Source organism: Camellia sinensis, chromosome 5, assembly GCF_055761805.1.
Source record: "Camellia sinensis isolate YWXY chromosome 5, ASM5576180v1, whole genome shotgun sequence".
Lineage (NCBI taxonomy): Eukaryota > Viridiplantae > Streptophyta > Magnoliopsida > Ericales > Theaceae > Camellia > Camellia sinensis.
The window spans coordinates 125,522,046-125,594,134 of NC_138965.1; the positions used below are offsets into that span (position 1 = coordinate 125,522,046).

Below are 72,089 nucleotides of genomic sequence, written 5' to 3' on the forward strand. Positions count from 1 at the left end.
AGCCACCTCAATCAACCTAATGTTGGCTTTGCCGCAACTAGCGGCAAGTAGTAAGTGTGCAAGTAAGCATAAACAGAGGGCATGTTGCCAGTAACCTTGGCAAAGAAGGTTGCCTCTGTCTACGGTAGCGGAAAACCAACGAATCAAACCTGGGGTGTCCAACTCCCCATCATGAACCAAGGATCAAGCCTCATACAAAGTGAGCCCAAACATCCGTCCCAAAGCCTGGGCATGGCCAAAACGGGATTGAGGCATGATTTCTTCGTCATGCCGGGATTCCATCAACGCTTGAAGAATTTGAAGCGTCGGACATATTTCTTGTTATCCGAAGCGAAATACATGTGTGATCGGGTTCCAACATCGAACAGCGGCATGGAGGAACAGAAAATAAAGAGAAGTACGACTGAAAGGAAAGAGAATATTTAGGTTGAAACTGCGAAAGTTCACATTTTTCGAGCCGTCCAAAGTGGCTACCTAGTCTTGGAGTCTATTGTTGAGCAGCATCTCCATCTTGAGAGCAAAATACCAAAGACTTGCTATTCTGCCATATAGAGTTTGAGAAAAGGTAGTGCATGATAGCTGGATCCCACTGACCAACCTCCTTTTTAGGCCCGGTCGTGCCTATTTGGACCCGGCCAAGTCTAAATGTTGGCCCAGGCTAAGCAGCTTGTAGAAAGGTGGGTTCTGGCCTTGAAGTGTTGTGGCTGTGTTTTGAGTCTTGTTTTGTTTGTATCAAGTGTTTTCTAGTGTTTTCGAGTTGTTTTCATTATGCTTTTCTGCTATCAAGTTGTATTTTACATTTTATCTAATTGTAGGTTGTTATCCGATTCAAGAATGAATGCAAGAGCAAGAATTCATAGTTCTAAAGTCTTGTACAAAGTTACCATGCAAAGGTTGTGCCATTCATCACATATTATGCAAGAGGAAATCATCCGAAATATTCTTTTCATTAGTTGGCGGGTCCAACCCCAATCATTGTTTTACAAAGACCAAATACAAAAGAAAAGTCTTCAAAAACAAAATGCATAAGTCTATCTGAAGCTACAAAATACCTAACTACAAAGAAAAAAAAAAATCAACCTATTCTCACCCTCTTCCTCCTCAGCTGCGGAGGAGATGCGTCACTGTCATCACTAGGGCTGCTAGACTGGACATCGACCTCATCCCCCTCATCCTCAGGGGTCGTGTACTCATCAAAGGACTCCTTGGAGGGTGAGTGCTGTCTCACTCTGCCTCTCCCCCGATCAGCCCCTCCTCTGTCTCTTACTGGGCCCCATCTCCGTCTCCTAGGTGAAGGAGGTCCTGCAAGTGCACCTGGTGCCTACTCAAGATGAAAGAGTACAGATATTAGAATCAGATATCATAATAGACTAACATAATTGAAGGCAATGCAGTTACAGTAGGCTATGGACAAAGTGTACCTCAATCCCATGGATGGCTAGAGAAGTCTGCCTCCTTCGCACCATCAAAAGAGTCTGTCAACTATTCGAAAGAGGTCATCCACATACCCCGCAGGCACCTACAAAAGAGGAAAGATTTGAGAATATGAAACAACATGGTAAAGCACAGTAAACAAAGTAATAAAGCACAGTGGGCAGAAAGTGATCAAGTACAATGGGCAGAAATAAAGAGAAGTGTGTACCTACTCGACACTGGGAGCGATCACCAACCTGCGATCTCTCTCCTTAATGTGCTCAAGGGGGATTTGCTCGATCACCTCATCTGGTCGCATGTATACGACCTCTATCAGAATCACAAGATGCTCAGGAACGGGAGCTGCAACAGGAACCCCTCCAGCCGCAACAGCAATAGCAGTGGCAATAACCTCAAGAACGGCACGAACCACACCCTGGGTAAGGGGCAGCATCACCAGAGTCTGTAAGAAGGCAGTGAAGTCGCCAGGCTTATGGTATCAATCACCGTCCTCTCCCTGCATGAGGTGATCGATCTGGGGCCCATCGTGGAGATCATCAACTATCCTCATACTGAAAGGATGAGGAAATGGGACGTCAGGATCGGCCTAGCCCCATGTCTGATAAATGAACCTCTCTCCCAAGTAATATGCCCTGCTTAAAGGGCCCTCAAACAAAATCTGCATAGTGGAGGCCTCCTCCCATGCGGTAGTGTAAGTCACCCTCAACTCTGGACCTGCCCAAGGGTGCCAATCAACCTGTGAACAGAAAATGCAAGGCAAGAATCAGGTATCTGGGGTTAAACAACAATATGGAAACAACAGTATGGGAACAACGGTAAAAAATAGCAAAAGATCAAGGCCAGTGTCAAATTTTTGTTACCCTATCTGCGGTGATGGTGTCAAAGAAGCAGCGAAAGTAAGGGAAGTTTCGGTCTACGCAGCGACACCGCTCGAATCGGGAGTTATAGTACCGAGAGCGGGGTACTGACAACTCAATCGGTCTCACTAGGACCATATAGCTGCAAAAATAGAAAGATAAGTAAAGTAGATGAGCAGACATAAATAGAAAATGAAAAGAATGTATGAGTAGGAAATGCAAAGTTGAGCAGAATGCAAAACTAAACAGAAAAGTAAATGTCAGGTGTACCTCTCAAACCCTCCAGTAGCCGCCAAGTGAATCCACCTTGCGGCAGGATACAGAGCTTATATAGCAGTACAAGGTGGCCAGGCCGATACCACCCCAATCATATTGCCTTATCCGTGGTAGGTGCACGAGTATGCCCAGGAGGTATAGCCCTACAGTATTTTCCCTGTTTGCAAACAAGGTAGAACCGAGGAGATACACGAGAAATCTGCGAGCGTACCGAGCAACCTCCTCTAGGGTGACTGGCTAAAGGTCGGTGAAGTGATCCAAGAACTAGCTATATCGTACCATCCCGTGGCTGGTAGTGTCTGGGATCACCCCGAGAAGCAGACGCTATAGTGCTCTCCACTGTGTCATATCAAGATCAAATGGGATCAGGTCACCAATCCCTACCCGCAAGTTGGTGAGCATGGAGAAATCGCACGGGGTCAGAGTCAGCTCCCCGATCAATGAGAAGTGGAACAAGTCTGTGGTGTTCCACCATTTCTCCACCAGGGCTCCATAGAACAATAGCTCAGCCCTCATCTATATAAGCCCGAAACAGAAAGGCCCGAAGCCGGCAGTGTCGACCTATGTACGAATCTCCGTGGAAAGCCTCTCATACCAATGTCGGGGACCGGATATGGATCCATAGCCACCAATTCTCCTGGTTATCACCTGTAGGTTGGGAATGTTATCAGTATTTGCATGGCATTAAAGGGAAATTTGCTTAGGAGATTCAAAATATGTACAAAACAAAGGAAAGATTGCTTACTGTGGAGGCATCGGTGGACAAGTGCTCCGTGGGCTCTCGTAGTAGAATGTCCTCTTCGATCCCTGGGATAAGGCCCTCGAATCTCAAGACACTGCCAGAGGTCGAAACGTGTGTACGGGGTTGGTAGGTGGCCGCGTCAAAAGGCCTATCAGCAAATGGCGGCAATGCGGGCTCAAGAACGTCCTCGGCCTCTATATCCTCACCTAGGACAACACCAAATACCCACAACAAGGTCTGGGATAGGGATCTCGCCACTAGCTATAGAGGGGAAAATGAGAAAATGTGAAGAAAAGTGAGTGGGTGAGTGACAATGAGGAAACCCAAAACCTTAGGGAAGAGAAAATAAAGAGAGAGGAAAAAAACAAGAGAGTGTGTAAAACCCAAACAAATATGTGGGAAATCAACAAAAACAAAGAGAAAACCCAAAACTCCACCAAAACAAATTTTGATCGGTTCAAAATGAAGATGGGTGAAAGAGTTTCAAGGGAAAAATTCATAACGGTTGTTGGGTAACACAAGGGGAGGAAAATCTAGAGAGAGAGAAGCCCTAAAGAGAGAGGAGAAAGGGGTTTCGGATGTGGGTGTGTGCTGATTGAAGGGCCAAGAGTGTTTGAAACATTCATGGGTTACGGTTTTACTGTATTACCCCTGTGCTGCCATCGAGACTCGGTAGGTTCCATTGGGGCCCAACCGTGCTTCATTTGGGCCCGGTCGACCCCAAGTATAGTACCGTTTGTGTGTTTTGTTTATTCCAGTACAGGGTGGTCTTATTCCAACTGTGAGTGGTCCTCAATTCAAAACAACAGAAAAACAGAGAGTAGAAGACAGGGAAAAAAAAAGAAGAAGAAAAAGAAAATAGAAAAAAAAAAAAAAAGAGTGAAAAGAAAAAGAGAAAGAAAAGAAAAAAAATAGAGTGAAAAGAAGGAGAGAAACAAAAAAAAGATAGAAAAAAGGAAAAAAGAAAAGAACTAGGGGGAAGAAAAAAAAAAGAGAGAAGAATTTGTCCTTCTTTGCTGGTTTGTTTTGTGGCTCTATTTTATGATTTTGTTACATTATTTCATTAGGTTGTTTCGTTATTTCATAATTTGATTCAAATTCGTGAGTTGTTCTGTTAATGTATTTGATTTGTTAGCTTATATTTGTTTCAAGTTTATATTTATTTCAAATTTATATTTGTTCCGTTAATTCATCCCGTTATTACCGCGGAATCGTGGTCCAAATTGCATGCTTTTCTTTCAGGGATTAAGTATTAGGCTTGTGTTCAAAACTTGTTTTGAAAAAAATTGTTTCGATTGTTTTGAAGCTTAGCTCAGCTTGTTCGATTTCACATTCGAATCTTCGTCAAAATTCGTGTTTACGCGTTGTACTTTGATTTGAGTTATCTCTGTGGGCTATTCTCCATATCCGAGGCCTTCTAGGGATGAAATATTTTTGCCTTACCTCTTTCGTTAATCCAATTTTCTCCTGTCGCATGAGACGCGTTTGGACTTGTTCACTAATTCTTGTATAAGATGCGTCTGGATCTCAAGTCCACATTTCCTTCTCTCGCGTGAGACGCGTTAGAATTGTCAAGTTTCCTCGGTTAAAAACAACAGGTGTTCCTATTGTTCACACCATCTTTCCTGTTTTCGCGTGAGACGCGCTCAGAGTTGTTTCCTCGGTTAAAAACAACAGGTGTTCCTATTGTTCACACCATTTTTCCTCCTTTCGCGTGAGACGCGTTAGGTTGATTTCTTCGATTAAAAATATTAGGTGCACCTGGTGATCACACCATTTTTCCTCCTTTCGCGTGAGACGCGCTAGGAGTTATTTTTCTTTGGCTAAAAATATTAGGTGCGCCTGGTGTTCACACCATTTTTCCTCCTTTCATGTAAGACGCGCTCGGAGTTGTTTTTCTTCGGTTAAAAATATCATGTGCGCCTGGTGTTCACACCATCTTTCCTCTTTTTGCGTGAGACGCGCTCGGAGTTGTTTTCCTCTGTTAAAAACATCAGGTGCGCTTGGTGTTCATACCATCTTCCCTCCTTTTACGTGAGACGCATTTGGAGCTGTTTACTCGGTTAAAAACATTAGGTGCGCCTGTTGTTCACACCACCCCCCACCATCGCTGTGTGAGATACAGGTAGGAGCTTTTCTTTTCTTTACGTGAGACGTAGTTTGGCTTACATTATCTTACATCCTTTCTGCGTGTTACGTGGTTTCGTTTGTGTCTTTCTTCCTTCTCTCACGTGAGTCGTGTTTGGGATTGTTGTTTACGTTCTCCTTTTCGTGTGAGGCACAGTTTGTTTGGTCATTTGCGTGGCTATTCTGCTATTGCTTATTGCATTGTTTTGCATACGCGTGAGTTTTTTTAAAAGTAGTCGGCCCCGCGCAGCGTGTGAGTCTAACTTTCAAAGTGCATCGCGTTTTTTGTCATTGTGTATTATGCCCCTAAACTACGCCGATTTGATTCCTTACAAAGGGATATGTAGGCAACCCTCGGGTTCAAACAATTATATTTTGATTTATTTCCTTGCCCAAGTCTAACAGCCACGTCAAATAGGTTGTCTTTGGGCTTTAACATTCACTCACGTTATTTTATGACTTCGAGTTTTGCCAAAGAGGGGCAATTGTAGACACCCTATTTTTGACCACCCTAAAGACTTAGGCGCTTTGTCATGTGCACTTGATAATGAAAATTGCATTGTGTATGATTCAAATTCTCAGTGAAGGAATCCAAGGTCGAGCTCTGAAACAGCCCCAAAACTTTCATATTTTCCCAGTTCTTACCTCAGAGATCCCTTTTGTACATTGTGCTACCCTACATAGAGCCTGAAACAGAGGAACACGGGAACACATTAGGGCCCGGCCGGGCCTCATTGGGAGCCGGCCGTGGCCATTTGGGGCCGGTCGTGCCTTGTTGGCGATAAACATTGTTCTGGGCGGGAGCCCGCCAGTTGTTTATTTTTTAAGATATTTTCAACCTATTTTACTCAAATTCTATAAATACGAGGTCATATCTCTGTTTTGAGGGTTGACCGATTTCCAAATAGCCTATACATTCACTTAAGAGTTCTTTCTTCCTTGCTAAGCCATCTTTGAGCAAGCTTACCTCCTTAAGCTATATCTATACACCATATACACCCTCAAACCTTAACCTTGGAGTCTTGGTTGAGCCTTGAGAATCACAATTCAACCTTGAGAGTGTGCTAGGATCAAGTTTGATCAACAACCAAAGCTTTCTCTCTTCAAGAGGTATAAGCTTGTCACCTTTGATCTTACTTTCATTTCTATCTCTTTCTATCTATTTATTGTGTATTTGGGTTGTTTTGGATCTATTCCAAGTGTTGGAACTTAGGGTTGAATTGTGTGTGATTGTTTCCATATCAAGCATATTCCATGAAGCTAAGTGCTTAAGTGCTATACCTGTTTGAATGCCTGTGGATGGTGGCTAATTGCTTACGCTGGGATAATTTGATTAATGTACATATGAGATCACTTTTTTGAGCGGTACATATTGAAAACACCTTTCAAAACAAACACAAAATCAAAGCTTTCCAACTTTTTCAAATTAGTCTATACTTGTGTGCGTCACATAGTAAAAATAGCCTAAAAATTGGAACAAGAGCATATAATGTAAATTAGTCTATACTTGTGTGCGTCACATCATGATTAGTAGAGTCTGATCTTTGATCGGGTGAGTGGGGTGCTCAATTCCTGACCTTCCCCTCTCATACCTAAGTTCCGGAGTCGAGACACTTTGGTATGACAGATAAGTAGCCTTTGGCACGAGTCATGAGTTTCCTAAATTTCTTAAAAATATTTAGGTGGCGACTCTGTAATCTGGTAATCTGGCAAAGCAGTCCATTTTTTGCATTTTGATTCAAAATCGATTTTTCAAAAGAATTGCTAGATTTGGACTCATTTGTGTTTATCTATTTCATATTGCACTTGTGGAATCAAATTCAAAACCACGATAGTCCGAACTATAAGGCTAATCGTATCCAAAAAGAGCACGAAAAGCAAGCTACACAACCTCAATGTTGTCTGAATCGTTATCTTTATTCTGGCCGGCATTGATGCTCAGATCAACCCCCTCTTCATCACTATCTTGAAGCTGGTGGTCGAAAAAGATTTCGAATCTGCGGAAACACTTTTTTGTTGAGGAATCGACCCAAGGCTCAGGAAAGCTGCAAAAAGGAAAATCCTCTCCTTCTCTGACAAAGTGCACATTCAATGTTCCCCAGATTGGCCTGTGAACTAGTTCATAGTGTTCCAGACTCTCTTGGCCTTGACCCTTTCTCTCATCTCTTCTCCCTTCCTTCTCCAGTCTTCTTTGGTGGGCACATAGCCCAAGCCAAAGGCATGTGGATTGTGTAGCACCTCAGCTAGCACCGCAATACCTTTTCTCTCGCTTCTTCTGAGCCTCATCCTGGGAATATGCCGTCATTTGTTCATGAAGTAAATGGACTAAGCTCTGACGTACATGCCTTCATCCTCAGCTAAAATTGTCTATACCACCTGGGCTTCTATTAGAATGAATCCCGAAAGAAATACATCCTTATCACTGTGATTGATTTCCAGCAGAGGTGTAGTTACCTCTAGCAGTGGATAAATAAATGAATTCCCAGAAACCGTAGCTACTCCTCCCTTATGAGGGTATTTCAACATTTAGTACAGGGTAGAGGACACAGCCTTCATGTAATGTAACTAGCGCCTCCCTAGAAGTAAGTTGTAGGTAACCGACACATCGAGCACATGAAACTCAATCTCATGCTCGAAAGGGCCCACTTGGATCTGTACTTTCACTGTCCCCATGACTTTTCTGCTCATATTTTCGTATGCCCAGATCACTTGGGTTATGGGGACAAAGTCTGCCGACTTCAGGCCTATTGCATAGGCGGTGTGAGAAAGACAGACGTTGATAGTAGAGCCGGTGTCCACTAGAACCACTAGAACCCACTTTCCTCTGCGCTCAATAGATATGTACAGTGGTTTGTTGTGAGCTGATCTTTCTTGTGGCAGCTCTTTATCGAAGAAGGTAAGCATAGGCTTGGTACTTCCTAGGAAGATCAGGCTAACGAGTTGTTTTGGCGTAGTATCAATGGATAGCTTGGCCTTATCCATCGGCAACAATACTACCTGTCGGTGGACTCGCAAAGTCATAAGGAGGCCCCAAATGGAAATGTCAGCTTGGATCTTTTTGAGTTGTTTCAAGACCAGCTCCTCCTCCAACTTCTTCTCCTTTTCCTTTTCAACCACCCTGTGACGACCCCACCACGTATAATAATTAGCATTTAATTAATTAAGGAGATTTGAATTTTAATTGCTTATTATGCTGATTTAATTTGGGATTTATGAAAATTATAGAGACTGATTTGTATATGAATTTATTAAGGATTTAATTTGGAATTAGAAATTGAAAGCTTAAACGGTTCAAGAGAGTGTAATTGGTGAATTAAATTATTTTAATTTTGAGTATCGAATCATATGGGAGTTTAATTAAATATTCGATTCAATTTGGTAAGACTAAGATTTAATCAATTGGATCTGAATTGGAGTTAATTAAATTATGAGAATTGGGAATTACGATTATTATGAATTAAATTTAATTATGAGATGTTCAATTGAGTATGTAATTTATTAATGGAGATTTTGAGTTTGATCTGAAATTAAAAGCCTTGTTGATGTGAGAAATCAAAATTGATGATAAAAATAAGTTTAATTTGATATTTGGAGCTTTTTGGGAGTTTGATTAAAAATCTGATTCAGACTGATAGATCTTAATATAATTAATTGGGCTTTAGTGGAAGTCAAATAGGCTAATTAAATTATGTGGGATTTGAGATTACTTATGATTAATTTAATTATATATTGATGAAGATTTATTAAGACTAAGTGGTGCTTAATTAAATTAATCCTAAACATAAATTGAATTATGGAAGAATCTAGGATTGAAAGTGTATGTGGGTGTAGGTGTACTGAGCAATTCTGTGTAGGTCAAGAGATGAAGGTATGTATATATGTGTAATATTTTGAGAGATGGCCTCAACTTCTTTTCTGAAAGAAAAAAAATTAGAGGGGGAGAAAAAGAAAAGAAAACAAAAGAAAACAAAAGAAAACCGAGAGAGAGAGAGAGAGAGAGAGAGAGAGAGAGAGAGAGAACCCACTTCATCCTTGTTGCGGGAAAAAGAAGGAAATTTTAGCTCAAGAAGAAGAAAACTAAGGAAAGAAAAGCTAGAAAAGAAGAGAAATTGATAACTAAGGAAACAAAAGCTAGAAAATAAGAGAAATTGATAGGGAAGCTCAAGTTTTTGAGGAAGAACAAGAAGAATTAGAAAACTTAAGGTATGGAATTTATGTTTAATTTGTGTAGAATCTTTACATTACACTTGCAATTAAAGATGAAATTGGAATCAATATCATGTAATTGGAAGAAATTAAGAAGAAAATGAAGAAAAATGAGTTAGGTTAACTAATATGGAAATTGATCTCAAAATATCATCAAACTGAGTTTGATTTTGAACACTATGAAGTATTTAAGTTTTATATTTACATGCATCATGAATTTTGAAGGGATTTAGGTCAATCAATTTTATTCTATGAAAAAGAGAAAGAAAAAGTTGTGAAAACATTGAGTTCATAAAAAGGGTTTAATCCTAGAGTTAAATGAGGTTTAAATATTTGCTTTGGAACCTAAAAATTGGTTTGATTTAAATCCCTAATTCATGCATGTAATGTAATTTAAGAGTTTTATTTAATTTAAACAAATTTTGGAATATATTAAATTAGTTAGTTTTTTTTTTTTTTTTTTGAATTACATATATGCAACGTTTGCTAGGAAATTGACAAGAAAATGAAGAATTGGAGCTAAGATCAAGTTTTTGAAGTTAAATTAGAAATTAATTATTTTGGGTTTGGTTTTGAAAGTTATGATTAAATTAAGCTTCATAAATGACATGCAAATATTCTTTTAAGAGTTTTATAATTAATTTCATGTTTTGAGAATCAAGAGAAAAAGAATTTGAAATCTTTGCATGAATGAATAAATAATTCAGCTTTTGACAAAATTGTTGATTTTTGGGTAAATTGATTTCTAAAGGGTCATGTATTGGTATTTGCCAATGTATTTTCATGTTTTCAGGCAAGCCATGCATGACTCCAAGTCTTGGAACAAAATTTGGAAGCTCAACTTCAGTTTTGAAATCTAGAAAATTTACAGACCACTCGAGCGACCAATTGATGGCTCAAGCGAACCCACCTTTTGTTTGCTAGTCGCTCGAGCGACTAAATGTTGGCTCAAGCGTAGTTTTAACCCATCCAGTATTTTTGCAGACAATATAGTCCACTAGAGCGACAAAGTGGTGGCTCGAGCAGTCAGGCTATTTTCAGCATGTTTTGAAAAATCACACCTTGTTTATATTTTCATCTAATTTCGTCATAAAGCATTCTAGACATGATTTATGGCTCAATAAAGATTAATAAGCTACCAATAAACATAAATTAGTTAGTTAAAGAATGAATCATTGATTTAGCAGTAATTGTTTAAGAAGCCAAGTAAAAGATCGATCTATTTGGAAAATGACTTTGTAATGAAAGAATATGTAAAATGAGAACCCGATTCATTTGAATAAAAAAAAATAAGCATAGTAAAGTTTCAGATTACTTAGGCAGAAAATGACAAAAGAAGTCAAGCTTGATCAAGGATGTGATATTGTGTTTCAATGTGTATATGTTATGTGTTTGTGTAGGTCACGCTCTATCGTTTGTCTGATCTATCTGATTTGTCAATCTGTCTTATCTGCTTCTTGAGCTATTTATGAGTAATAACTCTGTAAAGTTATGTTTAACTTTAATTATTTTCTGATGATATGAAATGATCAGTTTTCTGAAATGCTATGTTTTGTATGAATGAATGACTGTCCAAGTTTTTGAAATGTACTCGTGGCATCTATAGAATCATGTGATATTTTGTGTCCCTTTATGGGTCATCGGAAACGTCTCTGTGTACATGAGTCATCGGAATGCCTTTATGGCCGTCCCAATTATGGGTCATCGAATTTGCTAGTGCTAATGGATGTACCACGTATGATTATTTGTGAACTTTGATTTCTAAATAAGAATATAGATATGAATTTATTTTTTATTTGAAATCTGAATATGCATAAGACTTTGTTTCTGATAAAAATTTGATTTCTGAATCTGTGATGGACATTATTCATTAAAACCCTTTACTTTGTTATTATTCATTGGGCTCCAACTCACTGTATTATTTGTATATCTAGGTGATCAGGCCCGTGACTAGGCTTAGAGCTTCTACCTGGAATCTGTCTTTGTCAACCAACCTATGTGCTTCTCGTGGAGGTTCCGAATATGTCAAGTGGTTATGGCTAGTTAAACAAGTTTTCGTTTGTTTTGTAAATAGGGCTAAGTCCTATTTTGTCTCATCTGTACATATATGATGACGTAGAAATGATGTGATGATATATGTATATAAAAAGTTCTAAAATTTTTTTGTCTCATATAAGTCTGCATAGCTCAATGGACATTGTATATTTGTTATTTGCTTCCGCTAGCCCCTAATAATTTGATTTTTGTTTAAGAGGCCTTCAGTAATCTGTGGATTACTGGCCAGTTACCATGCTAAACCTATAGGGGTGAATTTGGATCCTGACACTCGCGGTCATTTCCTGAGCGTTCAACCTAATCTAAATATGGAGGTTTGAAATACCGTCCACTCCTGGTGAGATGGTCTATTTCCTTCACATACCAAGTACTATCCAGGATATGATCTCCCTAGTCTTCATCTGTATGGGCAAGATGCAAGCTGCTATCTTCCCAACACTTACCTTCAGCCACCGACAAACAGTTGTTCGACTCAACTTGGATCACTCCCACTAGACAAGAATCCCTCTTAGGGCGACAACATGTTGTGGCCTTCCAGCTATCTTCGATCATCTCCAGTTCAAACTGTCCCAATACAGCTTCCCGTTCAGTGTCTGTAATTTCAACAACACCCAAATCTTAGGTTTGTTTTTCCGTACCATTGCTCTCTGACACTTTTCCTTTTTCTTTGGCTTCTCCAGCTACCACAGCTGCCACAACTTTTTTTCCTCTGGTTTTCTCTTCTTTGTTAGATTCATCACTCAACCATCCCTGATTATCAGCCGAAAGGCTCAGATCAAACCAATCGATCTGCACATTGCCCTGGTCTTGTTCTTCAAAGAATTGGAGGTTGTCCAAATCTTCCTCAAGATCAGCAAGATCATGCAGCCCTTGGCTTGAGTCATCTTCTCTGACCACATTAATGTCAACTAAGGTTGGCAGTACTACCTCAGGCTTGGTTTGAGTAACGAAAACAATGTAGTGGCTTGGGTCATAATTTCCCTCAGATGATTCCCCAAGAATTCCCTGTGATAGACTAGAGACTGGCACTTTCTTCTAAGGTCAAAACCTCCTCTTCTTCGAGTGTTGTCACCACCGATTTGTGAGGTTCGGGTTGTGGATTGGATGCGTCCATCATACACAAGTTTGTGCCTTTAAGAATGAACAACACCGGGTTTGGTGAGTGGGATGGAGTGATATAAATGCTGGGGTTAAAGGTGGGTGGTAGTGTATGGATGAGGTTGATATTTCTAGGTAGGGATACCTGGTTGTGAACATAAAGTGGGTTGGTTGTCACATTTGGCTTTTAGGGCGAAACTATAACTTTGTTGTGGATGAGATCTTGAATCTCATAACGTAAGAGGAAACACTGGTCTGTTTCGTGGCCATGCTGTTGATGGAAAGTACAGTATTTGGTGGGATCATGCTTGGGTAGAAGAGGGTCTGGAAGTGGTCGAGGTTCTAGGGGTTTCAAATGCCCCTTCTTGATTAACACCTGCATGGCTCGAGATAGAGTCATGTAGAGCTAGTTGAAAGTCCTACCTAAGATTAGAAGTTTGTGGGCTCATATTGGCAAAGGGGTCGGCAGTTTTGGCAGTAGTGACAACACTCACCTCTGAAGGCCTCACAACTGTGCTACCCCTGACAGCATTGGAACTGCAAATAAAAGGCCTCTTGGCTTGCCCATTGTCATCTATTATGATGCCCTATTTCATTGCGTCTTCAATCTGAACTCTTATTTCATAAAGTTCTTTGAATGTGAATAAAGGGAGAATGATCATCTTCTGCTGCAACTTGCCATGAAGATTCCAGACTACCATCCGAATTTGGTCTTTTTCTGAGGGTCTAGTGGTCATCATCGATGCCTTGGCCCTCTACCTAGTTACAAACTCGAGGAAGCCCTCATTCTGTTCCTGATACATCGCTTCAAGATCACGAGTTATGACCTTGATCTGCGTATTGTAGGAGTGTTGAGCAATGAAAGATTTGGTCAATTCCTCCCAGCTCTATTTCACAGAGTCCTCCAACTTAGCATACCAGATGATAGCAATACCTGACATGGTTCGGCAGAAGAGAGACAACTTCTAAAGCCTGGTCAATATACGGCATTTTAAACCGCTCCGGCAAAGTAACTGCAGATTCAGTATACTCATCCTCTATATCTGGAATAGAGTTAACCCCCTGTGCCTTCTTGAACAGTTTTTTCCAATATATTGACTTTAAGCTTGGTCAGGTCAACCTCGAATTCAAAAGACACCTTAGTCTGGTAAACTGGAGCTCTAAACGTCCGCACTAGAATTGGGTCTGCCTGGACGGGAAAAGTCGGAACACCCTCAGCTTGTAGATCTTGAGCTGCAGCAGCATTGGCAGTGGTGCCGAGTATAGAGATAGCCACGTTAGGTGTATGTGAAGCAAAAGGTACAGCTGGCTGTTGTTGTTGTTGTTGCAACCTATTCGTGTCATTTTGGAGTGAGTCGACTGACTACTGAAGAAGCATTAGTAAGTCCTTCAAACCTGATGATAGATATTGAGCCATTCTAGGAGTAGGTGACTGTGCTTGAGGTGTACAGAGTATAGGTGAGCTAAGGGGTGATTACTGAAATAACTGAACTGGTGAACTTTGTCTGACCTTTCTTCGCCTTGCAACTAATGATAGTGAGGCAAACACTAGCTGTCCTTGAACAAGATCTCTAACCCTACATAGTCTTTCAATACGAGTCCAGAGTACATTGGGATATCAAAACTTTCTGAAGCTATGGTTTTAGACTACCTAGCAAAAGAAATACAGAAAAAAAAAATCAGAAATCAGACAGCACTTCAGCCATAATTCTATTAAATCAAACGTGATCATAAGTGTAGGACTGTACTCCCTACTAAATTCTGCCCAACAAACTAACATCAATTGTACCACTTACATGAAGCATTCCTGTACAGTTTCACTGTAAAGCACATACTAGGTAAAAAGAGCCAAAACACCCCTATGAGGGGGTAGGGTTACCCTGTCCTAGTTTTTGGCATGATCTAGGGTTTCACTACTTCAAGCAAGTAGTTTCACAAAATCTTGCATACGGATGAGCATCCTGTCCTATGTTTGGAACAGTCACTATGACTTTTACTATATGCACTAGGTCGAATGGTCAAAAGGGTACCTCAACAAGATTACCTAATATACCTCTCACATCTAACACTGAAAAGTGAAAGGAGGATCAAACGGTACAGCGGTAATCCAGATCCAAGAGTTGTGTTTCCAACATGGTAAAGCCCATTACCGGCCAGCCTTTTGGCAAGCCTCTAACAAGTCGTCCAGGAATAGCATATAGGAAACACAGTGACTTAAGAGCACCAATGCAAATGCAATGCAATGAACATATATCTGTAAATAAAATGCCACATCATGAAGTTCAAGTCAAGTTCTCTAATTTCCCTAGTAGAGTTGCCAGAAACTGTAGCAGGTTTCTCATACTCCTGGGAGGGGTTTAGTCTCCTCAGATACGATAGCCCTACAGTTTGGACTCCCGTGATTCTGAATCTGGTTTCACAAGTGCAATGTGAAATAGAAAAACACAAATGAGAGTCAAAATTTGGAAAATCTTAGAAATCCATTTAATCATTAGAGATGCCAAAAATGGACTGCATTACCAGATTTTAGAGTCGCCACCTAAATATTTTTGAAAAATTTAGGAAACCCATGACTCGTACCAAAGGCCACTTATTCGTCATAACCAAAGTATCTTAGCTTGAGAACTTAGGTATGAGAAGGGAAGGTTATGAATTGAACACCCCACTCACCCGATCAAAGATCGGCCTCTACTAATCATGATGTGATTTTTTATGTACAGTATATGCTCATGTTCTGATTATTACTATGTGAGGCACACAAGGATAGACTACGTCACCTACTTTGGAATGCTTTGATTTTATGTTTGTTTAAAAAGAGTTTTGAATATGTGCTACTTGAAAAAGCAAGCTCATATGTACATTTATCAAAGTCATTCCAACTTAAGTGAAATAGCCTTCATCCACAGGTATTCAAATAATTTTTTTTGAATAAGCACGTAGCCTCAGGATAATATGCTTGATATGGTAACACAAACACTCATGCAACATGCTAAAGAAAAAAAAATGCTCACCTAGTACTCCGAGGCAAGCCAATAAGGAGAAAACAATTAGAAAAATGCATGCTCTAATATGCAAGTGACTAATGCAACACATACAAAATGCAACTACTAGGTTCGGTTTATTTGACATGTCATATGGATCAACTCAAAGCATACAGTAACGCACGTATTCAACTAAGTAAGAAAATGACAATGATATTAGAATGATGAACCGAACCCACTGCATACAAAAATGGATACAACGCATGGCAATGATATGAAATCAAAACATGATACTACCATGGTAAACATGTAAGTGAAAAAAAAAAAGAAATGGGGGTTGGAAGACATACAAATATTACAAGTTTACCTTCATACGATAGGGTCCAGATGAATGTTCTAATTAAGCTAATTATTACAAACCCCAAATGAATTAACTAAATCAACTAGCTATTACAAATTCGAATGAAGCCAACTAATTAATTACACATACTAATAGTAAAGTACTAATTTAATGGACTTAAACGGAAGAGAGGAGCCGTATTCGCACAACCGAGAACATCCTCTCGGAAAGCTCTCTGTTTGCTGCTAGAATCTACTCTGTTTGTAGTTAGCAAATTATTCTGTTTTAGCCTCAGATTCTGTTCTGTTCTACTATAAAAATTCCACTACCTGTATAAAATAGGTGGCCGACCGTTCGGCCTTGAAAAGTGGTCGGTTGTACAGAATGATGGTCGGTCGGCCACTGCTTTTGGAGGATACCTTGCTACCAGAGAGCTGAAACAGAGCAAAAACAGAGTGTTTTCAGAAGATGTTTAACCTCTCTGCCCTTTCCTATCACAAAGATGATCAAGGGAGGAGTAGATTCGATTCACAAATCATCAATTGTCGCAAATTTGTTGCGTGATGATCTTAGAACCGATAGGACAAAAGCTCAATAAATTAACCAAAAGATAGACAATACCTCCTCCCTATCATGGAGTTACCTCATGGGAAGGAGTAGCCTTGCCTCATGAATCACCAAACATCACTAAAATAGTATGCGATGATTCAAGACGCAATAGACTTTGTATAACGTCTACCGAACCTAACCAAATTTTATTGTCTTTTTTACCTCTTACCTCTTTTTACTCCAATTTTATTAGCCATTTTACATTACCTTTCCATTTCTTATCTTTTCTTCAATTTTGTCCAAAGGTGATGATTACGTCCACTAAATCCAAAGCAATAAAGAATAGCAAGCACGACTTAACCCGAGAAATGAGCTTTTCAAACCCTTTTCTATAGGAGAAATTACAAAGGAAGTATCAAACTCATTTACAAGTGATAATGAATTCGGAGTCAAACAGAAAATGAGCGATAATGGCTAATCAAACTCGAAAAGAGCAATAATGACTAGTCAAACCCAAAGTGAGCGATAATGACTCTAAATCCAAACTCGATAATAAGCTACAATGAACCTTTCCTTTGTGAATTCCAAGGGTCTAACTAAAAACTTAGTCCCTTAGAAGTAAATACACGGGCAATAAAGAAAGGTATCAAACAAGAGATTGTGCTTAACATAAGAGAGATGTAATGCCCTAGTAATGAACCTCCGAAGAGATTAAACCATTTAGCACGAGGGGTCTTTTTCTTATGCCTTGAGCAACAATCTTTTGTTTGATACAACTTTTTAATCAAAGAAACAAATAAATGAGAGAGATTGTAGAGTGCTATGGAAAAATGGGTGATTACAATGGTGTGAACATGTATGAAAGTTATAAAAAAGCAAGAAAAGACTATCAACTCAAATGGATTGAAGCCAAAGCCTATACACCAATCCATGAGGACTTACAACAACACATCTACAATATTCAAAGCATAATTAAACACACTAAAAAACTTTGAAACAACACAAAAACAATACTCAAAATCAGGTTTTTGAGGTGGAAAAAGTGAGCAAAATTGGGATAAAGCCAAAGGGTTTCAACCAACCAACAAGCCTAAGGAATGGTGGCTAACTCCTCCTCTTTTTTTGTGACTTAAAATCGCATATTTAGGCCTCAAAAGAACTCTGGAATTAGTATGAAAAAGCAAAGAAAAAAGAGAGAAAATATAGTACAAAAGCTCAAATTATACCTCTTAAAAGAGAGGATGCTCTTCCAGTTTACAAACCACAAATTGAACACTCTTAAGAGTTAAAATTATGTTCAAGAATCTCAGCAAAAGGGCCTCATGTTTTGGCTTAGGAGGTGTATGTATGGCGTATGTATATTGCAAGAGATGAGGGAAGAGTGTTTGACAAGTTATGGCTCTTGGCAAAATTTTCTAACCCCAAACCATGAGGAGAGGTCATGTATTTATAGAAAAACACATTCTCAAGTCGAAAATATCTATAATGAGACAGCTGATGCAAGACATGCACATGGAGATAGCTGGAAGCTATCAAAATATCTATTGCGTTAAACATGGCCAGCCAGCCATGAAGAGGGACGGTCAGCCAATCAAAAATGGTTTGCCGACCACTTGTTGGCCAGCTCTTCTCTGAGTGTTTAGGCTAGAAAAAATTAGGTTTTGGTCCAAAGAGGGTGCAAGGTTTAGGTTCTGAAACTCAAAATCGAAGCCTTTTGCTGAAGAAATTGAACGATTTGCACAACGTAACATTTCATCATCGAATGTTCAAAGTGAGGTGCCCAAATCTTAAGAGCGGTCAAAATAGGGTGTCTACAATTTGGAAAAGGTTTGAAGTGTTACGTTGCTGCGTTTAGAAAAAGTATACTAAGGAGTTTTTTAGTATATTATATTGGAGTGTTACGTTATTGTAGTGTTACGTTCTTATTCGTAATGTGAAATTTATTTCAGAAAGATGAAAAATCCAAAACTTCTATAGTGCAGATTGTCTAAATGTGTAGTTTCATATTTGGAAAAATTTACTTTTATTCCTCAAAAATTAAACCCAAACGTGTAAATAACTACCCCTTTTGTATAATTTTCACTTTAATGGGACCTTTAGATTTGTAAGAAAAAAAAAAATACTAAACAGTTCATAAGATCACATTTTGAGATTTATTGGTGCATTACCGAATTTTTATTGATCATTGAGAGTTGGTAAAATAAGAATATATATATTATTCAAAAATACAATTACAACTATGAGTATGTAGATTTGTTAAAATCCTAGTTATTATACAATTCTTGTTAAATTATTTGATGGAAGGAATTTTTTTTAAGTAAATATAAAATAAATATAGGCTACTTGAAATGATAGTATGTTGCACGGAAGTTGTGCAATAATATTTGCACCGTTTTTCTTTTCTTTTTCTTTTTTTTTTAAATAAAAAATAATAATAATAATAAAACCCTTTGTGTGAGATGAAAAGTGAAGTATGAGTATATAAGTACGTTAATAACCAATTAAGTGAGAAATAAGATTTTATTGAGTTCTGTAGGAGGAAACAAGATTAATGTCCAATTAATTATAAAAACAAACAATTAATACCCAATTAATTATAGAAGCAAACAATTAATACCACTCTCACAGCAACCTTTGTTAAAAATTAATAATTAGTGACGTTTTTCTGTAACAAATTTTTTAAATTGTTACTAAAAACTATTATCACGAGACTTATTAGATAATAAATTCACCTATCGGAACCCACACATCAATCCCCTTGAACTTAATTAGTTGTTAGAAATATTGTCCACTGTTGAAATATGTGTTGAGTATTGTGAACTTTGATAAGTATTCGTCATTGGGGGATATTTTAGCAATTTTTTTAATGTTTTTGTTGAAAATAAACTTGTGTTTTAATATTTCAAGAGTTTCTTACATTTAGTTATGCCAATTATGAAAGAATAGCTGTATGCATGTAATGGTACATAATGGTGGACAATAGTAGTATATTAATGTGTTGGTGCTTAGACCATTTTCAATGGTTTATCAAATTTATCATTAAATTTAAATTTGATGAAAAAAATTATTTCTTGCTCCTCTAACAGTTCATCAAATTTATTATCAAATTCAAAATTTCACTTTTCTTTCATCAAATTGAAGACCAATGTGCCCTTCATCAAGTCACTATTCATTGCCGTTGGATTAGACCAATGTGTCTTTCATCAAATCACTATTCATTGTCATTGGATTTTCACCACCAAGTGTCCCCCAAATGACCATCTCGGGGAAAAAATTTGTGAAAAAATTACACTAGCCGATCGACCGGCCAGTCGTCCGCTCGATCAATCGATGGTTTGATGAAGTTACAAAATCCTCCTTTAGAGCACTTGATATCAAAAGGAGCTTTTACTCAAATTTGGTAAAAAAAAAAAATTGATGCATCGTTAGAAATGCCCTTACAAAGATTAATAGGGGTAGTGGGTCTTAATGAATGTGAGTGAGTGAGTTACATGTTAGGATCTTATATAAGGCAATGTCATGTTACACACCCTCAAAATAACATTTTTGGATAATTCAATCTTATGAAAGTCATAACTAAAATATATATATATATATATATATAATCATATATCATATAAGGTATAACTAAAGAGCCCTTGTGTCATAACCAAAATAATATCATAAGTAATATCATAATAAGTCATAACTAATCTATATAATAAGATAGGAGGGTTTTTGAAAATGTATAAAATGTATCAGAGATACATTTAATTTCAAAGGCTCAAATCAACTCTAATAAACATCAATGGTTCAAATCAATAGATGATTCCCGCCCAAACAATTCCCTCCACCTTTCCACTTACCCACGTCTCCTCCCCACCTTCCCTCTTTATCTCTCTCTCCCTCTCTGTTCTTCTTCTAGATCAGTTGAAATTTGATCTAGGTTGAAGAAGAAAAAACAAGAGAGAACAATCGCAGGGGAGAGCAAGAGAGAGCGAAATCGCAGAGGAGATCAATCTCGGAGTTGGCTAGGGTTTCCGATTGAGCAAAAGAAAAGAAGCAGCTATCAAACTCACCGAGTTGGCTCCTCGGTTCCCTACCACCAACTTCACTACCACTACTACATCGACGCCGCCGTCTTCTTCTCCTCCCTCATCGTCTTTTATTTCTCTATCTGCTTCGAACCCCCATGGGAGCTCTCTGGTACCCCTCTCTCTCTCTATATATATATATATATAGATATATATGCTTCAAGTTTTTTATTTTTAATTTTAGTTGGATAAATTGTTGTTTGTTGGTGGAAGGTTATCAAAGAGACAACTGATTTTTTAAATTGTAGCTTCTCACATTTTAAATTGTAGCCAATTCAAAGGTTATCAAAGAGATAGCTTTTTTCTTGGTTAGTAAATCTTTCTCTTTTTCTCTTTATATGGATGTATCTGTTAATATTTTTGTGATATATCATAGTTTCTTGGGTGGAAGCCACATGGATGAACTTTGATGACTCCTTTTGGCCCTAAATAAAAATTGACATTGTAACTGTGTACTGAAATATGCTTCAAGTTTTTTGTTTTTAATTTTAGTTGGATAAATTGTTGTTTGTTGGTGGAAGGCTATCAAAGAGATAGCTGATTTTTTACATTGTAGCTCCTCACATTATGAAGCTGAAGATATCCATGTTATGGCCAATTCAAAGGTTATCAAACAAATAGCTTTTTCCTTGGTTTGTAAATCTTTCTCTTTCTCTCTTTAAATAGAAATTGACGTTGTAACTGTGTACTAAAATGTATCTATTGAAATTTCTGACTGTAGGGGCGAAGTTTTAAGATCAAAAAATGTACCCATGTGTGCTCCCTACCACAGTTGAAGGGACTGTGTGTACTGAAATTTCTTTCATGAGTTGGCATATCTAAGTTTATACTTCAAAGAAATGTACCCATGTGTGCTCCCTCACTCTAAAACTCATTAATGTACCGATGGTTGCTGATTTTGTTTTCAAGTGCTAAACTTTTTCTATGTTTTCGTTCTCTTCTCATTCTTATTTTGTTATTTTTTTTATAACTTTGTTTTCAACTCCATGAGGAGTTATCTTTGTTTGCTGTAGCATTGTCATCTAATTGTGATGATATACTAGATTTTACTTGCAAGAGTGATTGTGTTTTTCATGTTAAAAAATTGTCACTCACAATGGAGGGTTGAAACAGTGATTGTATTTTATTTTATTTTTTGATCAAAGTGATTGTATTTTATTTTATTTTTTGATCAGAGTGATTGTATTTTATTTTATTTTTTGATCAAAGTGATTATGATTAATTGCTATTTACTGTCTATTGATGGGAATCTTATATAATGGTCTTTCTAGCATGATTATTAGTAGCTGATTGGTGTGCTTGGTTTAGTGTGTAGTATTTTCTTTTTATTCATTTATTTATTTATTTTTTTTTATTTTTTTTTTTGGGGGGGGGTCCCTAGAAAGAGTGCTTGGTTTGTTTTTCTATATGCTCATAGAAATTATTTTTGTGCTTTTTTGGCACTCATATTTGCGAGTTGTGATGTCACATTTGTTTGGTTACTTATTGGCAGTTGTAAAGAAGTAACCTCACTGTAAAGAGACAGAGGCTTCCCTTCCCTTGCATTGTAAAAGGGAAAGGTGTGAGAAATGGATAAAAAAAATTAGCTTATATTTCATTGACATTTCCCTTACCTTTTTTCGTTTTTTTTTTTTTTTTTTTTTTCAAATTTCGATCCAAATCCATGATCTGTATTCTCATTTGGAACATATGATTTTGTTTTTATTGTTTTATAGGTGTAACCTATGTTATTTGATTTTGTTTTTGTTTTTGATGATTATTTGAGCTATTTGTTTTTGTTCAAATGGAATTTTTTTTTTTTTTATAAAAATGTTTTAGTTGAACTGAAGGTGTTAAATGTTATGGTGATTACAGAATTTATCATTGCTTCTTATTTTTAAAATTTTTTGGACCTTTTATGCTATGGTGATGATGACTTAAATGCTTTTTTTTTAAAAAAAATGGATACAAAAGACATAGAGCAATCCAAGTATTGGTTTCTATTGTGGGTTAATATTCCTCATATCATAGTGGTACTTTTATATAATTTTCATTTTGTTATTCATATTTAGGGGCTTCTCTAAATTTCATCAATTTACATACAAGTTTAATTGTACTAATGCATTGTTCACAAGTTGTGTGACACATAAGTATGAGAGATTTTATTTTTTCTTTTCAATCTTTGAGATATATTATTTTTAAGTTTTAGCTGAAGTTCAAATGGAACCAACCGCTGGAATAGAACAGCAGGGATTCATTAACTAAGGAAAAACAACAGTGGTGCTATAGTGAATGCTAGCTTTAAATCTCCTCTTGCAGAGGTACAATTTTCTCCTAACTGGCTTTTACATGAGTATTTGCTCATAAAAAAAATAAAAATAAAAAAAATAAAAAAATTATATGTTGTTTTTGTGTTTGTGAATGGAACAGAGTTGAAATGTTATAGTAATAACAGTGGATAGTAGAAGGAGAGCTCCGCAATAAATTTCTAGGCTTGAATGAGGAGAAGAGCTCTATTGGTTTTGATGTAAGTGGGATTATCTTAAAAGTTAGTTTCTCGAACTCGGCTCACAAGGTAACGTGAACTGGTTTGTATCTCTCATCTGGTTGTTTGACTATGCCAAAATCCAGTCCAGTGTTTTTTCCTAGTTTCATTCAGATTTTAGTTTTTTTTTTTCCCCCGATTTTCCCTGCTCTGTTTTCGACCCAAAATAATCTACTGTTGTGTGTGCAATCTTTTTTTATTTTGTATTCAAAGTTTGATTTTTTTTAAATGGAAAAGTATTTGTAAATGGAAAGTAATTTTTTTCCATACTTAGAATCTGTTTTGTTCTCTCATTTTTGAGTGTTTGGGTTGTTTTCATGCGTCCTTTCTTTCCAGGTCAATTTTTTTTTTTTTTGGTTTTTGTCTCACTCATCTGTGTTTTTATTTTTGTTGATTGATTGTTTTAATTGATAGGAAGGTTCCAATATCCAGGTTAGTTTTTTTTGTTTAATTTTTAAATGGAAAAGTATTTGTAAATGGAAAAGCATTAAACTTAAAATCTGTTGGGTGTTTGTTCCATTGGGTTGTTTTTTTTTTACGATTTCCCTGCTCTGTTATTTTATTTTATTTTATTTTTGTGTTCAAAGTTTGATTTTTTTAAATGGAAAAGTATTTGTAATGGAAAAGTATTTTTTTAAATGGAAAACTTAGAATCTGTTGACTTCAAATTCTAATGGAAACTTAGTATATGTATAGAAAAGCATTCAAACTAGAATTTGTTGGGTGTTTGTAACATTGGGTTTTTTTTTTTTAATTTACGATTTCCTTGCTCTGTTTTTTTTATTATTTTGTATTCAAAGTTTGATTTTTTTTTTAAATGGAAAAGTATTTGTAATGGAAAAGTATTGATTGCTAATGAAACTTCCAATCTGTTGGGTTCAGATTGTAATGGAAACTTAGTATATGTATATGTATATGTATTTTAATATCAAATGGGTTTTATTCTGTAATGTGTCCATTCATATTTTTTTTTAGAATCTGTTGGGTTCAGATTGTAATGGAAATAACCTGTTTGTTTTTTAGAATCTGTTGGGTTCATATTTTTTAGAATCTATTGGTTTCAGTCTTTTTCCCCTTTCAGTGTTGTTGTCTCTTCCCTTCTCTCTCTGTCGGGCTGTGACTGATATAAACAAACAGGTTATTTTAGGGTTTCGTTTACGGGTCATTTATGTTTTTTTTTTAAAAAAATAAATCTAATACATATTAGTTCAATGGAAACCCCCACAACTTTTGAGTTTGTGATTTTTTTTTTTTTTATTTTAGATAACAGGGTTTGGTCAAAACCTCCCACTTGAGGGCATTGTAAAAATTATATCTGATAACATTGTATTTTCCAGTAAAGCAGTGTTGATGTGATAAAATTGTCACTTGGCTGGTTCGGTCTTCTATTAAATAAAATGATCATTGTGATTTTTTTCCCAGTTAAATTTTTGGGCATTGTAAAAATTAACTCAACTAACTGGTTGGGGGCTGAGAGTAGGTTTTTACTGATCCTAGAAGCCTGAAATATTGAATACCCCATCTCACAAATTTTAGAAGATAATAAGCCTAAAGATATGCAAGTAAGGATGTCTAAAACCTACCTTTTTTCCTTCTTTTCATTTTTGTGAGGTTCCCATTGAAGTTTTTCTTTGTTTACATTCTTTGCAGCCCATCCCCAATCAGAAGATCCACTGGAGATTGCTTCATGGCCTCCCTAACAAGTAAATCCCTCTAATTATAACTATTAAATTATTTATTCCTTCAAGTCTTTTTATTAGCTATTGTAAACTCCCACAGCTTCTAAGTTTGTGAAACTCCCATAATTGTTTGAGTTTGTGAAATTGTTTTTCCAGTGATGCAGTTATATCTGATAACATTGTATTTTCCAGTGATGCATTGTTGATGTGCTAAAATTGTCACTTTTGTTTTTTTATTAAATATAATGATCAATGTAATTTTTTTTCCCAGTTAAATTTTTGGGCATTGTAAAAATTAATTCAACTAACTGGTTGGGGGCTGAGGGAAGGATTTTACTGATCCCATCTCATAGATAATAAGCCTGAAATATTGAATTCTCTTTATCCCATCTCACAAATTTTAGAAGATAATAAGCCTGAAGATATGCAGGTAAGGATGTCTAAAACCTACCTTTCTTTCCTTCGCGTCTTTTCATTTTTGTGAGGTTCTCATTGAAGTTTTTCTTTGTTTACATTATTTGCAGCCCATCCCCATCCCTAACAGGTAAATCCCTCTAATTCTAACTAATTAAATTATTTATTCCTTCAAGTCTTTTTATTGGCTGTTGTAAACTCCCACAGCTTCTGAGTTCGTGAAACTCCCACAATTGTTTGAGTTTGTAATTTTTTTTTTTCTCTAGATAACATTGTATTTTCCATAATATAATCAAATCCAATTTTTTGACTTTCACTGGAAACTCCTACAGCTTCTGAGTTTATGATTTTTTGTAAGTTTGTGAAACTCCCACAATATTTTTAGTTTGTCAAATTTTTTTCAGATAACGTTGTATTTTCCAGTGATACAGGGTTTGGTCAAAACCTCCCACTAGAGGGCATTGTAAAAATTATATCTGATGACATTGTATTTTCCAGTGATGCAGTGTTGATGTGATAAAATTGTCGCTTGGCTGGTTCTGTTTTTTATTAAATAGAATGATCATTGTAATTTTTTTCCCCAATTAAATTTAAGGTACCTAATTGTCTTATTAATATAATAACCCACATTCTGTTAGACCCTTTTTATGAGCTTGCATTTATCAATTCAACAATCTTACAGGGTCATCCAAGAGCAATATAAGTATATCTTGATTTGACCTAAAAACAAATTTATTCCAATACAAATTTTGCTGCATGACACCTGTCTAATATAAGTTTGTCGTGCTGAAAAATGCTAATATGTGAATATTCTCTCTTAGCTGTTTGGTACCCATAGGACTACCGACTAACTGGAAAATGTTATGGCGTGATTCCCAAATTGGTGTGGTTTATCAATTCAATAGACAGATATCTTAATGTCTTATTGGTCCCTAAAGGGTAGAGTTTAGAGAAGATAGTGAGGAAGTGGGATTAACAAAAGCTAAGCTTTAATCTGCTCCAAATTCATGCAAAACTGAAGCTTTATGGCTTCTTTTAGAACTATAATATGCTCCTTGGTTCTTCTTTGATTTCTCTCTCCCTGTTCTGTCACTAGGATACCTATAAAAAACATTGTATTTTCCAGTGATACAGGGTTTGGTCAAAACCTCCCACTTGAGGGCATTGTAAAAATGATATTTGATCATTGTAATTTTTTTCCCAGTTAAATTCTTCAGTTTTAGTTCCTTTTTTTGCTTTATGCATCTGTTTGCTAACCACATGTTTCCTCCCATTGCGGTTTGAAATTATTTAGCTGAAATTGCTTGCTCCTCTTTCTTTGTTGACTTCATTGTCTTTACCAGTTACCAAACATAAAATTCCGACTCCGAAGCATGAACTAAACTGATTCTCACCAAGGTAATCTCTTTATCCTCATCTTTCTGCTCTGTTTTGTTACCCACAAAAGGTGCAAAAACCAAAAACATTTGAACAACTCTTCTGGGTTTAGGTTTACCTACCATTAAAATAGCAATTTGTTAGAAACCTTTTTTTTTTTCTTCAAGTCACTACCTGACTCTTAGTGGTTTGTTTGGTTGCTCAGAAAATGGTACAAAAATAAAGGAATCTAATTCTGAATAATCTGAACTACTAACCCCAAATGTTGACAAAACTTTAGCTTTATGAAACACCAAAGTGCCACAATTGTATTTTCCATAATGCAATTTCACAATTTCTATGCAATTTCAATATTAATTTCTTTATTATTTGTTTTTATACTTACTTGTCTGAATTAATAATTTTAATCTCACTAAAGATTTATCTGTAACAAACGCATGCTCAATAATCTCATCTCATGCCTTGTACACTACAAGAAAAATCATCTTTCGCGACTAAATTTAGTCGCCAAAAGTCCACTTTTTAGTTTCCCCAACTAAAATTTTTAGTCACCGCTTTGTCGCGAATACATGGTCGCCGGAGGTATTGGCGACTAAAACTTTTTTAGTCGGCAAAAAAAGGTCTTTAGCGACCAAAGTTTTAGTTGCCAATAGTGATTTACACTTTTGAAAATCATATATTTAGCGACTAATCCTTTGGTCGCCAATACTCACTGAATCGCCAACTAAACCGTTTAGTCGCCAAAATAAAGACTTTTGGCGACAAATAATTTTAGTCGCCAAAGGTGCTTCCGTGAAAAAAAAAAATACCAACTTTTTTGCTTTTTCTAATATTTGAACCACCAACCTGTCCCACATTCGAAACCTTTAGCAACACACTCCCTCTACTATGCCACTACAACACCACATGAATATATATGCAATATATATTATTTATATAGTATATTGACCCGTATTAATATAAAACTATATATATGAATATAATTATTTTTATTCAATATAATTTATGTAAAAAATAAATTATTTATTAAAAAAAATTGAGGCCACTTTTGGCGACTAAATCCATTGTTTAGTCGCCAATTCTGTAATTTTGGGCTACTAATTATTTTTTAGTCGCTAAAAAAATAAGTTCCGCCTAAAAATAAACAGTTTTGGCGACTAAACCTATTTTTAGTCGCTAAAAACGTCCCCTTTTGGCTACTAAACTGAATTTTAGTCGCCAATTGCCTGTTTTTAGCTACTAATTTTTTTTAGTAGCCAAAAAGCTTCACTTTCAGCGACTAAACTATTTTTAGTCGCCAAAACACGTATAATCGGCGACCAAACTGTTTTTTAGTCACCAAAACCTATACTTTTGGCTACTAAATTATTTTAGTCGCCAAAAACCGTCACTTTTGGCTACCAAAAAACCTTTAGTTTTTTTTAGTTGCCATTTTTGCATTTTCTTGTAGTGTAAAACCCAAAAACACTGCAAAGACGTTAAAGACGTTGCTTGCACGATCTCTTGAACAAACAAACAATGGAAAATAAAATTGAACAAGCAATTGAACAGACTCAAAATCAAGATGGTACAAAGAATGCATACTAAAGCAGGAGCACCATAATCTTCATTCAAATACAACAATTTTTATAAGTTCTATCATCATAACATAAATCAATCAAACCCAGATGAATTCACACACACATGTATCGACACATTAAAAAAATACTTTCAATTGTTTAGTAAAAGTAAATCAAATCCGCCCACATTAAAAAAAAATACTTTTTTTTTTTTTTAACTTGGAATGGAGCATTTGATGGAGAAAACGAAAACCGAAAGAAAACGCATTACCTTAAATTTATAGTGACTTATCAATGCTTCTTAATTAATTATTGAAGTGATTAACAATTTCAATTGTGTTTTTAATTGAATTATAAGATAGGCGATAAATTTATTTTATTCCCTTCCTGCAATTCAAAACAGTAGGTATGGTTTAACCTATGTGTTTTTTTAGTTTTTTCCCAGTGCATATAGTTTGTTCCATTGTATTTTCAATTGTATTTTCCATTGTTTGTTTGTTCAATTGTATTTTTTCCATTTTTTATTATGAACTTGGGATTGTTTGTTCTATTGTTTTTGGGAATGTTCCATTGTATTTTCAATGTGTTGGGTTAGTTTTACTTGATAGTTGGTATAAATTGCTGATGAAACGGTTTTTGTTTTTGTTTTTTGTTTTTTTGGCATAAATTTATGTTTGGACTTTCTAAATAATAAATAGTTAACGGATTTTAATTTCATCTCTATAAAATTGAAGTCAGTTGGGAAAGAGAAGAGTTCAAATTTGGACAATTGTTGTGCTCCGATTTTAATAGTCTTCATGTTGCTAGGGCTGATTTTAATTTTATCATTTTAATGTGATTGTTAAAATACATCATTGAAGGGTTTAAAAGTATATAACCAAATACAAGTTCTTTAAAAAGAAAAATATTTTAATATATTTTTATAACTGCATTTTAATCTTAATATTATTTACACCGTGCATTTAGGTACGGGCATACGCTAGTACAATAATAAGTAATAATCAAATACCACAAAGTTCACAATTAAAAGTCCATGTAATACACACCCCAAATCACAGAATTTCCCGCTTATATATAGTCAAGCAATCTATGTAATGAGAGTTAAGAACGGATATGAGAATAATAAGAATGAGAATGATATGAGTAAAATACAATAGTTATATTCTTCTTCTTCTACAATTCTCCTCTAAATTTATTGTTGTGTAGATTTTTTTATTTCTAACACTTTTTACATTATCCTATTTTCTATGCTTATATAGATGATGAACGCCTCTCGTATTTGAGTAAGGGTCGTAATCGTTATCAGATTAACAACTTTATATTCTTATGTATGGTTGATTGATTTGATTTTTATATTCTTTTTTATATATTATTTTGTGTCTTACTAATACGTATTAAAGATCGTCAAATTCCTAACAATATGTGTGCGTTACCCATGTTTTTGTGTTTTGCTTGTCTCCAGTATACTCCTTTTTATATATTATTTTGTGTTACTAAGGGTTGGTTTGGGGTGTCCTAAAAAAGTGCACTTTTTGTCTTTTTACGAAAAGATGTGCAGAAAAGTAGAGAGGTGATGTGATGGGAAAAAGATAAAAAGATAAAAAAATGGATTATATAGGTTATGCCAAACGAGGCCTAATACTTATTAAAGATTGTCAAATTCCTAACATGTGTGCGCTGCCCATGCCCATGTTTTCGGTGTTTTGCTTGTCTTCATTTCGGTGGGTTTTGCTGTTGTTTTGTTGATTTGTGTTGGCTTGGCTTGGATTGGCAAATTCCTAACAATGTGAGCGTTGCCTACGTTTTTGGTGTTTCGCTTGTCTTCATTTAGGTGGGTTTTGTTGTTGTTTTGTTGATTTGTCTTGGCTTGGCTTGGCCTGGCCTGAGATTTGGTGTTGATTTGTCTTTGTTGATTTAGGTGTTTCGCTTGGCTTGGCCTGGCCTGAGATTTGGTTTTGTTTTTGTTTAGAAAAAGGCAAAATTACATTGACACGCCCTGCGATTTATATTTATTACAATTCTCTTACTTTTTGAAAATTACATCCCTTTCTTTAAGATTTAAAGTGTCATTACAGATTGCTCCCTCAGTTAGTTGACTGTTAAGTCAACTAATAGATTTTGCTGATGCCAGCAATATAATTTTTTTAAATATCAAATTTTCCCTCACTAGGTAAATTACATTGACACCCCTCACATTTTAGAAATTATAATCCCCTCCCGAAGGTTTAAAGTAGCATTACCAATTAGTCCTTCGGTTAGTATAAGTTGAAAAACAAAATCATTGAAAATAATAATAATTGAAAAAAAAAATTGTTAGTCAAATTTTTAAATTTCTGTTTAAAAACCAACGTAAACTCATTTTTGAATTTACGTTTTTTCCTCAAATTTATAAACTGAGACAACCATTTATAAACCAAAAAATTTATCAAGCAAGTTTTTATGACAGTTTTTAAAATTTTTGTAAATATAAAATGAAAACTGAAAACGAAATGGTCAGCCTGTTTGGTAACCATTCCGTTTTCAATTTTCAGTTTATATTTACAAAAATTTTAAAAATTCTCATAAAAACTTGTTTGATAATTTTTTTTCGTTTATAAATGATTGTCTCAGTTTATTAATTTGAGGAAAAAACGTAAACTCAAAAAATGAGTTTACGTTTTCAGTTTTCAATTAATTTTTTTCAAATAATTTTTTTTCAATTATTTTTTTCAATTAATTTTTTTTCAAATATTTTTTCCCATATTAAATTTTTTTTCAATTATTATTTTTCATTTTTTTCAAATAATTTTTTTTTCAATTATTTTTTTTTTCAAATATTTTTATTTCAAATAATTTTTTTCAATTAATTTTTTTTCAAATATTTTTTTCCCAATTAATTTTTTTTCCAATTAATTTTTTTTTCAATTATAATGTGTGTAATCTCATTGTCATAAATAATAAAAATAAATATAAATATTTTAGGCCTGAACAAATATATTTTTTAGTTTATGTTTTTAAATTTTTTTAAATATTTTGTTCAAACAAAACGCGTTTGTAATTTATGTTTTTCTAAAAATAAACAAAAAACAGTTTATAAAATTTTTGTAAACATAAATAAAAAGCATAAACGTTACCAAACACTACCAAACAGGCCTCAAATAATAAAAATATCGTAAAATTAACAAGTAATTAAATAAGGCCAAGTTTGGGAAGACTAAAAAAGTGCACTTTTTGTCTTTTTGGACTAAAAAATTGAGGTTAAAAATATAAATGTTTGGGTTAACTTTTTGACTTTTTATTGAAAAATGTGTAATAAAAAATTGTAAAAATTGATTTGTAGGGAAAAATTTGAATTGGGAGTTGTGCAGCCGTAATTGTTGACTTTTGATGAATAGTGTTAACTTTTTAACTTTTTGAGTAACTTTTTGACTTTTTAGCTTTTTTTGAAGTCCCCAAACTTAGCCTAAGTTACCAACGTAAGAAATGACTTATCAAAATATTCTTAGCCTGTATATGGTTTGATTTTTAGAATTTTTTTTTAAATTAAAAATTAATTTGGTTAAGAAATAAAAAATAAAAAATAATTATCATTTTTATATAATTTTTATCTTTCGAGTGGGTAGAAATAATTTTTTACCAATTAAATATATTTCTTCATATTTATTTTTATTAAATTCGTTTTTTTTTAAATGTCGGGGGGATCATTATTAAATTGAAACCTTAGGAGATGTCAATGTAATTTACCATTTAAAGTATATGTAAAGGTTAAGGGTAAATATGTCATTTTAACTTAAAAGTTAACACCGTCAAATAATTACACTGACAAGAGGGATCAATGTAATTTTCTAAATGTGAGGGGAGAAATGTAATTTTCTAAATGTGAGGGGAGAACTGTAATAAACATAACCTCAGGGAGTGTCAGTGTAATTTACCTTAGAAAAAATTAGTGAAAAGTCCATTTTAAAAAGGGTATAAAGCATTAAACCTCATAAATATTTTTTTTTTATAAGAAATACACTATTTGTGAAATATTATAGTAAAATGTACATTTTTCTTATTTTGAAAAATATATTATTTTCAATTTTATTCTTTCATCTGTTAACATTTTTTATTTTATCTGTTAAAAATCTATTTGCGTGAAATTCTATATGTTGAATTTTTATTTTGTGAATTCTATCTGTTAAAATTTTATTCTATCTGTTCAATTTTTTGAACCTATCTCAACATATCTCTCTAATTTTTTGGGACAGACACTCTTGGAGAGAGGAAAGAGTGATCTGCGCAAATTCTCAATTTTATTTTATTTTTTTTATATTTTAAATCCAACAAAAGCAGTGCCTCCCATGTCATTTCTTTCATGAACCCTTCATTGATCGCTGCCTATAAATGTATACAAGTTGTGTTACTTTTTGAGGAAGAAAGATCAGAGAAGCAGGAAAAATAAAATAAAATAAAAATTGAAAATAACCTAAATTTGTCTGATCAAACAAAAGTGGAAAAAGAGTCGTATAAAAATATATATCATATGTATCCATGGATATATTAATTAGTATTATTAACAGATAATATAGTATAATTTTAAAAGTTTTATATATTTATAATTTGTATAATAAGTGAGATTAGTAATAATGTCATAATATATATTGGTATACTAATTAATATATCAAGTCTCGTTTAGGAACAAGTTTTTTTAGTAATTTTTTGACTAAAATATAATTTAAAAAAACTAGTATGTTTGGGAGAACTTTTAACTTTTTACGAAAAAATGTACAAAAAGTAAAGAAAAAAAAGAATCTTTGACTTTTTTGTATAAGTTGTTGACTTTTTGACTTTTTTAATAATTTTTTGACTTTTTAACTAAAAAAGTCACTTGCCAAACGAGGCCTTAATGCATGAAACATCACAAGAAAAAAAATGATTAAATGTGAGTAGGGATTTCATTAAACTAGCGCTATATTCCGATCAAAACTTGACCTTACTAGAATAGTCGATGAGTACTTTGGTGGTAAGTTCCTTTTTATGAATTAGGTTAAATCAGTCCGACAATCAATTACCTCAAAATCTGGACCTATAGATACGATGATAACACTTCAAAACATTAAAATAAAAAATTAAAATTAAAAAAAAAAAAAAAAAAACCTGCTCATTGGTTACTATTAACAGAAATTTCTATTAAAAGCATTAATTACCCACCCAATATGAAATGAATTGGGCAAATTACAAACACCCCTCGAGGTTTAGAGAAAATATAGATTTTTCTGCGGTTTGAGAAATTATAAATTACTCTCTGATGGTCAAATTTTCATAACAAATTAGAAAAAATTAGGGAGAATCTGTATGAAAATAAAAATCTCATGGGACAATTTGTTATGGAAATATAAACCTCAAAGACAAGATGTAATTTCTCAAATCTCAGAGAGAAATCTGTATTCTTACCAAATCTCAAGGGAGTGTTTGTAATTTGCCCAAATGAATTATAGCTTTCATTTCAATTATTATAATTGCAGTGAACAAATTCCCATTTCTCTCTCTGTCTCTAAAACTCTCGCTTTCTAGAGATTTCCATGGGGTTTCCAATGAGTTACAACTCCTTGGACAGGAACAACTCTGCTGTCGGAATCGATCTGCTCAACTCTCGCCATGTTCGAAAGCTTCGATGAGTCGGAAGAGACGCCATCACGATCTTAAAGCTATAATCATTGAGATCCAAAGCTTTTCTTCCCAATCGATCATGACTACAACGTGATCATGATCTTAAACAGACACCATCGTGATCAGACGATCGAGACTATCGGAGCAATTGTTAACAGACTCGCCGGAAAACGTTGTAGATGGTGGCGGCGGTGGCGAAAAGAGAGGAGGAGGAGACGGCGGTGCGCCATTAGAGAGAGAGAGAGAGAGAGAGAGAGATAGAGGTGACTGCAATTTTCAGAGAGGTTAGTGTAATTTCAGAAAAAGCAGGGGAACCAGGGTAATTGTCAGAAATCTCAGAAAGGTGACTGTAATTTATAAAAAAAAAAAAAAAAATAAAAAAAAAATTTCAAATCCTTATCCATTCATATATTTTCTATTGTGGATGTTCATGTTCTAGCATTATTGGGCTAGATTTTGTTTTAATACGGTTAAAAGGGTTAATTATAAAAAAAGTTCTTTAAGTTTGATTTAAAATATGAATTATTTTTTATAATTTTAAAAATTATAAATACTGTCAAATTTAATAATAAATAAAATTTTAATTATTTTTTTATATAATAATAAAATTATCAAAATTTTTAATTAAATATATATTTATAATATTATTAAAAATTATTAACTCACTTAATAATTTGTTAATAAAATTGATATTTTATCATGTGATTAGACCATTTAAAAAATAAAATATAATTTTTAAAATTATAAAAAGACAATTAATATTCTAAACAAACTTCAGTATTTATAATTTAACATTTCTATTATCGGCAGAGATAAAGACTATATAAAAGACTTTTCAAAAATCCACCACTGGTCCAAAAAAAATAATAATAAAAAAAAAATTGCACCACACATTGCCACTATCTAAAAAGTTAATTGCTCACCATTCTTGACCATGATGTTGAATTGTTTTTTCTCTTCATCCCATTTTTTTCTCTTATTGATGTTAACACTTGCTGTTTATTAATTTAGTTGTCAGTTTAATTACTCAACTCAAATGGAGACAAAAAGAGGTTGTTGATTGATGATCTTGGGCTAAAAGGGTAGTACTAGTGTTGGTGAAGGGAAGTGTTTGGAGGAAAAGAAAGGAAAATCTGGTAGTTATGGAAGAAGAAGACAATACTTATCAAGAAAATCATGGTTGTTTGTTAAAAGCAGCTAGGAAAGTCAGTGTTTTAGTAACAAAGATGGTGGAGTTGCCGATGAAGATCAGAGCTCCGGTGAGAGCTTCCATCATCTTGTTCCTCATCCTCTTGACTGCTGCCCTTTTATCCCTCCATTGGATTGATGCTGTGCCTGTATGTTTCTCTTCTACAATCTCATTTTCCCGGAAAATTCTCTAATCCATTTTTTTTCTTTTCTTTTGTAGTATATTGCTTTTCCTCTATGCATCCTTGAACCCACATCATATAATTCATCATGAATAAAAAAAAACATGCTATCAATTATAGAGATGCTATTAACAAATATTGAATTAGCCATGCCCTGTAAGCAATCTCTGGAGCGAGCCATAAACTCGAACATCTTGTATTTGATTTTTGGTACTTTTGGGGTTTAATCGATACCTATGTAGTTTGTTAGTAACTGCAATTATTTGAGTTTTACTTTGTAAAAATACGACCAAACCCCTGCCTTCAAGTGGTTCATGGTCATTAAAATTATATATAGAGGTAAATTATATTTTTCATTTTTATAGTTTGATTAAAATTTTATTTTCGTCTTTTTTATTTTAATTTGAATAATTTGGTTTCTATATTTTAAGTCAAATTTTATTTTGAATCTTTTGTTGTCAGTCTATACCTTCAAGAGATTGATTATTGTATCAAAATGGTTAATTTTAATCTCCAATTTAAACAAAATAGCCAAATTAAAACTAAACTTAAAACATAAAAATTAAATTGTTCAATTTAAAATAATAAGAATTTAAATAAAATTTAAATTAAACTATAAGAATTTAGAGTGTAATTCCCATAATTCAAATATAAGATAGAGAATTCTCATATAAATTTGAATTAAATTACAACACCTAACTCCGTTAATAATAGAAACAAAATAAATATATACATGGTTAAATAACAGTGTAAAGTGAATTTTATTCTAAAATATTTTGATGTATGCAATTTTGATAATTAGAAAGGGAATTCTGCTTTTTAGGTGGATATATAGCTTCTATATATGTGTGGCCCTATACCGTGCCATTTTGAGAACATGGTAAAAAGTCACTTTTTTGGACAAAATATCCAAAAACGTGGTTGCCAAAAACGCCAGAAAAGCCATTTGGCAAGTGCCAAAAACGCAGCCGTAAAATTACAAATTAAGGCCTATGAAAAAAAAATAAAAAAATAAATCTCTTATGTTGGATAAGGGTATTTTGGTCATTTTAATTTGATTTGACACCATAAATAAATATTAAACTAAAAAGCAAAAAGTCAGTTTTTTACCAACTTCCCAAATCACTTCCAAAAAAGCCAAAAACTTGGTAAAAAGTCAAAAGTCAACTTTTTACCAACTTCCCAAAACAACCCACAGTCTTTTGTCCTTTTGGTTGACTTGATACATTTATGTATTTATGGTTGTGTATTGCGGGACTAACAGTGAATTAATATGCATAAAATTACAATAGTCCCGTTTAGTAGAGCTGTGAGAAAGTGATTATAGATTATACCTTAATAGCTTATAACTTAAAATTGTGAACATAAGCTGATTTTTTACTTATAAATTAAGCTTCTCCTCCCCCACTCAAAGAATAAGTTGATTTTTGACTTACAAGAAGTTATAAGTTATGTTGTTATAAGGTTTTAAAAAATGGCCGCAACCGTTACGTAATGCCATTACGTAACGGTTGTGGTAGTTATCGCCACCAGTTACGGCCGCTTCTGCAGTGTGATTGAGATTCACAGATGTATTGGCCGTAGCGGCTACTATAGCGGTCGTAACGGTGCCGTAACGGCCGTAACAGCCTGTTACACATCGTTACGTAACGGTTCCGAATTGCTTCTTTCGAAAAACAAAACACAAAAAAAAAAAAGTTGAAAATGGGGAAAGAGAGATAGAGAGAGAAGATGAAATATGAAAGGGGAGATGGAGGAACGAAAGATAGATAAAGAGAGAGAAGAGAGAAGATGAAGAGCATGTTATTGATTTGTTAAAACTGTAAGACCTTTGCTATTCTATTCAGTTGTTATCACTCAACCATTTTGTTTGTGTGTGTCTATCTATATATTGTTTGAAAATAATAATAATAATAATAATAATAATAATAATAATAATAATAAGTGTGGTCATTATCTATTTATCTTGATTAATATATATATATATATATATATTTAGGCTTTTATTTATTCTCTTATTTTTGTCATTGTTTATCTTATATATAATAGATAGTGATTGATTTTTTGTATAATATAAAGTCATTAATTATTAAAATAAAATGTAAAAAACTCTATTTATAGTGATTTAAAAATATGAAATATATTGGATCAAACTTAAAAATTTATAAAAATTGATCAATATTTATTTTAAAATCCAATAAATATGATCATGGAAAAAAAATGTGTGTATGGATAAGTTTTTTTCAAATTATGCCAAAAATAAAAAAATTCACGGTTTCGGTTACCGCAACCGTTACGTTACGGCTTTTACACTCCACAACCGCAACTGCGCCACTGTCACCTTTACGGCGACCGCAACCGCTTTTCAGAACCTTGGTTGTTAAGCTAAACCAAACACATCAAAATAGTTTAAATTAAGTTAAAAATTGAAATAAACTGGAAATAAATCTTACCAAACAGGGTCAATGTTCTTTCAAACAATAAGAATTAATATACATATATAATTAATATAAACAATAATATGGTATCGTTTTCACCACTTTTTTTTTTTTAACTTGCAATGTTCTAACTAATAAAAAGAGAATAACGTGAAGTATAAAGATAATGGACGGTGGGAAATGAAAGGATTTGGAAAGTTGATTGAAAAATGCTAAAAAAGAGGAAAATGTTAATAAATAAAGAATAAAAACAAAGAAAAAAGTAAGGGTATTTTAGTCACATTATCAAAAAAAAATTATGCTGTAAGAGTTGTTATCATAACTTTTCTCAATCTTTGTAATAGTGGGATAATTAGGCCTAATGCATTCTTAACAAAACTCCTAAAAAATTTCTAACAAACAATGTGATCATATCATTCTTATAAAAAATATATATATTTATGAATATTTTATTTTAATTTGAAACATTCATATTAAGTCACATTATTTTCTATGAAAATTATATATAAATTTTTTTTATATATATTATTTCTCTTTGAATAATCGCAATTGAAAATTTGAAATTGATGCTTCACAGAAGTACCCGATATATCATCAGGCATCCTTTGAGTTGGGAGTATTGTAATATATCATCGACTTTCGTAATTATTTTGTATCATCTAGAATATGGCAATATATTACTTCTTAGCGTTAATTGCTTAATAAATATCTTCAAATAAAAAAATAAATTATAAATATTCATGTAAACGGATAATAAAAAAATGTGACAAAAAATCAAGGACACATTTTTCCTGAAGTTCTTGTACGTAGGCAAACAATAATACACATCTCACAATGCCACAAATCTGAATTAAAAAATTAATTGTATGAGGCATCAATAATACACATCTCACAATGCCACAAATCTGAATTAAAAAATTAATTGTATGAGGCATCGTGTTGTGGATAGATTGTAAGTCCATCAACTAACAACGTGGTATTTGATAACTGGAAATTTTGAAATTATCTGAGATTGTGATTTGTAATTAGGATTTATTTTAATAATAGAACAATAATTTCAAATCAAACAAACAAATAATTAATCCAATTATGAGAGAATTGTATTAGTCCTACAAACAAGTAATGATAAATTTACACGACGATATAATGTGAAGAAAAAAAAAAAAAATCACGGGCTGAAAGCCGGCCTCGTTTGCGAACAGACTATTTTAGTGTCTTTTTGACTTTTTACGAAAAGATGTGCAAAAAAGTAGAAAGAGTGATATGATAACTTATAGTGACTTTTTGACTTTGACTAAAATTGAAAATTGCCAAATGAAAGAAATTACATACGAGAACTCTCAATTACTTAACGAATTCACATCCAAATTGAATCGAACCCGATATGTCTCTTCCAATACTGTCTTCACCGCATAATTGCTTTGCACAACATTGAATCTACAATGTCAAAGTCGAATACACGACAATTAGCCACTTTAGAATCCACCAAAGCATCAAACTCAAGTTTCCCGAAATCCACCAATGAACATCTCTCTAGAAAGTGTATTTGAATGAAAAAAATCCCTTAATGATCTTCAATATAAAGCTTGTTGATCCATAGATCACTCTCAATCTATCAAGATACACACATGGATCACTCTAGAGGCCTCTCCCTCTGTTTTTCGCACTTTAGGGTTGAATATCTGAGAGTCTCACCCAAATTTGATCCAAATGCACATTTAAGTGTCTAAAACCAACTTAGATCGCTCAAGCGCACAATCTACCGCTCAAGCGGACCTTTTGGTGATCCAATATTTTTCTATGAAACTCTGAGATGCTATGAGCTTGTCTAGACCACTCGAGCGCTACTTTCTGAGCTCGAGCACACATGTCACCGCTCGAGCTCAACTTGTTATGCTCGAGCACACATCAACAAAAATGCCCGTTTGCTCATGTGCAACATTCTCTGCTCAAGTGCACATACTTTTCCTTTAGCACAAACTTCTCTGCTCAAGCACAAATTGTCAATTGGATTGGATTCGTATCTAAGCACTCTCATTCTCACGAAAAACAAAAGAGCAAATGTAGTTATAACTGAATGGAGTTTTGTCTAACGAGATTGTCAATTACAAAAAACCTGACAATAACTTTGTTCAACACTTCAAACTGATTAACTCTGTTTGATAATCCCAAATCATATTTGCTTACAAAGTTAAGTATTTTTTAAAATATAAGTTAAAAATTAATTAAAAAAATTACATAACAGAATTCTTACTTAATATTAACTAAATTTATGATTGTTGATATTTCCATCTTCCTTATTAGTTGTTTTACTAGCCTGGTCAATCAACCTAACTAATCATGCAATATAGAATCTATCTTAAATTCATGTAAATGATATAGTTGGTCATTTCCTCTTTTGTCTTTTTTTTTTTTTTTTTTTTTTGAGTAATTTTTCTCAAAAGTGCTATGGATCATGAAAATCATCTCGAAGATGTGGTTGGTAGATCAATCGGCTAACCAGAAATGCTTAGGATTGACAGCCTAGTCAATTGACAACGATTTCAAAATGATTTTTGCAAAACAATTTGCGGTCCATAACATTGCAGATATTTTCATCTTCCTTATTAGTTGTTTTTCCAGCCTGCTATTACAGATATGTCATTCCAAGAGGCATTTCTACCCTCCATAACTTCCAATACATCTTGGGCCGGGATCAATTGCTCATTCACATGCCCTACACCTTCTCCAGCAACAATCAAGCCAAATGAATCCTCATCCTCCGAGGTGTGCCCAGAGTACTTCCGGTGGATCCACGAAGATCTTAAGCCATGGAAAAAGAAAGGAATCACAAAGAAAATGGTGGAAAGTATTCAAAGTGAAGCACATATTAGAATAACTGTAGTGAATGGAAGACTGTATGTGAGGAAGTATAGAGGGGTGTACCAAACAAGAGATGTGTTCACTGTGTGGGGCATATTGCAGCTGATGAAGTTGTACCCTGGAAAGTTACCAGACTTGGATATCATGTTTGAATGTAGTGACAGACCAGTGATTCAAAAGAGGAACTATGGTGGATCAAAAGTGCCTCCAATGTTTCATTACTGTGGGAGTGATTCAACTCTGGATATAGCTTTTCCTGACTGGTCCTTTTGGGGTTGGTAAATCATTTACTTTTTCTTTTTCCTTTTTGTTTAGTAAAGATTAATATTGTTAGACAGGAAAAAGATATTCATCACCAGTTATTTCACCTCTGATGTGAATCTGCGCAACAAACACAATTTGCAGATATTAGATCCATTATTTCTTCGATCTACTGCATTGATTGTGAGAGACTTTATATTAGATCTACTATCTCCTCAGTCAAAAATAATACATTCGTCATTTTTTTTTCTAAAACTATGGTGACTTTTTTTTGTACCCGATGACAATTTTTATGTAGATTCACATAAAGAGGTAAAAATTGGTGAAATCCATCCGATGATATATTGCAGCTTCTTTTTTTAAATGCTATACTTAGAAAAAAATCTTAGAATTTGAATCTATATATTTAATTTGAAGTAGTGTGCGTCACAACCATAAATAACTTCCTCTTTTTTTATCAGCAAAAGAAAAGACTTTATTAATACAATCTGAGAGGGAGATTAATGATATGGACTTTGTGCCAGACAGATTTGGGCCGGGCAGAGTTGTGCCGGACAGATTTGGGCCGGGCAGAGTTGTGCCAGACAGATTTGGGCCGGGCAGAGTTTGGACTGAGTGTGTGCCACCCCGGACCGAACAGAAACTGCTCGGCCAGGAAGTGACCTGTCGGACCAGGATGCTCGGTCCGAGAATGGTCGAAGCCAGACAGACCGAGTGACCGGCGCCCGGAAAGGCGTGGTCAGCCGAGGTAGTTGATTGACCGGCAGGAAGGCCGACCAAAGGAGGTACCCGGGCTAGGCTTTGCCGGGATGCCGCCTAGCCCGGTCCTCCATGTGTTTGTCCGGTTAGGCGCATGGGTATGAAGCATGGCATGGCCGTGGTAGAGCAGCACGGCTGCCGAGCTCCAGCTGTGAAGTCAGGCAGTTGAGATTAGGTGATGTTCAGCAAGGTCTATGCTGACAGATGGGATAGTAGAGCCACGTGTCAGGAGATGACTGGGAGTGGGTAAGGGGCTCAGAAGGTATATAGGCATGTCTGCGCCCCCCATACGGGACACACGAACACTCTGTAAGGAATTTCTTACACTAAAACACTCTCCCTTCTCTCTATTCCCTCTAAGGTGTGTGCTAACTTGACCGTCGGAGGGTTTTTCCGGCCACACACCGCCGGGTAGCTCACCGTTACTTGCTCGCAGGTGATCGGACATCGACGGAGCTCGGAAGAAAGGAGTACGGGCTTGCCAGAATATTTGCTCCCCGTACAATTGGCGCCGTCTGTGGGAAGCTTGACAGACAAAACCTTGTCTTCCAGGTTCATCTGATCGCCGTCCATGGCGAACAACGACGAGTTTCCGTTGTCTGCCATCGACGGAGCCACCCCGGAGTATACCCGAAGGAGAGAGGGACCTCCTGCTGTCCACCCAATGGCTGACTTGGGAACGCCCACTGGCGGACAGTCGGGAGACGCGCGGGATAAGCGCGGAAGAAGTCATGGTCATTCACGGAGTCCAGACGGTCACCGGCGGAGGAGAGACTCACACGCCAGACGTCTGGAAAATAAGTTGAGGGACCAAGACGCTGTCATCCGGCGAATGGCGGCGGAGATGGAGGATCTGAAGCGGCATGTCAAAGGGAAAGGTGAAGCTAGAGTGGGTGACCACAGTGAGCGCACCCCATCCCGCCGTTCAGGCGGTCAGAGTCAGCGACGCATTTCATCCATTTCTATTACCAGAAGTTACCAGGTTGGTGATTCCGACGTGCATGCAGAGAAGTCTAGCGCGCAAGACAGCACCTACCGGCCCTCACGTCCGGTGACGACTTCGAGGTACTCTTACTCCGCTCATTCAGAGGATTTGCGGGCGGTCTTAAAGGAGCAGGTTCGTCGGCGCGAAGCTCAGAGGATACTGGCGTTCCAGCGGCTATCCTACGGGGTTCACGCCAGCGAGGAGGTCGGAATGCCTCCACCCCGCCAAGCGGCACCACTCCTAGTGGATTCAGATTTGGCCAGGTTGAGTGCCACCCCTTTCTCCCTGGAAATAGAAACTACACCGCTTCCGGCAGGCTTCCACCAGCCAAAGTTCGCGCTTTACGACGGGAAAACCGATCATTACCTGCATGTGAGCCACTTCCGACAGGTTATGGCCGGACATAGGCGAAATGACGGACTTATGTGCCTGATCTTCCCGTCAAGTTTAGGCGAGCTGGGCTTGAAGTGGTTCGAGAGGTTGCCGGAAGGGAGCATACAACGATGGCATCAGTTGGCCGAAGCGTTTGTGACGCGCTTCAAAACCAACACAAAAACACCAAAGGAAGTCGATCATTTACTTAGTGTCAAGATGGAACCAAGCGACACACTGAAGGCATACAACTCGAGGTATTGGGAAACCTTCAACGAGATCTTGGATTGCCCGGTCAACCTTGCAATCACGCAATACAAGCGCGGTCTCCCGCTCGGACATAGGCTGAGGGATTCGCTTACAATGAACCAGCAGACATCCATGTGGCACCTAATGCAGCGCATCAATGAGCACATCCGAGTAGAGGATGATGCGGCGACGTCCACCGCGGAGACAACCTCGATGGCAACGAGCAAGTGGGCGACTGGGTTTTAAGGAAGGTCATGGGTAACGCACTAGTGCCGGGTGAAGGCAAGCTAGGGGCAAACTAGGAGGAGCCTTACAAGATAACCGGGCAAGGGGGCATACAACTTAGAAGATTTGGATGGCAAAGGCGTACCCCGGCCATGGAATGCGGCCTTATGTAATTTTTTAAGGGACTTGTTTCCCCTACACTTCTGAATGCAAATACTCTTTTTGTCAATGTAATAGAAGTGAATTACTTTTGCTGGAGAGCTTTGTTGTGTCCGAAATAATAGTGGATAAGGGACCTACTCTTCTGTTCCAGCCGAGATGTTTTACTCCGGCTGAAGAGTTGATGATTTGCTCAACTGCGAGGTTCCAGCCGAGATGATTTACTTCGGCTGACGGGTTGATGATTTGTTCAACTGCGAGGTTCCAGCCGAGATGTTTTACTCCGGCTGAAGAGTTGATGATTTGCTCAACTGCGAGGTTCCAGCCGAGATGATTTACTCCGGCTGAAGAGTTGATGATTTGCTCAACTGCGAGGTTCCAGCCGAGATGATTTACTCCGGCTGACGGGTTGATGATTTGTTCAACTGCGAGGTTCCAGCCGAGATGTTTTACTCCGGCTGAAGAGTTGATGATTTGCTCAACTGCGAGGTTCCAGCCGAGATGATTTACTCCGGCTGACGGGTTGATGATTTGCTCAACTGCGAGGTTCCAGCCGAGATGATTTACTCCGGCTGAAGAGTTGATGATTTGTTCAACTGCGAGGTTCCAGCCGAGATGATTTACTCCAGCTGAAGAGTTGATGATTTGTTCAACTGCGAGGTTCCAGCCGAGATGATTTACTCCGGCTGATGGGTTGATGATTTGCTCAACTGCGAGGTTCCAGCCGAGATGTTTTACTCCGGCTGAAGAGTTGATGATTTGCTCAACTGCGAGGTTCCAGCCGAGATGTTTTACTCCGGTTGAAGAGTTGATGACTTGCTCAACTGCGAGGTTCCAGCCGAGATGATTTACTCCGGCCGACGGGTTGATTATTTGCTCAACTGCGAGGTTCCAGCCGAGATGATTTACTCCGGCTGAAGAGTTGATGATTTGTTCAACTGCGAGGTTCCAGCCGAGATGTTTTACTCCGGCTGAAGAGTTGATGATTTGCTCAACTGCGAGGTTCCAGCCGAGATGTTTTACTCCGGCTGGTGAGTTGATGATTTGCTCAATTCCGAGGGTCCAGTCGAGCTGTTCTTGTCCGCCAGGAAAGAAGTCGCGGAGCGGACCTTGCTCCCCTTCTTTGGAGTTCCTTGGCCGAGCTGATCTTGTCCGCCAAGAAAGAAGTGGCGGAGCGGACCTTGCTCCCCTTCTTTGGAGTTCCTTGGCCGAGCTGATCTTGTCCGCCAAGAAGGAAGTCGCGGAGCGGACCTTGCTCCCCTTCTTTGGAGTTCCTTGGCCGAGCTGATCTTGTCCGCCAAGAAGGAAGTCGCGGAGCGGACCTAGCTCGCCTTCTTTGGAGTTCCTTGGCCGAGCTGATCTTGTCCGCCAAGAAAGAAGTGGCGGAGCGGACCTTGCTCGCCTTCCTCGGGGTTCCTTGACCGAGCTGATGTTGCTCGCCAAGAAGCAAGTCGCGGAGCGGACCTTGCTCGCCGACCTTGGAAGTTCTTTGCCGAGCTGTTGTTGCTCGCCAAGAAGCAAGTCGCGGAGCGGACCTTGCTCGCTGACCTTGGAAGTTCCTTGACCGAGCTGATGTTGCTCGCCAAGAAGGAAGTCGTGGAGCGGACCTTGCTCGCTTTCTTAGTACGGTCACCATCTTGCATATTGAGGACCGAGGAAGTATTACCCCAATCAGGATAGGTAATCCCAGTCACGCTTCAGCGGACGGAATTAAGGGGCAATTGAGAGGGAGATTAATGATATGGACTTTGTGCCAGACAGATTTGGGCCGGGCAGAGTTGTGCCGGACAGATTTGGGCCGGACAGAGTTGTGCCGAACAGATTTGGGCCGGGCAGAGTTGTGCCGGACAGATTTGGGCCGGACAGAGTTGTGCCGGACAGATTTGGGCCGGGCAGAGTTGTGCCAGACAGATTTGGGCCGGGCAGAGTTTGGACTGAGTGTGTGCCACCCCGGACCGAACAGAAACTGCTCGGCCAGGAAGTGACCGGTCGGACCAGGATGCTCGGTCCGAGGATGGTCGAAGCCAGACAGACCGAGTGACCGGCGCCCGGAAAGGCGTGGTCAGCCGAGGTAGTTGATTGACCGGCAGGAAGGCCGACCAAAGGAGGTACCCGGGCTAGGCTTTGCCGGGATGCCGCCTAGCCCGGTCCTCCATGTGTTTGTCCGGTTAGGCGCATGGGTATGAAGCATGGCATGGCCGTGGTAGAGCAGCACGGCTGCCGAGCTCCAGCTGTGAAGTCAGGCTGTTGAGATTAGGTGATGTTCAGCAAGGTCTATGCTGACAGATGGGATAGCAGAGCCACGTGTCAGGAGATGACTGGGAGTGGGTAAGGGGCTCAGAAGGTATATAGGCATGTCTGCGCCCCCCATACGGGACACACGAACACTCTGTAAGGAATTTCTTATACTAAAACACTCTCCCTTCTCTCTATTCCCTCTAAGGTGTGTGCTAACTTGACCGTCGGAGGGTTTTTCCGGCCACACACCGCCGGGTAGCTCACCCCTATTGGCTCGCAGGTGATCGGACATCGACGGAACTTGGAAGAAAGGAATACGGGCACGCCGGAATATTTGCTCCCCGTACACAATCAATAACTAACAATAAATAACTTTATTAATGAAATAGTGGTGAGTATACCTGCCTGTCACAGCCACAAATAACTTCTGGATATTTTTTATAATTTTTTTATCAATACGTAATATTAATGTTTGGAAAGTGTTATTTTTTTAAATGTTTATTATATATATAATTATCTACCAGAATGACACAGTAGTAACCTTTTCTAAACAGCACCGTTACATCTATTAAATTTGTTTAACTCGAATTCGTCCGAATAAGTCTGTTTCTGAGAAGAGACTCGCACACGAGAGTCTCTTTCCGGGAAGAGACTCATTCAAGTTAATTTGGGCTAAACATATTTGGTGAACGAATTATTATTGTCCAAATAAAAAAATTATCTTGATGAACCTTTTATTTTAAAGTAACAAGTCCAAAATTCAACGTATCTTTATGCACCATTTTCTGTTTATATGTGATTACTTTTTATAATTTCTACATGTATAGATAGATGCATGTTAAATACTGTAGTAACAATTTTTCAATATTTTTGGTTTGGCAGGCCAGAGGTGTATATAAAGCCATGGGAAACCCTGAGGAAGGATCTAGAAGAAGGCAACAAGAGAGTGAAGTGGATTGATAGGTTACCCTATGCATATTGGAAAGGGAACTCGTGGGTTAGTTCAGTCAGAAATGAGCTTCTCAAATGCAATGTCACTGACAAACAGGATTGGGGTGCACTCGTTTATCAGCTGGTAATAAATCTTTAATAATTTTTTGATAATTATATTTTTATATTATATTTGATTTATTACCTGAAGGGCGAGTCCGGCGTAGCAGTAAAGCTACCCTTGGTGACTTGGAGGTCACGGACTCGAGTCGCAGAAATAGCCTCCGTTTGCGAGGAGTTTCGTGCGCTAGGTACGCCTTATTGATTTATTACCTGAGTTGTTATCACTGCATTGAAAACATATATAAGTGGGGGCGAGTTACAACTAATATGATGTGACTATTCACATGATAAATTAAGAGGTCCTTAGGCAATAGTGAAAAATAACTTAAAAGATAAAAAGTCATTAAAAAGTCAAAAAGTAAACATATATCAAAAATGTAAAGATTCATTTAAAAGTTAAAGATTCATTTCCATTCACTTGAATTTTTATGCATTTTTTCGTAAAAAATTAAAAAATCTTCTTAAATATGTTAGTTTTTTTCATCTCATATTTTAATCAAAAAACAAAAATTACTGAAAAAGTTTGTTCCCAAACGACACCTAAATCTAATATAATTATTGATAAATTTTATAAACTTTTCATGTTTTTTTTTTTTAGAACATATGTTTTATTTATGCGATACCTTTCATATCCTTGGAGTGAGTTTCGTTTCACTTTTCAAAGTTTTATTACTATATCACACATCAATTAATAAAAATACATATATATATATATATACACTAAGAGTGGCACATTCATGGCAAAGATGGGTTGCATTTGACCAGTTTTTCCACAACCTCGTACCTTGTTTTCATCCAATTTTGAAATGATACTATTTAGGTTAAATTATATTTCTGACTCTAATTTTTACTTAAATTTTGTTTTAGTCACTAAATTGGTAATTGCAACAATTAAGTTCCAAGATTTCATCTCTTGTTCCATCTAATGTTCTAACTTGATCTTCTCGTCACCCACGTTTGAGTGAAAATTGAAAGATGAATCACCAAAACTTCAATAAATGTTAGAGCCTATGAGCTTTGTATAACTTGCTCTGTAGTTTTTTTTCCCTCTAATGCCCTTGAATGTGCTCGTGGCCTTGCATTAACATTTTTTGTCCAAATTTTAAATGGCCGACTGACAGGAGGACGGCATTAAAACACAAGTTGAAATTTGATAATGAAATTATTGCGACTAAAAGATGAATGATTATAATAAAATTAGAATGAAAGATAAAGTGCGAAAAATGTAATACCTTATTAATTTTAAGGATAAATTATATCGGTAGTCCCTGTATTTTGCCCTTATATAATTTTGTCTATTATCAGTTCAATTAACTTGATTTTGACCCTTAATTTTAGATTCTATGTTCATTTGGTCCAATTGATAAAGTCGATTAGAGTTTTTGAAGGAATATAATCATTAAGTTGGTTGAGATTAACTTACTAAGTTGAACAAATTTATAAACCTATAAAAAATGACACATGCTGTTCATGTACTTATTTTCCATTAAAAAACAATAATAATTGTAATTAATTGCACTAAATTGAGATAAAATTATAAATTTATGATCCAAATCGAACCAATTAAAATTACATTAACTAAAATGATACAAAGAGCAAAGTGTAGAGACTAAACTGCCGAAATAATTCTGCTCAAAAAAAAACCTACCAATATAATTTACTTAATTTTTTTTATACGTTAGCGATGGACTTTACTATACTCAAATGTTGTCTTTACATAACATTGTGTTTTAGTTGAAAAAAAAAAAAAAAATTGTCCTTTTGGGTAATTCTCTATCTATTTCTTTACTTATTTATTTATTTTTGGATGCCAATTTAATTGTAGGGTAAATTACATTTTGTACCACTATACTTTACATCAAATTTCATTTTGATCCCTACATATGAAATTATAACAATCAACCATTTGCGTTTTTAGTTAAATGTCAATGTCTCCCTTATGTTACTCCATTATTTAAGTCTTTAACAAAATCTAATCATGTGACAAGCATATACGAAATGAGGTCAAAAGAGAAAAATCAACCCCATTTTCTTCCTATACACATTTCATCCCAAAATTTATATTAAATTATAACTGTATTCAACTAAAACAAAGCACAAATTGTGAATAATTAAGGAGATGAACTTTATTCCTCTTCCTTTCTCTTCCTTTCTCTTTGATTTCTCTGTTGCATTTTTTTATTTCAAAGATTATGTTTCCTTACCTCTTCATCCTTATTTTCAGCATGTGATATATATATATATAACTCTTACATGTTTATCACGTAAGACAAAGTGTGCATTAGTGAGAAATGAGAATGATTTTCCTCTTACTCTCATTTTATAGTAACATGCTTGTTACGTGACTGGTTTTTATTGAAGACTTAAATAATGGAGTAACATAATGAGAACATTGATATTTGACCAAGTATAAATGGTTAATTATCATGATTTTATATGTACGGATCAAAGTGAAATTTGGTGTAAATTGTATTTATACAAATGCTGATAGTAGAGAAGCAATTTTGCAGGATTGGGAACTTGCGCGTGAAGAGAGGTATAAAAATACAAATTTGGCAAACCAATGCACTCATAGGTAACCAAATGAATCCGATTTTTATGTTTGGTTGTTAGAATATTTTGTGAGAAATCAATTTATGAATAACATTTTCGTATTTTAATAGAATGCAATTTCTCTCCAGTCTACTAAACCAGTCTACGCACCTGGTCCCTAATGATCCAATTAGTTAATTTTTTAGCCTCCCTATATAGATCATCTAGAAAAATATAGATTGATTCAATAATTATAGGTGTATAATTTAATTATTTGTCTCTAAAAAATAAAAAAATAAAAAAAATAAACCATCTGTTTTTAAAATTATACTTACCATTTATTTTTTGAACTCAAAAATGATAAAATCATATAATTATAATTATCAGACACTCCCTTACTATGCACAATACCTGAGTTGCAAACTAGATGCAGTTTCCCTTTCTCCTCTCCATTTCCTATTGAATGTTTCTTTTCTTTCCTTATAATTTTCTCTTCCATTTCCTTCTACTATTTTTTTTTTTTTTTTTTTTTTTTTTAAACAGATATAAGATTTATGCTGAAGGAGTTGCATGGTCTGTAAGTCAAAAATATATTCTGGCATGTGATTCAATGAGTTTGCTGATAGCACCCCACTTTTACGAATTTTTCACAAGAAGTTTACTACCCACAATTCACTATTTGCCAATCAATGAGATGGACATGTGCAGATCTATCAAGTTTGCCGTTGACTGGGGAAACAAATACCCACAAAAGGTGATATTTCTCTATAGATATGTAGAATAAATATGTTTTAATAGGAATAACTCATGGGGCCAATATTTAAATAATACTTATTATGTTTTGTACATAAAAATTATTTTTTATTATGGGGAATAAAAAATTTAGATATTTTATCCACAACTTTAGGGTATTTAGTCAAGAAGATTTGTAATAGGGCCTTGCATGAGAATTTTTTTAGGTGATTATCAACTAGTGTCATTAATTAGATTTAAATAGTATAAGGAAAATGGTTTGTAGCTCGAATCCTTGCGTCCTCGAATCCCCCTACTGCTCAAAACGACGTTTTGGACAGTTTTTTTTTTTTTTTTTTTTATTCTTCTCCTTATGCAGTCTGAAACAGAGGGAGAGAAAGAGAGAGGGAAAGAAGAGAGAAGAAGAGAGGGGAAGAGAAAGAGAAGGAGAGAAAGAGAAGAGAGGGGAAGAGGGAATGGAGAGAGAGAGAGAGGGTCAATCGCCGATCACCGCCGCCTCCGATCGCCGATCTCCTTAGCCCGTTTTTTTTTTTTTTTCAAATCGAAGCCCCTTTTTTTCTGAAAATGTGTTGACGATGATGATGGTGATGTTGATGAAGATGTTGTTGATGATGAAGATGATGAATGGTTGTTGATGTTGTGGTTGAATGGTTGTTGATGATGATGTTGATGAAGATCTGAAAATGATGATAATAATGATGATGATGATCTTGTTGAAGATGATTTTTTCTCTCTCTCTCTCTCTGCTACTCTCCTCTTCCTTCTTCTTCTTCTTCTTCTTCTTTCTTCTTCTGCGTTATTGAAAAAAAAAATAAAAAATAAAAAAATCAAAACGACGAAACGATGTCATTTTGAATTCCGGAGATTCGGGAAAGGGAGGATTCGAGCTACGTAGCATAACTGATATTATAAGTCCTATTGACTTTTTAAATGCATCAATAAGTCTTACAATATCTATACATATTAAGTTGTTTCATCTTCTCTCTCTCTCTCTCTACCATTTTTTCAAAAGTTTCACACTATCATTGTTTATCACCAATGCCACTGCCACTGCCACTGCCACTGCCATCCACCATTTTTTCAAAAGTTTCACACTATCATTGTTTATCACCACTGTCACTGCCACTGCCATCTACCCACCACCACTCGTCGTCGTCCACTCATCATCTTCTCTTCTCTTCTCTCTCTCTCCCCACAATTTTTTCAAAAACTTTACACCACCATTGTCTATCGCCACCACCACCCTTGTACTACCACCACCACCACCTTTATTCAGATGTCGCCACCAGTCACCAACTATCTCCACCATCATTGCAAATCTACATTCTACTGTAGAAATCGACACTTTACCGTCATAGATCAACACTCTACCATTATTGATCTACTATATCACCATCGCCTCCTTTGTTTTAGATTCAAATTTATTTTTATATAATAAATTTATTAGTCTCTCTTGTTTTTTTGTGTATGTGGAAGATGACGATGGATTTGTAAGTGAATGAGTGAATATGAGTAAGAATGGTGGATCTTAATAAATAAATTTATTAGTCAGGACTTATAAGTACACAAGTTTAGTTAATTAAACCGGCCTGTAAGTGTCCAATTTTTTATAGCCTTTAAGATTGGGACATATAAACAAAAAGTTTTTTTCTTTTTTATGAGCAATTAAACAAAAGGTTTGTTATGGGCATTTATGTGTTTCCAATTTTTATGATTTGGGATCTTTGAAATGAAGTATTTTTCCTCTTTGATCCCTAGACAATGAGATTTTTTTAATCTTTCTAAAATTTTAAAAAGAAGTATATTTTATTGGGTCTTGAACAAAGAGAGTTGGAACATGAAGCGTTCCAAAATCAGGACCTAAAGTGATTTCAGCCTTGATAGCTCAAAATAATTGTGCGTTTATCAAAGTGCAAGTAATAAAAAAAAAGGGTCCAACTTGTCTCTAGTTAGAGATTAAGATTGGATTGTTCAGTTTAACTTATTGACTTATTTTTGGATCTTATTTTGATAATTTGAACCGTTCAATGTGTAGAACTCGTCAAGTACTATATCTCTGTAAAAAAATCACGTTAATTGGATATCGATAGCTATTTGATCAAATTAGTTTTTTATAAATAAAAAAAATGGACTGTAAAAAATAAACGGTTAATAGAAATCTGATCTGATCAAATAACTATCGATATTCGATTAACGTGATTTTTTACAAGAATATAGTACTCGAGGAGTTCTACATATTGAACGGTTCGAATTATCGAATAGGGGCTCACAAATAAGCCTATGCGCCAGACTAGACGGTCCAATCTTGATCTCCAATTGGAGACAAGCTGGACCCAAAAACTAAAAAAAAAAGGTTATATTTAAATTTTGAGTAATTTTTTGTGTATTTTATAGAAGTATGTAACATTTATGTTTCCATTTAGTTAAAAAAAAAAGTAAATTATGCAAATAGTTTCTATAGTTTACAGGATGTGTCAATTTGGAACCTGTAGTTTCAATTTGCTCAATTTTGCTCCTTAATTTAACGGATTGTGTCATTTTAGTCTAATAAATAACGGTTGTTAGGTTAATTTAATGGAAGGTCAAACAATGTATCAATTTGATCCATGTACTTTACACGATGTGTCAATTTGGTCCTTATAGTTTCAATTTTCTTGATTTTGACAGGGATTAAATTGACACACTGTGAAAAAATACAGGGACCAAATTGACACATTGTTTGATCTTCCGTTAAATTAACTTAACAACCGTTATTTATTAGACTAAAATGATAAAATCCATTAAATTAAGGGACAAAATCGAACAAATTGAAACAACAATGACCAAATTGACACATCATGTAAATTGCATGGACTATTTACATACTTTTCCCTAAAAAAAAAGTTATGATTTGTGTATTTCTATACCAGTATATGAATGTGATGGAAATTTTGTAAGAAGAAAATTTGTCTACTCATTTGCGTTTTTTTTGTTTTGGTTAATTAACAACTCCATTATGACTTACAGGCTCAAGAGATTGGCAAGGTAGGGAGCAAATTCATTCTAGATGAGCTAAAAATGAAGAATGTATATGATTACATGTTTCATTTGCTATATGGATATGGAAAGCTTCTAAAATACAAACCGATTGTACCTAAAGGATCAACCGAAGTGTGTTTAGAGACATTGGCATGTTCTGGAAGCGAGTTGGAGAAGAAGTTCAAGATGATTTCCATGGTGAGCGGTCCAAGAGATACGAGCCCTTGCACCATGCCTGCAGCTTATGATCCTACAACTCTTCAATCATTTCTTGAGAGGAAAGCAAACCTAACAAAGCAAGTAGAGAGATGGGAGGCAAGTGAACATACATAATTGTAAGAGACAAATTTAGAAAAAAATTTCCAAGTAGTTTTTTTGCCTCATTGTGTACGCTATAAGAAAAAGGATTACTAATTGTCAGTCCTTGCACACAAATTTTATTTTATTTTTTTGGAGTTCGTTTTGATGAACAAAAAAAAACACTATGAGTGATAATCAAACATAATTATTAATTATTAATTTAGGGTAAACTAAACTTTGTGCCTTTTATGTTTAATTATTTTCTCACGTCGGTGCTTAAAATATATATTTTTTCATTTTAACCCTTCATGTTTTAATTTTTTTTTCAATTACTCCAAAAATTAACTTATGTCCAAAATTAGACAGAAAATGGTGATTCTATTTACACACCACATAAAGACTCAATACACACCACATACATTTTGAATTTTTTGACATTTTCTCAATACACCTTATTAATTTTTGTATAATACCAAAATAACCCTATCATCTTCCCAAACTTTTAAATCCTAACCCTAACTATCACCGACCCCCAACGCCTCCAGCTGACGCCATTCCCTCCCCAGCCTCTCTTAACCTTCAATTGCCATCACTCCTCCTCAGTCTCTCTTCTCCTCCCCAGTCTCTCTTCTCCTCCCCTGCTGCTTCCTCCTTTCTAACCTCCATTCCCTTACTTCACTGCCTGTTTTCATCATCAATGACTCCTTCCGTCACCATCGTCGCGGCCCCTTCCTCTTTAGTTGCGATCACTAGATCGCGATCTCTCTACCACCTTCGATCTCTCTCTCTCTCTCTCTCTCTCTCTCTCTCTCTCTCTCACAATCGCAATCGCTAAGTCGCGATCTCCTCCCATCACCGATCACTCTTCAACCTTTTTCCTCTCCCTCCCAACTTCACTAGACATTGAAACCCTAGAAAAAATAAAAGAAGAAAAAGGCTGGGAACGGGGTGTGGTAGAAAAGAAAAAGGATGGAAGGCAACTGTTAAGGCAAAAAGGTTAGATTGGGATGGCATCGGCATCGCCGGCGCCGGCGCAACACTGGTGTTGGGTTATGGCTGATATGTGTATTGAGGGATGGTAGTTGGTGCGTAGAGTTTGTCCAAAAAAGTAATTTAATTAAGGGATAAATTTGCATATTAAAAAAAAATTACAAAATGGTGTGGAATAAGAGATTGAGTGGTGTGTAAATAGAATTTTTTGACAGAAAATGATACGTTAGTTGCTACGTGACATAAAAAATATACTATTATATTAAGATTTGAATTTGTATTAGAGGTGTGAGTTAAATAAAATAAAATATTTTGAATGTCTTATTTAGCGATGTTGTTTCTTGCTTATTATCTTGTTATAATTTTTATTCTTAAGTTAATAAATTTTTCTTTATTGATAAAAAAAAAAAAAAAAAAACAAACAAACAAACAAACAAACAAAAATAATTGAAACTTTAAAATAATTCTCTGTAATTTGCTATCTTTGCAACATGTGATGAAGATATCCACAATTCATTTTATGTGAAATACTTCTGTCATAATTTATTTAAGTTTTTTTTCATAATATTAATTGAAAAATTATTAGCACTTTATTATTGTTGGTTAGGGGAAATTTTTTTTTTTTTAAGTTGTAATTAATAAATGTCTCATTTGATTTAACTTTTTGGCTCCACCACTGTCTACAAGTATAGAATAATCTTCTCGTATAATCTTATTGATCAAGTTTGCACTCCTCTAAACGTCGTCGCTTTGCTACCTGAAAATACAAACGTGAGCTAGCCGGCGAGTGTGTGTCAGAAGCCCCTCCGATGCCTAAGTCAGCAAATAGATAATAGACACAAAAGCTCTGCGTATTTGAGAGTAAGAATTGCAATACCAGTGCATAGGTTATGTCATGAGCTCTTATAGATTCCACCTAGCACAATCTCAGTAGGACTCTAACTCCCCTTAGCAGAGTCCTCCTAGGAGTCACATGCCCAAAGATAATGCTTATCTTTAAAACACCCCTGTCACTGCAAGCTATAGACACCCCATTTTTGACCGTCCTCAAGACTTGGACGTCACCGCTTGGAACACTCGGTGATTATCCATGTTTGTGTTCGTTTGGAGTTCCCGGAGGTCTCGGCTCGCGCGCCCTGCCTCAGGATCTCCGAACTTGATCGTTTAGTGTCTAGTTTCACACCAAACACTTGTGTTTTGCCTTGGAGAGGCAGGGAATGCCTTGTGAGGCATCCCCACACACCACCGGCAGTGGCTAGAGGCCACCGGCTGGTTTTTGCTTCCATCGGCACTATTTGTTGCCGGTTGGCACTGTTTGTTGCCGGTCGGCACTGTTTATTGCCGGTCGGCACTAAATTTTGTCAAAATGACATTTTTGGGCAGCCGACCACTGTTCATCTACTTTATGGAAATATTTTGTGCCAGCTGTGATAGCTGGCACCAACTCTGCCTCCCTCCATACACGTGTATGGAGGGATCTCCCTCTAACCAAGCTTGTTGTATAAGCTTTGCAAGAGGGACTCCTATAAGAGCAAGGCTCTCCTCTTTGATCTAGGTTAGAGACTTGGAAGCAAAAACCAGAGCTTAGAGATATAGATACATCCTATCTCTATATCTCCCTCCCTCTCCTCCTTTGTGTGTGTTATTTGGCCCAAAAGTGTGATTTTACCTTACTTTTGCACCATTACACACACTATTACACCTTGCTCCGAGTTTGAGGGACTTGGGGGGTTGATTCTTGAGTTTTTGGACTGATTTTGATCAAAAGAAGAGGGCTAGACCATTTGTTCTTCAAAGGTTCTTTAAGGGTGAGCATCTTGCTTTATTTTCCCCAAACTTGCAATAGTTATTTGCCTATCTTGTTGCTGATTTAGCTTTTGTGCATAACATGAAAAAGGCTTATATTTTCATGCTTTAGAACTTTCATTAAGGTTGTCTTGTAGTTTGAGTGCAAACTCACCTTGTTAGGTCTTATTTGGCCCCTTTTGTTGCCTCTTTGGTAGGACTTTGTTTACTTCAGTGTTTTGATCTCTTCACCACTGAAAACCAGTGTATTTTTAGTGGTAAGGAAGGTGGTTTGAAGTCTTGCATAGGGGAGGGACACCCCTCTCCCTTCATTGTCTTGTTTCCTTGCTTTTTGGCTTAAAAGGGTAGCATGTATGCTTGATCATTTTTGGCCTCATTTCAGAAGTTTTTTGGGTGTTTTAGGTCATGTGTGACCTCTGTTTTTGGCCGGATTTATGTCTCTTTGCATGCTTAAAGTACTTGCTTTGTATTGCTCCATTTGGCCTAGAAATGCCCCTTGTGCTTAGGCCATGATTCTTGCATATATTGGCATGGTTCCATGAAGGTTTTGGTATTATTTTATCATGTTTGAGGTCTGTTGGTCATCTATTTCAGCCATGTTCGCCTTGTTTGATGTCATCTCTTTGTGTTTTGGCTTGTAAGCTTTGAGTATGTTGACCTCTAGCATGCATAGTTTGGACCATCCTCATGTTTTGGCATCATTTAGGACCATATTTTAGTCCATAAATCATGCTCATATGTGTGCATTTGTGACCTCTTTTGTGCCTTGAAGGCGTGCCCTCTTATGCCTACACATGAACCTTAGTGCATACACCCCTTTGGAGCCATCTTAGCTGCCATATTAGGAGGGTTTGGAGCCCTATTTTGCCTGTAAAAATTCTGTTTCTTACTTGTCTAAATCATGCTATGATTGGTCATGTTATGGGAGTGAGGTACCTCCTTTCTTGTGCCTTAGTTTTGAGACCATTGGCTTGCATGTTGGCATGAGAGTTTGTCCATCATTTTAGGCACTTTTGGCCACTATTTTAAGATGGTTTGATGTCTGCCCCTTTGTGGTTTATGGTCACCCTTGCATGCTTATCTCATGTTTGTTGCATAATTACTTCATTAAGTGTTGTAACATGTCGATCCCATTGCCTAAACGGCCCATGTTTGCACTACATTTGCATCTCGTATGCCTAACATTGCATGCTTGCCATACTAGTTGCACCACACTTGGCATGCCTTGCATCTTGGTATCATGTTGCATTTTGAGCCATGTTTGCATAACATGCATTGCATTATTTGGTTTGGGGTGTCAAGCCAAACGTGGGGATCAAGGGACATTCATACTTCAAGTGATGTAATATGCCTTGATTCTCGGTCACCGAGGCCTTTGACTCCGACTTGATAAGGCTTTGGTTCTCATTTTGTTTGTTGCATGCATCTTTACATCAAGTGGCAAATTTGATCCCTTGGGCTATCATGCACCATTGATGGCTCGAGGATCGAGGGCCGTGCTTCCTTGAGTTTAAAGCGTGATAGGAAGCATGACCATGCTTACATATGCCTGAAACCCCATGCCATATTGTCTGTCCTCTGTTTGCTGTCAAAACTGTCTTCTGCAGGAAGTTTTTGCCGACCGGCAGAATTCAGTGCCGACCGGCAATATTTTTACAGCCGATAGATCCAAAAACGGCCGGTGGGAATTGTGCACTGCCGGTGGTAATTTCCCCTAGCCGGTGGTACTCCGAGGCACGCAAGGAACCTGTTCCAGGACTTTGGGAATTTTCAGAGAAGCAGGGCAGTACAAACAGAGGTGGCAATGATGTGGTATGAGTTTTCCAGGCGAGCCGGGTTTCGAGCATGCATCATTCGCGCATCCCGAGGGAGAGGCTGTGGCCATCCCCTTCTTTCTTTTGCATTCTTTCTATTAATTAATTAGAAATTCTGTAATAATTTATTTGCTTATCATTTGGACTGTAATATTTATTTGGCCCCTCCGAGTGAGGGCAATGATGTAATAAGTGTGCGTGAGTGTGTGTATGTCTTCCAACCTCACGTCTTTCTTCCCTTTTATTTACCTGCTTATGATGGTAGACTAGGGCATTTTTTAAATTAGCATACCTTATGCTACGCATGCGTGCATTCATGCATTTGTATTGCATGCATCAGGCTCGGCACATCACGCTAACTGCATTTGTACTTTAATTCACAAATTGAATATGTGGTAGTTGATCGCATTTCACATGCCATGTTTAGGTTAGCCGAGCCTGTCTAGATCGCATTTTTGCATGCGATGCATTATCCATTCTTAACATGAACTAGGACATGCATATTTTGCTAACTAGTTCACTGTTTTGGCACGGAGTACGATGTAAGTAGTTATGCTTTAGCATCCCGCATGCGTGTGAGTGTTGCCATGACAGTATGCTTGCCATGCGACTAAATGCTTATGTGATAAATTGTCTGAATGCCTGTGGGTGGAGGTTGGATTGTTTGAGTTGGAAAAACTCGTTGAAATCCGTATTTTAGCCTACTTGCGAGTAGCAAATTCCAAAGCGCTTTTCAAAACCGAACGGATATGCAATGCTTATTTCCAAATTAGGCAATCTAGTCTATACTTGTTTGTTGCGCGCATAACATAGTAATTCTAGGCTAATAAATGGAATAAGAACACGTAATGTTTTCAAAATCGGATATCATGGTTAGTAGAGGCCGGTCTTCGGACCGGGCGAAAGGGGGTGCTCATAGCTGACCTTCCCCGATCGTACCCAAGCTCCCGAGCCGAGACAACTCTGGTGATGACGGACATGTGGCCTTCGGCACCGAGTCAGGGTTTCCTAAATTTCCCCATTAAAAAATATTTAGGTGGCGACTCTGTATCTGGCAAAGCAATCCATGTTTGGCACTTCTTTCCTAAAATCTGTTTTCTCGAAACGATTTGCCGGATTTGGACACTTTGGTTCAAGATTAAGAACCGCGACACAAAATCGAGTCCGAACTGTAGCGGGGTCCCTCGCGGACGACTTGTTGTTACACAAGCCAAGTGAGATGGATTAGACCTTTTACCTCGACTGGCGCTACGGTCAACCGAGCTTCCCTGGCTCCATGCTACTCTAGGTAGAATCGTGGTAAACTTCACTGCAAGATGTCCCATTGCCGAGCTATACTCAGCTCGACCTTCTTCCTTGTTAACACCTTGGTAAGCCACAGGACTTAGCTCTAGACAGCGCGGTCAAAGCCCTGGAGACACATCTCTAACTGGCTTGGTTCCTGGATGACGTAGAACCAGGCTATTGTAGCTCCCACCTCGGCCCATAGCTTGGCCCAATGTCTAAAAACAATGGTCTTAGCTCGACCCAATTTACTTACATAAATTACCCTCTCAATTGCCCCTTAATTCCATCTGTGAAGCATGATTGGGATTATTTTCTTCCAGCCATGCTAAGATATTCAAACTACCCGAGCCAAAATGCTCAGGCCAACTGAGCTAAAATGAGCAAGCCAATCAATCTAAGATTTGCTCGATTTCTAGAAAAATGGGCTGATCGTACAGCCCGTCTTCTCACGCTTCTAACGTCGTGTCCTTACTAGGACACGTGGCACGCGTTGATTGTCCCCACTCATTGTGACAACCGTCACACACCACCCAAAAATGCGAAAAGACCCGCCGTTTTGCCTTCATTACATATATAGCCCTTTAGCCTCGAACAGTCACATTTATTATTCATTTTTTAGCCCCAAAACCCTCGTAATCACAGCACCAACCTTTCACTTGTTTGTACTCAAGCCCTCATATCATTGTCTTCATTATCAAATCAAACACGCTACTGTTGCCAGGACATCATTTGTTGATCAGCGTCACACTCTCCACTCAAAATTCGTAAGTTTCATGTTCTATCTAACACTTCGTATGATGCTCCATGTGTTCTTGGTTTTGTTAGTATTATAAACCTATCATAGTGATATTGCAATAACATTTGCAGTATTATCATGCATAAAAAAACGAGCTTAACACTACTTTCAAAACTTCACACCGTAGGAAGATCTCCCCCACAACTGGAACAGAGATCAAACAAGAACACTGACTTTAATCCAAAATGTTAAACAAACCGGACTAAAAATCTGTTCATAGCCCTGCACACGAGTACAACCGAACTAGGGATTCCTCATCAAACCGAGCTAAAAGCCCCTGTCCTAGACAAGACCGGAGTAAACCATAACCGTATGCAAATTTAGCCAAATTAGGAGCAACACCCTTCTCCTGACTAGGCTAAAACTGTGACGACCCCGACCTCCAAACTAGTACATTATATAGTTTTAATGAGTTTAATTGCATGATTATGTGCTCGATTGTGTGATTACATGCTTAATTCTATAATTATCTGTTGATATATGGAATATATGTTTAATTTGACGACATAGAGTCGAAAATTGGGAGCCTAAACGGCTTCAAAAACTGAAATTGACTAGCCCAATAGGCTAATTGAAATATTTAAAATTTTATGGCAACTTTAATTGAAATTTGATTTGGACCAAAATAATTAGAATAAACTGATTAACTTAGTTAGAATTAGGTCTAATTAATTAATTCTAACCACATTTGATTAGGCTAACCTAATCACACCCTATATAAGACCCAAATTAAGCTTATGAACTCATTTTTGTGTACAAACTCAGCTGAGAATTGAGAGAGATGAGAGGAGAGTCCAACATTTAGTGAGAGAAAGAGGAGAATTGTAAAGATTTGGAGGGAGATTCAAAGATTGGAGCCATAACACACTTGAATTCAACACTAGGTATGGCATTCATCACTAATTCAGGTAGATAAGGCATGTAGTAGTTGAATTCCTCTCATCTTTAAAATCATTGGCATGTTATTGAAGAAAAGAAGCTATGAATATCAAGAAATGGAAGAATGGAGTTAAATAACTTACATGCATGCATATTTGAGTTGGAATTTCATGGAATTCATTCATGCATGGCACAATTATACATCATTTTAGAGAATCCATCATGTCTTCATGCCTCTCATGTCACTTGATCATATTTTGAACATGTTTTGGTGAAATGTATACTCAAATTGAGTTAGACATATTTTACAAGTTGAAATTGAAGTTAATGGTTGAGAAATTACCATGATTTTGAATACATGGGTTCAAATTGGAAGTGTTTTCATGTTACATAGTGACTCTCAGTGTTTTTATACCAAAAATGCACGATTTGAAGCTTTGAGTGCCATGTTTGAACTTCAAGCACAGTTCTGGAAATTCCAGAATTTGTGCTGTCCGCTTGAGCGGAGGAGTCCACGCTCAAGCATGGAATTCGAGCTCCCAGAAGTCTCTGAAATTTTACAGTCCGCTCGAGCGACCATCGAGCGGGAATTTCACGTATCCAGTACTTTTGTTGGTCGCTTGAGCGACAGATGTCACACTCGAGCGACCACCTTTGTTTTTGAACCCCCGCTCAAGCATAAGAAGTTACGCTCGAGCGGAGACCCTGTTTTCAAAAAAATTTTATCAACTCTTTTAAGTGCACATTTTCATCCTCATGCCACTCCTAGTCTTCTTAGGCACTTTTTTGGACTCATAAAATCATACAATAAGTTAGAGAGGTATGAAGAGAATTGAATCAAAACGAATGAAGTTTCATTTGTACTTTGTTATGTGTTTCGTTTAGGTGGACGACCGAGGTGTAGTGACAACTCAAACCACTGTGAGTAATAACCTTATAAAGATATGTTCAAACTACTTTTATTTTCGAAAGCGTCATTATTATCAGAATCGATATATGAATGGGTTACTAAAACTCTAGTTCTTATAAATGAATGAAGTTCCCTTTTGAAAATGTATCATGACTAAACCATTGACCCTTACCTGGGGGAGATTAATACAATGGCATATTGACCCTTGCCTGGGGGAGATTAATACAATGGCATATTGACCCTTGCCTGGGGGAGATTAATACCATGGCATATTGACCCTTGTCTAGGAGAGATTAATACCATGGCATATTGACCCTTGCTTGGAGGAGATTAATACCATGGCATATTGACCCTTTCCTGGGGGAGATTAATACCATGGCGCATTGACCCTTGCTTGGGGGAGATTAATACCATGGCCCATTGGCCCTCGCCCGGGGGAAACAATACCGTGGCCCATTGGATAATTGGATATGATATTTTGATTAGCCCTCGAGGTTATATTGGTATAACAACATTGTTATTCTATCGAATGTAATACATGTTAGTTTGAATGGGTATCGATATTAAAATTTGTTATTCATAATATTGTCGAACTTCATTCATAAAACCTCATTATTCTGTTATTACTCATTAGGCATTAGCTCACTAATTATTTATATATGTAAATGTAGGTGGGCAAGCTGAACATCAGAGTTAGATAGCCTTGAGTCTACCCAAGTCATCCTTTTATGGAGTTTCCAAGCGAAGTAATCTGGCTCGAGAGGAGCCATGCTTGTCTAACCCCCCCTCCTTTTGTGTAGTTATTGGTTTTGCATTTGTACATAGTTGGGGTTACGTTTTGTAAAACATGATTTGTACTTGTGTTACGTGGCTTGTACTTTTGATGAAGGTGTATTTTGAAACGAAATCTAGCTTAACCTTTATGCTCACCTCATATATGCACGGCTCAATGGATAAAACTCTTCGACTTTTAGACTTCCGCTAAGCCCTGTACTATATAGGAAGGGTTTATTTGTATGGAGGCCGTAGGTAATCTATGATTACTGGCCGGTCGTGATTCTAAACCTCTAGAGGCGGGTTTGGGTCATGACAGAGTGGTATCAGAGCACGAGTTATATCTCACTCACTTGTCCATTGAGCTATAGAGGGTCTAAAAGAGACTTCAGGAATGCATTCATGTGCATTGATATGTTAAGTAAGATAACCATGTGATAGTATATGAAATTGCGTACATGACCATGTGTATCTCTATATATATGTTGTGTTTGTTATAATACAAAATTTCATACAGAAAATGGTGAGAACCAGAGGTGATGAAATAGATAAGGCAACCTCCTCAAGACTGGATAGAATGGAACGGATGATGCAAGACATGGCTGAAGCCATAAGACAACAACAGTAATGACATCAACAACAACTACAACAACCACCTCCCCTACCTCAAATGCCTGTACCACCTCCAGCTCCGGGGTGTCAGCCAAAGACCTGCACTGTTGCCTTGACTAGAGAATTTAAGAAGATAAAGCCACCAGTGTTTCATGGTAGAATTGAACCGTTGAAGGCCGAAGCTTGGGTATTGGGAATTGAGAAATTGTTTGAAGTATTTCCATGTACCGAAGCACAGAAGGTGTAACTAGCTACATTCATATTGGAAGACGATGCAAGGCGTTGGTGGATGTTGGTTTCAGAACGATAATAAGGATGCTACTTGGACCCGTTTTCTGGAAGTCTTCTATGAAAATATTTTCCACAATGTGTGTAGGATAGAAAAGTAGCTGAATTTATGGAACTGAAGCAGGGAAACAAATCAATTGCTGAGCATGAGGCTCAATTCACAGAATTAGCCCGTTTCGCCCCCCACAAGGTAGACATAGATTACAAGAAGGCTAGACAGTTTAAAGGAGGGCTACGTGACCCAATTCTAGATAAAATTAATGTACTCAAATTGTCGAATTATGTGGATGTACTTGACAGGGCACTAATAGCGGAAAGGAATGTGACCAACCGAAAGCAAAACTTTGAATGAAAGGGCAGAAAATAGAATTTTAACAAGGGGACCACATCAGTGAGCAAGAAGTTCAAGTCGGGGAGTTCTGGTAATACCGGTTCAAGCCAAAGTGATAACTCAACACCAGCTTATACTACATGCGGAAAGAAACATGAAGGTGTATGCTATTGCACGATGAGGGCTTGTTACCAATGTGGGAAGATAGGACATATGGCAAAGGATTGCACACAATCACTACCAAATGGCAACCAAGGAGCCACAAGCTCAATTGGATCCGCACCCACGACGAAACCAGCCACAACACCGTCTACCACAAGGAATGAACAAAGGCAAGGAAGGGTTTTTGCACTAGTCCTGGGAGATACTCAAAATACTGAGGCAGTAGTGTCAGGTACAATCTCCATTTGTGGTAACCTGCTTATACTTTAATTGATTCCGGGTCTACACATTCGTTCTTTTTTATAGCTTTTGCTTAAACTTTGAATAGACCTATGGAAACATTGAATTATATACTATGTATTGCATCACATACGAGGGGATCCATGTTATGTTCAATTGTATTTATTACGTATGAATTATTTCTCGGGAATGCTACTATGTATGCTGATTTAATACCTTTAGACATGGGACATTTTGATGTTGTTTTGGGTATGGATTGACTAGCTAAATATCATGCAACAATTGATTGTGCCTTGAAACGAGTAATATTCCGACCTCCCAGGCAAGAGGAATTTTATTTTGAGGGAAAAGGGGTAGTCTCACCACCATACCTTATATCTGCCATGAAAGCTCAAAAACTAATGAATAAGGGTTGTCAAGGGTATTTGTGTAGTGTGATAACCGAACTAACGGTAGACACTACTTTAGACAATATACCGGTGGTGAGAGATTTTCCCGATGTGTTTCCAGATGATTTACCTGGCCAACTTGTTGATAGAGAAATCAAATTCACAATTGATGTAATACCAGGAACTCAACCAATTTCTAAAACTCCCTACCGTATGTCTACCACTGAAATAAAAGAATTAAAAATTCAGTTGCAGGAATTGCTAGATAAAGGGTTTATCAGACCAAGTACATCCACATAGGGCACACCGGTACTTTTTATTAAAAAGAATGACGGCACTCTCTGATTGTGCATTGATTATCGAGAGCTCAACAAGGTAACAGTGAAAAATAAATACCCTTTGCCGCATATTGATGATTTGTTTGACCAATTGTAGGGGGCACAGATATTTTCGAAGATTGATTTAAGATCAGGATATCATCAATTGAAGGTTAAGGCCGAGGATGTTGAAAAGACTGCTTTCCGAACCACGTATGGACATTATGAGTTTTTAGTCATGCCATTTGGGGTTACAAATGCACTTGCAACATTTATGGATTTAATGAATAGAATTTTCAAACCTTTCCTAGATGACTTTGTTGTTGTATTCATTGATGACATCTTAATCTATTCAAAAAGTAAAATGGAGCATAAACGACATTTGAAACTGACTCTTCAAACTCTTAGAGAAAAACAGTTGTACGAGAAATTCAAAAAGTGTGAATTCTGGCTTGATGAAATTGCATTTTTGGGGCACATTATTAATAAGGATGGTATATCTGTGGATCCTCATAAAATTGAAGCTATTATTAACTGACCTGCTCCAACTAATGTATCAAAAGTTTGTAGTTTTATGGGATTGGCAGGGTATTAACAAAGATTCGTTAAAGATTTTTCCAAAATTGCTGCGCCATTGACTCAGTTGACTCGAGAAGGGGAAATATTTGAGTGGACAGATCAGAGGCAAACAGCCTTTCAAGAGTTGAAGACAAGACTGACTACAACCCCAATCCTCACTATTCCCTCAGGTACTGAAAATTTTGTGATTTTTAGTGATACATCCTATAAGGGCTTGGGTTGTGTTTTAATGCAGAATGGCAAGGTTGTTGCATATACCTCTCGACAGTTGAGACCCCATGAAAAGAATTACCCTACACATGACTTAGAACTTGCTGTAGTTGTGTTTGCATTAAAAATATGGCGACACTATTTGTATGGGGTCAAATGTGAAGTACATACAGATCATAAGAGTTTGAAATACTTTTTTACACAGAAGGAATTGAACATGCGTCAAAGGCGATAGCCTGAATTAATTAAAGATTATGACTTACAGATTAACTATCGTCCGAGCAAAGCTAATACTGTAGCTGATGCACTTAGTAGAAAGAATGTGGGGAATCTTGCATGTTTACTCATAGGTCAAAGAGAGCTATTGCTGGAGTTTGAAAAACTCGAAATTGAAGTGGTGCCTTTTGAACCAAATGGCTTGATAGCCGCCATATTTGCCCAACCCGTTATTATTGAAGAACTTAAACAGAAACAGTTGGACGATGAGTTTTTGAAGAAAATTTGTGATGAGCTTGACACCAAGCCTAAACTAGGGTTCATAATTGAAGGCTCCGTGTTGAAATATCAGGGGAGATTGTGTGATCCAAATGATGTGGATTTGAAAAGGAAAATTTTGGAAGAAGCTCACAAGTCCATGTTTACTATGCATCCAGGAAACACCAAAATGTACCAAGACCTCAAAGTTAGTGTATTAGTGGCCCAACATGAAAAGGGAAATTGCCGACTTCAACTCTAAATGCTTACAATGCCAACAGGTAAAAGCAGAACATCAGAAACCAGCAGGTTTGCTTCAATCTCTCCCTATTCCAAAATGGAAATGGGAACATATCACCATGGACTTTGTTGTTGGCCTACCTCGGACACCTAGAGGTATGGACTCTATTTGGGTTATAGTTGATAGATTGACTAAATCTACTCACTTTCTTACTGTAAAGACTTCATTTACTGCTTATAGACTTGCCACTATCTTCATTGATGAGATTATTCGACTGCATGGGGTTCCAGTATCTATTGTATCAAATAGGGATCCTAAATTTGTTTTTATATTTTGGCATAGTTTACAAGAGGCAATGGGAACAGAATTGAGATTTAGTACAGCATTTCATCCACAAACTGATGGGCAAACCGAGAGAACTATTCAAACCTTAGAAGACATGTTTTGTATGTGTTTATTGGATTTTCAAGGAAGTTGGGAAACTTATTTGCCGTTAGCCGAATTTGCTTATAATAATAGTTTTCACGCGAGCATCGGTATGGTACCATATGAGGCACTATATGGCAAAAAGTGTAGATCGCCAGTTTGTTAGACAGAAGTTAGTGATAGAGCTATTTATGGGACTGAACTTGTGCAAGAAATGACTGAAAAAATCAAAATCATTCAGCAAAGGCTCAAAACTGCACAGAGCCGACAGAAAAGCTATGTAGATCAACGAAGAAGGGACTTAGAGTATGAAGTGGGAGATCATATATTCATCAAAGTGACCCCAATGAAAGGGCATATGAGGTTTGGCGAAAAGGGAAAACTGACTCCTCGCTACATTGGACCGTTTCAAATCCTTGAGAGGTTGGATCCTATTGCTTATCGTATTGCCCTGCCACCGGGAATGGAACAAGTGCATAACGTTTTCTATGTATCCATGCTTTATGGATATCTTAGAGATCCGTTCCATGTGATTGATTACCACCGGATTGCTCTAGATGAGGATATGATGTATGAAGAATGGCCTGTGCAAATCATTGACCGACAAATGAAGCAATTGAGAAACAAAACTATTCTTAGGGTGAAGGTCGAATGGAGAGAACACTATGGGAAGGAGGCCACTTGGGAGAAAAAGGAAGAGATGCAGCAACGATATTCGTATTTGTTTCCATCAAAAGGTAACTTAAGTTTGGAGGACCAAACTTTCTAAGGAGGAGAGACTGTGACGACCCCGAGCTCCAAACTTGTACATTATATAGTTTTAATGAGTTTAATTGCATGATTATGTGCTTGATTTTGTGATTACATGTTTAATTCTATAATTATCTGTTGATATATGGAATATCTGTTTAATTTGACGACATAGAGTCAAAAATTGGGAGCCTAAACAGCTTCAGAAACTGAAATTGACTAGCACAATCGGCTAATTGGAATATTTAGAATTTTATGACAACTTTAATTGAAATTTGATTTGGACCAAAATAATTAGAATAAATTGATTGACTCAGTTAGAATTAAGTCTAATTAATTAATCCTAACCACCTTTGATTAGGCCAACCTAATCACACCCTATACAAGATCCAAATTAAGCTTATGAACTCATTTTTGTGTACACACTCAGCTGAGAATTGAGAGAGAGGAGAGAAGAGTTCAACATTTAGAGAGAGAAAGAGGAGAATTGTAGAGATTTAGAAGGAGATTCAAAGATTGGAGCCATAACACACTTGAATTCAACACTAGGTATGGCATTCATCACTAATTCAGGTAGAGGCATGTAGTAGTTGAATTCCTCTCATCTTTAAACTCATTAGGATGTTATTGAGGAAAAGAAGCTATGAATATCAAGAAATGGAAGAATGGAGTTGAATAGCTTACATGGATGCATATTTAAGTTGGAATTTCATGGAATTCATTCATGCATGGCACAATTATACATCATTTTAGAGAATCCATCATGTCTTCATGCCTCTCGTGTCACTTGATCATATTTTGAACATGTTTTGGTGATATGTATACTCACATTGAGTTAGACTTATTTTACAAGTTGAAATTGAAGTTAATGGTTGAGAAATTACCATGATTTTGAATAAATGGGTTCAAATTGGAAGTGTTTTCATGTTACATAGTGACTCTCCATGTTTTTATACCAAAAATGCACGATTTGAAGCTTTGAGTGCCATGTTTGAACTTCAAGCACAGTTCTGGAAATTATAGAATTCATGTTGTCCGCTCGAGCGGGGGAGTCCACGCTCGAGCGTGGAATTCGAGCTCCCAGAAGTCTCTGAAATTTTACAGTCCACTCGAGCGACCAAAGTGTCGCTCAAGCGAGGACCCTTTTTCTCAGTTTTCTGCTCGAGTGACCATCGAGCGGGAATTTCACGTATCCAGTACTTTTGCAGGTCGCTCGAGCGGCGGATGTCATGCTCGAGCGACCACCTTTGTTTTTGAACCCCTGCTTAAGCGTAGGAAGTTACGCTTGAGAGGAGACCCTGTTTTCAGCAAAATTTTATCAACTCTTTTAAGTGCACATTTGCATCCTCATGCCACTCCTAGCCTTCTTAGGCACCTTTTTGGACTCATATAATCATACAATAAGTTAGAGAGGTATGAAGAGAATTGAATCAAAACGAATAGAGTTTCATTTGTACTTTGTTATGTGTTTCGTTTAGGTGGACGACCGAGGTGTAGTGACAACTCAAACCACTGTGAGTAATAACCTTATAAAGATATGTTCAAATTACTTTTATTTTCGAAAGTGTCATTATTATCGGAATCGATATATGAATGGATTACTGAAACTCTAGTTCTTATAAATGAATGAAGTTCTCTTTTGAAAATGTATTCATGACTCAACCATTGACCCTTGCCTGGGGGAGATTAATACCATGGCATATTGACCCTTGCCTAGGGGACATTAATACCATGGCAGATTGACCCTTGCCTGGGAGAGATTAATACCATGGCACATTGACCCTTGCTCGAGGGAAACAATACCGTGGCCCATTGGATAATTGGATATGATATTTTGATTGGCCCTCGAGGTTCTATTAGTGTAACAACATTGTTATTCTATCAAATGTAATACATGTTAGTTTGAATGGGTATTGACGTTAAAATTTGTTATTCGTAATATTGTCGAACTTCATTCATAAAACTTCTTTATTCTGTTATTACTCATTGGGCATTAGCTTACTAATTATTTATATATATAAATGTAGGTGGGCAAGCTAACCATCAGAGTTAGATAGCCTCGAGTCTACCCAAGTCAGCCTTTTGTGGAGTTTCCAAGCGAAGTAATATGGCTCAAGAGGAGCCATGCTTGTCTAACCCTCCCCCCCCCCTCCCTTTTGTGTAGTTATTGGTTTTGCATTTGTACATAGTTTGGGTTACATTTTGTAAAACATGATTTGTACTTGTGTTACATGTCTTGTACTTTTGATGAAGGTATATTTTGAAACGAAATCTGGCTTAACCTTTATGCTCACCTCATATATGCACGGCTTAATGGATAAAATTCTTCCACTTTTAGACTTCTGTTATGCCCCATACTATATAGGAAGAGTTTATTTGTATAGAGGCCATAGGTAATCTATGATTACTGGTCGGTCGTGACGCTAAACCTATACAGGCGGGTTTGGGTCATGACAAAAACCTGGCCCTAAGTCAAGGCCGGGCCAAACCCTGGCCCCTTCTTTAGCCGAGCTACACATCGCACACACTCTCTTGGCCGAGCAAACTATAAACTAATTTGCACTGTTGTCTTAGCCCGGTTACCACCTAGCCATAACACATTCTATATGCTTCATTGTGCAGACTTGACTAGGTCATTCAAGCACACCATTCACTTGCCCCTCGGTGACGCCGCTCGACCAAGCACTGTCTTGATCACTTCAGCGCCAAGCTAAGGAGCCGAACCAAATTTTCTTTTTTAACTTAATTTTAGGCCATGGGCAAATACTGATTTATGGTGAGCTCGCCAGGGGCCATGGCTGAATTCCACAGGGACTACAACATTCCAGATGTTGTCTATCTCTCCCTGGTCGAGCTAGACACCACTTCCTAGGGCAAGCCAGGATTCGTTCCCTTCTCTGTGCTGTCAAACACAAACGGTGGACTTCAGTTCCCAGTCTAAACCCTTATCTGCGAGTTCCTTAGACAGACCAGATTATGCCCCACCTAATTATCCACCAACACCTATAGGATTATAAACTGAATCACCGAGCTAAATCACCATCTTCGCCTCAACCTTGGATTGGCCGAGCTCTTTCACCAATACTCACTCGATCAAAATGATGACGGTTGGGTTCATTACCTCATAATCAGAAAGGGCCGAGAAAAAATCATTAAGTGCACACCAAACAAATACCTAAACGATGACGATTTTCTTTGGGTGTCTGGCAATTTTGAAAACCAAGACGCCCAAATACCAGGTTATAACATTAACTGGAATAAAGGGACACCTAGTGAGAATAACTCGGCTCTTCTATCTAAACTACAAACTTGCATCTCTACTCAACCGTACTAACACTTGCACTTTTTGCAGATATAAACCAGTTAAAGGCTGATTACACTTACGCCAACCAAGCCGCACTACACGCCACGCTACGGTACTGCCACCGAGATTGGACCGAGCTATTGGGCGTCGAACCGACCTATCGCTACAGTGGCAAGAGAAAGAGCAAAGTGACCGATTTTTTGCTTAAGTCCTGGCCTGAACCTGACCCCAACCTCCCTCAAATCAATCTCATTCCCCTTACAAAAGAACAAGAAATGGCCAAAAGGCGAGTTATTCGTGCCCTTATCACTGAGCAAGCTTTTACTTCGAACGACGAAGTTCAGATCGAGCTACCCCCAACCAGCCAACCACGTAAGACCATCGTTTCTCTCCCATCCACTAAGGCAAACCTCATCTCTGCCCAACAAAAGGCCTCGCACATTAGCGCCTCAAGCCCTGAGACAGAGGTGCCGGCAATCCATTCCTCACAAGAAGGCCGTTGCTCTGGCCATGTTAACTCCCTCCATCTCTCCCAGTGTGAGCATCAACCGTGACCTTCAAAGGTTGTACTGTGACCACAACCGATTCAGTGGCCGCTGAGAAAGACCACCAGCTGGCCTTTAATTTATCCAAAATCATGTGTCTCCCAGCTAACATGGAGAAGCACGAACACCTGATCGAGTTGAAGGCAATTTGGTCCGCTACCAAGTCCCTTGTCTTGGTAAAGTTTGAAGTCCCCCTAAAATCGCTATTTTTATCATTTTTTGGTGCTGTTTAGCTAATCATTTTGTATTCTTTATAGGTCATGTAGAATAACCATGTTGCTTACCAATGTGTTCTAGAGTTACGAAAAATGGCCAAGGCGACCATCGCCGACGCCGATGCGAAAGAGGCTAAGCTAAAGGGGCTAAAAACAACTCTAGCCAAGCTGAATGCTGAGAAACAAAAGCTCACTGGGCTAGTCAACATGGTTGAAGCAAACAAACAAAAGGCCCTGGCCAAGGAAAAAGACCG

The 72,089-nt window shown here is 36.8% G+C and overlaps 1 protein-coding gene across 2 annotated transcripts; it reads left to right on the plus strand.

Annotated features, from left to right (window-relative positions):
* The first annotated feature begins 33,764 nt into the window (after positions 1–33,764).
* Positions 33,765–53,726, plus strand: LOC114294927 (uncharacterized). 2 transcript variants are annotated; one of them, XM_028239118.2, is made up of 7 exons: positions 33,765–34,265; positions 34,934–35,259; positions 40,353–40,870; positions 46,723–46,915; positions 49,404–49,468; positions 49,969–50,179; positions 53,185–53,726. In XM_028239118.2, exons 2-7 carry the CDS (start codon positions 35,065–35,067, stop codon positions 53,527–53,529), a joined length of 1,527 nt encoding a protein of 508 aa, XP_028094919.2. In that variant the 5' UTR covers positions 33,765–34,265; positions 34,934–35,064; the 3' UTR covers positions 53,530–53,726. The 2 variants fall into 2 exon arrangements, with proteins under 2 accessions (XP_028094919.2, XP_082725853.1); XM_082869727.1 differs by having other exon boundaries at positions 33,768–34,206.
* Positions 53,727–72,089: the final 18,363 nt, after the last annotated feature.

Coding starts and splice junctions, on each gene's coding strand:
- LOC114294927 (XM_028239118.2), top strand. CDS start 35,065: ATGGAAGAAGAAGACAATACTTATCAAGAAAATCATGGTTGTTTGTTA. Junction 40,871..46,722: donor GACTGGTCCTTTTGGGGTTG/GTAAATCATTTA, acceptor TTGGTTTGGCAG/GCCAGAGGTGTATATAAAGC. Junction 50,180..53,184: donor GAAACAAATACCCACAAAAG/GTGATATTTCTC, acceptor TATGACTTACAG/GCTCAAGAGATTGGCAAGGT.